The following is a 72,089-nucleotide window of genomic DNA, read 5'->3' on the forward strand; positions in this document are numbered from 1 at the left end:
CAGAACAACTAACTCTAGATAGCATTTTCTTTTTAGAACACTTGAATCTCCCCACACTTAGGTAGCTGTGGTGTCAAAATTGTGATTAACTTCATCGTCAATTTCTCTTGGTCCATAATCAACTTGCATATCCGTGACTTTTTCTTTAAGCCATTGGTCGGATTCCTGTGTAATATCCACAATTTCAACTAGTTTCTCCTTTTCTTTAGGTGATAGATTGGATACTAACCGGTTACATAACTTAAAGTTCCCCTTGGTTTTAGCATCGCGAATCCGTTTAATAAGTTTCTTCATTGAACTATTAATAACGGGATCATTTAATTTCATATCAACAACGGGGTTCTTTGTTATCATGTCATCATTAGGTGTTACTTCATTTTCCCCACACTTAGGCGTTTCATTATTGCTAAGTATTACCGTTGGAGTTGGTAAAACCACATGGTTCTTACCAATTGTTTTTACTGGTTCAACGGTTTTGGCTGGTGGAGATTTAGACTTTCGAATCATAAAGGTGATCGATTTGTCACCACTACTAAGTGTCATTCTTCCATTTCCTACATCAAATAACGCCCCGGTGGACGCTAAGAATGGTCGTCCTAAAATTAGAGGAATGTTTGAGTCCTCTTCTATGTCAATGACAATAAATTCGACTAGAAAGGTTAAATTGCCTACTTGAACGGGTAGGTTGTCAGCAATTCCAACTGGGTGCTTAATGGTTTGATCAAAGAGTCGAACACTCATATCCGTTGGACTTAACTCACCTACACCTAATCTCTTATATAAGGAAAGAGGCATAACACTCACACTCGCACCTAAATCTGCTAGTGCATCATACATGACACAATCACTAAGTAGACAAGGAACAATAAATTCACCCGGATCACCTACCCTAGGTGGAGGTTTTGGTGGAACTGTATTCACCGGGTTTACTTCTACGGCTTTTGTTTCTTGTACTTTCTTATTCTTTTTCTTCTTCTTCTTTCCAGAAGTATCACAATCTTTATTACCTATCACTTGCTCATACTCAACTCCTTTTCTTGGAAACGGGATGGGTGGTTTGTATGGTGCCACCACTGGCTTTACATACTCGGGTGGTGGTGGTGTAACTTCTTCATTGTTACTCTCATCTAAAACCTTCCCATCTTCTGATGCTGGTTTTTCAGAATTTGTTGACACCATATTAACATTCTCATTCCGAGGATTTACTTCAGTATTACTCGGTAGCTTTCCTTGTTCCCTCTCACTCATCATGCTAGCAAGAGTACCTACGTGTTTTTCTAGATTCAAAATGGAAGCTTGTTGAGTTCTTAATGACTGATCAAACCTCTCGTTCGTTTGGGTTTGAGTTTCAATAAATTGTGTTTGAGATTCAACTAGCTTGAATACCACGTCTTCCATATTTGACTTTTTCTCTTCAGTTTGTTGTTGTGGTTTATATAAGCCAGGTCTTTGTTGATTGAAAGTGTTGTTTTGAGTTGGTTGGTTATTCGGACCTTGTTGGTTATACAAGTTATTTTCGGGTCCTTTTGGATTGTAAAGAATGTATTGATTTCGATTGAAGTTCGGCCTTGGCGGTTGATAATTATTTTGATAATCATTTCCCGGCCTTTGGTTCATATAAGAAACATTCTCTCGTTGTTCCATCGTTGGTTCAACATTACAATCTTTCAATAAGTGTGGTCCACCGCATTGCTCACAACTGATTCGAATTGCGTGAATATCTTTATTCATCTTTTCCATTCTTCTTTCGAAAGCATCTATTTTTGCGGAAACGGAATCAAAGTCATGGCTAGAATCGGCTCTAGCCGCTTTAGATGATCGAAATATATCTTTTTCTTGGTGCCACTCATGTGAGTGGGAGGCTGTGCTATCAATGATCTTGTAAGCTTCAGTTGCGGTTTTCTTCATAATGGATCCACCAGCGGTTATGTCGATGTCTTTTCGTGTGGCGATGTCTACGCCTTTATAGAAGATTTGTACTATTTGAAAAGTATCTAATCCGTGTTGAGGACATCCTCTCAACATCCTTCCGAATCTTGTCCACGCCTCATATAATGTTTCATTTGGATTTTGCGCGAACGTAACAATTTCTCCTTGAAGTCTCACGGCTTTGGATGCCGGAAAGAATCGTTTAAGAAATTTTTCAACTAAAACATCCCATGTGTCAATCGCCCCTTCAGGTAACGATTCTAACCAATCTTTGGCTTCTCCCTTTAAAGTCCAGGGAAACAACATGAGATAGATCTGTTCATCCTCCACTTCTCGGATTTTGAATAGTGTACAAATTCTTTTAAACGTACGAAGGTGTTCGTTAGGATCTTCATTCGGTGCACCACTGAATTGGCATTGGTTAGTTACCATGTGTAGAATTTGTCCTTTGATTTCATAATCTGACGCATTAACTTCTGGCTTAATAATGGCGTGACCTTGGCCCGTGCGTGTGGCTCTCATTCGATCTTCCATACTTAGAGGTTCCGTTACTTCCATAATTGAATTTGTTGAATACGAATCACTAGAGGATTCTGATTTAACGGTTTGTGGTTCAGGAGGAATAATTAGTGGTTCAGGATCTTGGAATTGTCCTTGAATATGCTCCGGGTTCTTAATTGTGAAGTCGGGTTCAAAAGATGGATTATCGGAAATTTGAGTTGGAGTTCTTGTTCGACTAGATGACGATTCTAAAGAAAAATCAACGGCGACAATATTTGCTAGATGTCTTGATCGAGTTACAGGTGGTGAACGTATGACCGGCGGCGAACGTCTTGCTCTGTGCATTCACTGAATATCCTATTAGTTTTTAAAAAGGAAAGAAAAATTATAATAAGTTATCCAATTAATAGACTTTTCTGATTTTGCCCACGTTTCGAATAGCCAAAAGATGCAGCAGAGGGGCAGGATTCGTTTGGTCTCAATATAATTGAGGACTGTTTGGCTCCAATAACCCGGTCCACGTACAAATCCAACTATTACTACGAACCAGAAAATTTTGATGTCTATCAATTTAACAACTTAAAATAAATTTTCGTAATTTTAAGAAATTTAGAGAAGAAGTAGAAAAAATTCTAAGTCCTAAAACTAGAATGGCGAGAAATAAGAGAGAAATAGATTGCGCGCCGAAAAATGTCGAAAAATAAAAAATGGTTGAAAAATAAAAGGTGACGGAAAAATAAAAGAAACTTATCAAAACTTAAAAATACTTAACTAATTTAACCTTATTACTACAACTAACTTAAAATTATAATCGCAAATTGAAATTACTAATTGGAATGATAATTGATACATAGTAAAAGGTCTAAAAATATTAAAGCTTACAGGAAAAGACTAAATCCCAAATGGAAATAACTTAAAAAGAAACTAAAACTTAAAAAGGCGTCGCAAAATTCTAAAGCACCTAAATCTTAGTCTAAAGAAAAAAGCACTTAAGGAATTCTACGGCAAAGCCTAAAAATCTAGGAGTAAAAATAACTATAGCAAAAACTAAGTTTAAAATTAAATATGAGCTAAAAATACAAAAGTTACGCTACAACGATTAAAAAGGTACAAAATATAAAAATATACAAAAAGTTGTAAAAAGTACAATTTTTATAAAAATATTATTTTATATTATTTATTTAATAAAACTATTAATTTTACAATTTAATAAAAACTTATTTAAACTAAATACATAAATAAAAATAAAACTTAAAACTAATAATAATAATAATAATAATTAGGTTTTAATAATAATAATAATTAAAAATAACCCGTGATTAGGGTTTTTGTCCGTGTGTCAGAAGGCCTCCGCGAGTCGCGGCAAATAAAGAGGAAAACTCCGCGAGTCGCGGGGTTCAGGAATTCAGTTGACAGCTTTTGTTTTTACGCGTTTTTCTTTTTTTTTTTTTTTTTTTTTTTCTGTTTTTTAATTAAATAAAAGATATTAAAATTAAAACTTATATTTTTATAAACTAAAATAAAAATAAAGAAACTTTTAAAACTTAACTATTTAACAAAGTCTTAAAAATACATATATTTTTTTTTTTTTCTTTTTTATATTTTTTTTTTTTTTTCGTTTTTTTTTTTTTTTTTTTTTTTTTAAAAAAAAAACGATTTTTTTTTTTTTTTTTTTTACAAATTTTTTTTTTTTTTTTTTTTTTTTTTTTTTTTTTTAAAAAAAACGCTTTTTTTTTCTTTTAAAAAAAACGATTTTTTTTTTTTTTTTTTTTTTTTTTTTTTTTTTTTTTTTTTTTTTTTTTTTTAAAAACGATTTTTTTTACAAATTAATAATTTTTTTTTATAATTATAATTTTTTTTAAAACTTTTTTTTTTTTTTTTAATTCATTTACTATTCATGAATAGTAAATGAAAATTAATTAATTAATTTACTATTCACATGAAAGCGACATGATAGCAATTATTAATTATAAGTTACATAATATACCCCTGAAGTATTTAATAAATACGACTTTTTTTTTTTAAAATTTACGTAAAGATTCTTAAATATTATTATATTATTATATTCTATTTCAATATTATTATATTATTATATTTTATTTCAATATTATTATAATTAAAAATATAGCGTTTTAGCGCTCCCCGGCAGCGGCGCCAAAAACTTGATGTGGTAGCGGAGGGGTATAAAATACTACAAAATTTGACACAAGTTTTATTAATTTACGGATGGGATATACCTAAACCTTGCTACAACACTATAGGCAGTGTACCTAATCGTAGAGTAGTGTAGTTTTTAGTAAGTCCGGTTCGTTCCACAGGGAGCTGGTGAAGTTAACGCTATATTATTAAGTTTATTTGTAAAAATATATATATAAATAAGTAGTAGTATTATTATAAAATGGGGGTTTTACCGTTTAATGACCGGTTTGTCGATTTTAAGCGTAAAAATAAATTGCGATAAATAAAATGACAGAAAATAAAATTGCGAGTAATAAAATGACAGTAAATAAAGATACGATGAGAAATATAATAAAAGAATTATGCTTATTTAAACTTCCGTAATCATGATGTTTGACGTGTTGATTTTAATTTATTACCATGGGTTAATTGTCCTTTGTCCTGGTTTATTTGATACATCTATCTGGTTTTTGTCCATAATAGTTCATCGGTCATAAATATAAAGTGCGAGTATCCTCGTCAAATTACCCTTATACCCGAAGTCAAATATTCCAACTGATTAAGGATTTAAACTGTGACGCAGTTATCACTTCTGTCAACAATTACACCAGTTATCACTGTATGTAATCCACCCCTGTTTTAATTAGTTTATGAATATTAATTCATCCACTTGATCAGAATGAATAATCAATTACCCAACCCAATTGATTAATTAAATGATTATAACAGATTCCATATGAACGTCACTAAATAGGACAACCATAATCATTATTAATTATTAGGTTAATTAATTTGAAGATAGGTTCGACAGACTCCAATGAGTTGTCACTCAATTAGACAATACCCCCCATCTATTAATAGTCAATAATCCAATTTCCACAAGTGTCGGTCTTTTGCCCAAACCTTAATTATGGTCCAAAGCCCAATTACCCAATTTTAGTAATTAGCCCAACATCATGATTACTTCGTTTTAAATAAGCATAATAATAACTTAGCTACGAGACATTAATGTAAAAAGGTTGAACATAACTTACAATGATTAAAAATAGCGTAGCGTTACACGGACAGAATTTCGACTTACACACTCAAACGATCTCTATCATAAATCTTATTATTATCATAATTTAAAATTAAAATTAAGATTATTGTTATATCTGATTACATTAACATTATGATAGAGAATTATAAATATAGATATTGATATTTGATATAGAAAAATAAGAAAAAAAATAGAAAGAAAAAAAGATCGAAAATATATCCTCCTCCTCATCGTTACAATCGTTCCATTTATAGGCTAAATTGTAAATTGAATTTTCATTTACGACCCCTGAACTATGCTCAATTAACAACTTTTTATTATTTAATATTATTCTTATTATGATTTATTTAAATATTATATTTTATTCTTGTGCATAGTTGACTCGTAATTTTTACACCGTTGCGTCGAGCGCTGAAAGTTGGTTCATGCCTCGGTTCCGGATTTTCGAACGTCCTTTCGTACAATTTTATATCTTGTACTTTGCGTTTTGTAACTTGTACTCTTGTCATTTTTAGACGTTCTTCATCAATAAATTGAACCTTTTGAATTGTATCTTGTACATTTGAGCTTTTTGGACGTTTTGGTCTTTCAAATCTTCGTTTTTGTCTTTAAATCTTCATTTTCGAGCGATTTGCGTCTTTCGTCTTCGCACTTATTTATTTAACTATTACAACTAAAAATAAGGAAATTACATTTAAAAACTTTACATATTGGAACGATATTGCTACAAAATATATGTTCATTTGGAGCACTATCAGAAGTCCTTAGCGAATACCTTGCTCCTTACTCTAAACCCCTGTACACAATATTCTTCATCATCCTCCGATCTTAGATATTCTAAGATATCATCATATCTTTCATTATAAATATCCTCCATATTTCTGAAAATATTTTCATAACTATTCTTATCTGAAATCATTTATCTCCTCGCATTATCTGTATCACATCATAAAGGAAACTGTTTTAGTTTTTAAATTTTGAAACCTTCGAGTTTAAAATGTTTTTGAAGTAGTGTTGGGAACTGAAGCATGAGTTAATATAATATAATGAAACTTGATCAACGTGATTATATTACAGTGAGTCATGCTGAGTTTCTAATGGAACGTGATGATTCACAGACCAAAACGTCATCATGTGCCCTGTACACGACACTTACATTCTACTGAATTTCTAAACAAATCAAGAACATATTAGTTCTATTTTTCGTAACTTCTGGTAATTTAACTAATCAAGATCGTGCTATTTCAATTTCTTTCTTAGAACATTAACTATGTTCATTCCGAAATTCATATCTGCGAATTCTGGACCATTACAAGTGGTACTTAATCGCAAGAAGAGGAAACGAAAGAATGAAGCTTCGAAATAGAAAGGGGGTATAAATCGCAGCAAACAGAAAAGATCATTAACCGTTGATGTCAATAATTATGGAAAGACAAATGCAATGAAGGATTATGAAAACCACTACTCCAAGAGTGAAATAGAAGTAAACAGATTCCTCTGGTGGGAGTTGGAAAAGAAGGATGATTGTTGCGATAGTTAAGAAAATATCAAGGAACAGAACTGGATCATGCATATTGACGAATGCTTTAAAAGTATGAAGTGAGAGAGAAAGAATATAAGGTGTGAGTTGTAAGGAAACGAAGGGGGTGGATTTATAATAAAATATCCGACAAAGCAATCAAAATAGATTATCACATTTAATCAAAGCGGATCCTAATTTCCTTAATTGTGACGATCGCTCCAAATCCATATGGACGAACACGTCATTCATTGATTTCATTGCAAGGTATTTGACCTCTATGTGATACATTTTGTAACATTGTATTCGTTTGAAAAGGTATTTCATAAATGAATATATAAATTCCAGGTTTTTAACATCTGATTATTCCTACGTATAGACAATCACCATTTAAATGGTTTACAATAATACATCTGTTGACAATACAGTCAAAATAAGATACATGGTAATGGTTTGGTGAATGCAAGTTTCTTGTATATAGCATGTATGACTCCAAGCACATATCTTGTATCACGTATAAGCAAACAGCGGAAGACTTCTAGAATCCTGAGAATAAACATGCTTCAAGTGTCAACACAAAGGTTCGTGAGTTCATAGTTTTAATATTACACATAATCCATATATCAATGTGGATTACAAAAGTTCAGTTGTTTTATTCAAAACGTTTATCAATAGGTTTTACATAAAAGGTGGATCACAAGATTTCAGTTGTTTCATCCGAAACGTTTATCAATCGGTTCTACAAAATTGAGCACCCTGGTAACTAAACTTTAACGTTTATATAATTTGTACCCTTTGCATAATCATCTTAATAATACACGTAAACCAACGTGTACGCTTCTCAAATAGCATACGTCCGTTAAAAGGCTAGTGCTCTAGCTCGGACGGGGATGTCAAGCCCTATGGATCCATATACTACTACTCGCGCCCACCAGTTCTTATAACTGGCAGTTACTAGTTACCAAAGCTAAGGGATTTTTGGTTCAAACTCAGTGTAGAATTTAGTATGTACTTGTATCCATTGCGTTTAAAATAAAGTGCATGTATTCTCAGCCCAAAAATATATATTGCAAAAGCAATTAAAAAGGGAGCAATGAAACTCAGGCATATAAATATTGTATATCGGTTAATAAAGCATTTGCATGTATTCTCAGCCCAAAAATGTAGGGAGTAAAAGGGATCATATGAAACTCACGCATATAAATATTGTATATCGGTTAATAAAGCATTTGCATGTATTCTCAGCCCAAAAATGTAGGGAGTAAAAGGGATCATATGAAACTCACTGTTTAATATTGATATACAATATTGTAGGAAAGCACGTAGACGCATCGGAGATGATAAACACGAGGTTTGATTCACAAAAATACCCCCGAACATTACCCATAATTTTCTTGGCAATAACCCATAATTTTCTTAGCTCTAGCTCGCTTGGAAACCATTTTGAAAGTGACAAGCTCATAACCTCGTCGTAGTATTTTATGTATAATACTAATTAATAATAATAATAAGATTATTAATAATATTAATCTTAATAATAATAATAATAATAATAATAATAATAATAATAATAATAATAATAATAATAATAAAATAAATACGGAGTAATATGTATGTGTGTGTGTTAATGTGTCGAGCAAAATGCCATTTTATAGCATCAGGCCAGACTTTTGCCTCCATGCGATCGCATGGATTTATAGGCTTGTGGCCATGCGATCGCATGGCCTCAGATTCCAGCTCACAAATTTTTGTTTTCTTGTTTGTCGACATAATATTAAATTTGAAAACACTGTAGCAAATTAGTGTTTAACTTAGCAAATAGTGATTTTCGAAAACACTGTAGTATTTTGAGTAATGTGGCAATTTGAAAACACTGTAGCAAATTAGTGTTTAACTGGTTCATCTTAAATGCTTTAGTTAACTTATCTAAATATCAATTGAATCAATAAACGAATGTTACTATCGTTTATTATATATATATATGTATATATCTTTTTAATATACATAAATCAGTTTTTAAATACACATTGGAAGTTATTTATAAATAAATTTTAATAATAAATATTTCAACTTATCATATACATTCAAATAGATATTTAAACCAATAAGTTTAATGTACGGTATCAAACAATTAATACATTGTTACCTTTTCATGTTATAGTATATATGTATCTATTTACATATAATTGTTCACGAATCGTCGAAAACAACCGAAGAGTATTTAAATATATAAAAGTAATTCAAAAATTTTGAGATTCAGTTTTACAGATTTTGCTTATCGTGTCGGAAATGTTAATCATACAAAGATTAAGTTTAAATTTAGTCGAAATTTCTGGGTCATCACAGTACCTACCCGTTAAAGAAATTTCGTCCCGAAATTTGAGTGAGGTCGTCATGGCTAACAATAAAAATGTTTTCATGACGACTATGAGTTGATAAATAGAATTTTATTACCGTTGAGTAATATGGATAAAACAATCCAATTACTCGAAGCGTATAAGAGAAGTCATCGTAATAGAGTGAAATGGAGAATAGAGATGCGTCTTATCTCTTGACGTAGTAACGATTGATTTCCGGAATTTAAGGAATAGAAAATCTTCATTATCTAAATAAGATTTCATTCTTCGGGAATTAAGGAAATTATGATTTCCTTTGATTAAATGCGTAATCTACCTCGATTGCTATGTCTGATATTTTGCTATAAATTGACCTCTTTCGTTTCATTTATTTTCACCACTCCTACTTTCTTTCCCAATTAATACATTCAAAAGATTGTGAAAATACTTAATCCAGTTCTGGTTCTTGACCTAATATTGACGTTTGCCACACTCATCCTTCTTTTCCAGCTCCCACCAGAAGAATCTGTTTATTTCTATTATGATCTAGGGATAGTTGTATTTATCATTCTCCCGTGTCTTTATATTGCTATACGCATTGATATACACGGTTTGTAAATTTATGCGTTTTTATCTGGCTTTTATTTTCCATTATATTTCGGAGCTTCATGCTTTCATTTTCTCTTCCCGACCTTAAGTCAAGCGGATACTGGGCCAGAATTCGTAGCTATACATTTCAGAATGAACATAGTTAATGTTCTAAGAAGGTAATCGTAATGGCACGATCTTGATTTGTCAAATTACCAGAATATCCGGAAAAGACCGAATCATCAAGAAAATATTTTCTTGATATGTTTAGAGGTTAAATAGAATAAAAGAGTTACGTAACATGGTTCATTATGAGGGTGGGATCTGTGAACCTTTATCACGTTCCATTAGAAACTCAGCATGACTTACTGTAATATAATCACATTGATCAAGTGTCATTATATTATACTAATTCATGCTTCAGTTCCCAACACTACTTCAAAACATTCAAATCTTAAACTTGAAGGTTTCAGAATTTAGAAACTAAAATAGTTTCTTTTATGATGTAATACAGATAGCGCGAAGAGATGAATGATTTCAGATAAGAATGCTTATAAAAATATCTTCAGAAATATCGAGGATATTTATAATAAAAGATACGATGATATCTTAGAATTTCTAATATCGAAGAATGATGAAGAAGATTTGTTCGTAACGAATTTTGAGTTAGTAGCAAGGTATTCGTTAATGACTTCAGCAGATACTGAATCATTTGTATTCTTTGAAGGCAGGTTTAGTCTTTGTGATTTATCCACAGCCCTCCTTCATACTTTGCTCAATCCGTTTTCCAGTTTCAAACCTTCTCTTTTTCTCAGCTTTACCACCATACTATTCTTTATCATCAAACTTTTGACTGTTAAGGTCGTTTACAGTTTTTGCTGCTTCATCAGCATTGTTCCAATTTCAGAGAACTAGTTTCATAGTTTGGGGTGTTTTTCGGAAACTTCACATTCGAAGTATGTAATTCGAGGAGGTAGACGTTATATGTACACATATAACTGTTGGCGTAGACGTGCTGCAAGATTTCAAAATACTGATTGCAAATTCCCGATAGTTGGAACGGCAACTATTGTTACAAGATGTGGATGAGTACATGATAGGGTTTCAATGTATATATAGTGATTTCCGGAGAGATTCAAATAGCAGAGTGACGGAGTCGCTGGTACATTTACTGCTAATATGGTGGAACATAAAAGGTTCCCCAGTAACAAAAACGTATATGCCAAAGTTATAAGTCTGAAAGGTCGTCGTTGACTAGTTGAATGGGTGATAATACTGGATACTTTTAAAAAGGAATTGCAAGGTTATTTTCAGTAATAATAATGCCGAAGGATTTATCACAGATACGTGTTAAAGTTTTACTTAGGTTTCGAGAGTTTTCCAAATATATGATTATAAGTACAAATCTTTCTTCTCGTAGATATCGTGTAGTTGGTTTGTCTTCTCGTTTGTTCATTAGTTGAAGTGTTTCCAAGAATTTCGATGGGTTTGAACGCAAAATGTAATCATATGATGTTCTAGTACTGTTCTGAATTCAAAGCATGGTTTTCGAAGCATGGTTTTGAAAGATGTAGGAATCTAAGAGTGATGTTTTTCGTTTAATCTTGACTTGGATTCTGATCTATCGAAATCAGAATATGAAATTGAATGAAAATGGTTATTCTGCGATGAACAGATACGTATATCTATAGGTTTGAGCAGTATAGTTAATGATTGCTGAATCAGAATTGAAGAATGTATAGTGTAACATATTAATGTGGAATTTATATATTTCTAGGGTATTACCTACCCGTTAAAATATTTTCATCATTAACAGTTTGTACAAAAGGATTTTCGATTACAATCTTTATGAAAATATATGTATGTATATTTCCTTCAGATGTAATATAGATTTAATGAGTTATTAAACTCATTTGGTTTTCGGTTGGAACTAGAAACGAATAATCTCTTCTATATTAAAGATTACATAATCGTCGCAGGATATTTCTCCAATGAAGTTATGAATTAATACTTCATCGTTTATGGTTATTAGTATTCTTCGGTGCCTACAGTGCGTATGAGGTTGATACTCGTGGGACAGATTGTGAGGTTAAGGTTTACGGTGCGGATGTTGTTGTTGGTGGTACTGGTACTGTTGTTGGTTGTGCTGCTGGTTCTGGTGGTGCTACCGGTGCTGCCTGTGATGCCTGCAAATTGTGCATCATATTCTCCAAAGCCACAACTCGAGCGCGAAGCTCGTTAACTTCTTTTATTATTCCGGGATGATTGGCAGTTGGTACGAGAGGATGAATAAAGTTTAAAATTCTAGTTATCATATAATCGTTGCGAAATATCCTGGAAATGAGGGTAAAGATAGTGTTTCGAACGGGTTCGCCGGTAAGTGCCTCAGGTTCCTCACCAAGAGGTGAATTCGGTTGGTGGAAAGGATCGCCTTCCTCTTGTCTCCATTGATTAAGTTGATTACGAACCCATCCCCAATTCATCCAGAATTGGTGATGACTGATTGGTTGATTCATCCTGGTTACACTGCTTTCGGAACTCAGGTGGAAATTCATATCGGAATCCGAAGAACTCGAATTACTTGTAGAATTCATCTTACACGGTTAGATAAATAATTTTCGATGTGAAATGATTTTCGGATATCGGATGATATTCTAATTACATAGAATACCTTTATATAGTACAAAGGATCCGCAAATTACGGAGAAACTTTCAGAAACTGTCAAGTAAAGGTAACAGTAACAGATACGCTAAGATATTCATTTTGTCTATACACTAGTCATGCAATCCATGCAATAAGGTGTGTCTAGACTACAAATGATAAGCAGGTAATTTTCCACACAAGGAATGATAAGCAGGTAATTTCTAACAAAAAAATTATAAGCAACAACTTTTATCATACAGACATGGTCGAAGTCCAGACTCACTAATGTATCCTAACAATAACCGGTTAGACACACTAATGCAAATTCTGGTTCGCTAAGACCAACGCTCTGATACCAACTGTGACGATCGCTCCAAATCCATATGGACGAACACGTCATTCATTGATTTCATTGCGAGGTATTTGACCTCTATGTGATACATTTTGTAACATTGTATTCGTTTGAAAAGGTATTTCATAAATGAATATATAAATTCCAGGTTTTTAACATCTGATTATTCCTACGTATAGACAATCACCATTTAAATGGTTTACAATAATACATCTATTGACAATACAGTCAAAATAAGATACATGATAATGGTTTGGTGAATGCAAGTTTCTTGTATATAGCATGTATGACTCCAAGCACATATCTTGTATCACGTATAAGCAAACGGCGGAAGACTTCTAGAATCCTGAGAATAAACATGCTTCAAGTGTCAACACAAAGGTTGGTGAGTTCATAGTTTTAATATTACACATAATCCATATATCAATGTGGATTACAAAAGTTCAGTTGTTTTATTCAAAACGTTTATCAATAGGTTTTACATAAAAGGTGGATCACAAGATTTCAGTTGTTTCATCCGAAACGTTTATCAATCGGTTCTACAAAATTGAGCACCCTGGTAACTAAACTTTAACGTTTATATAATTTGTACCCTTTGCATAATCATCTTAATAATACACGCAAACCAACGTGTACGCTTCTCAAATAGCATACGTCCGTTAAAAGGCTAGTGCTCTAGCTCGGACGGGGATGTCAAGCCCTATGGATCCATATACTACTACTCGCGCCCACCAGTTCTTATAACTGGCAGTTACTAGTTACCAAAGCTAAGGGATTTTTGGTTCAAAATCAGTGTAGAATTTAGTATGTACTTGTATCCATTGCGTTTAAAATAAAGTGCATGTATTCTCAGCCCAAAAATATATATTGCAAAAGCAATTAAAAAGGGAGCAATGAAACTCACGCATATAAATATTGTATATCGGTTAATAAAGCATTTGCATGTATTCTCAGCCCAAAAATGTAGGGAGTAAAAGGGATCATATGAAACTCACGCATATAAATATTGTATATCGGTTAATAAAGCATTTGCATGTATTCTCAGCCCAAAAATGTAGGGAGTAAAAGGGATCATATGAAACTCACTGTTTAATATTGATATACAATATTGTAGGAAAGCACGTAGACGCATCGGAGATGATAAACATGAGGTTTGATTCACAAAAATACCCCCGAACATTACCCATAATTTTCTTGGCAATAGCTCGCTTGGAAACCATTTTGAAAGTGACAAGCTCATAACCTCGTCGTAGTATTTTATGTATAATACTAATTAATAATAATAAGATTATTAATAATATTAATCTTAATAATAATAATAATAATAATAATAATAATAATAATAATAATAATAATAATAATAATAATAATAATAATAATAAAATAAATACGGAGTAATATGTATGTGTGTGTGTTAATGTGTCGAGCAAAATGCCATTTTATAGCATCAGGCCAGACTTTTGCCTCCATGCGATCGCATGGATTTATAGGCTTGTGGCCATGCGATCGCATGGCCTCAGATTCCAGCTCACAAATTTTTGTTTTCTTGTTTGTCGACATAATATTAAATTTGAAAACAATGTAGCAAATTAGTGTTTAACTTAGCAAATAGTGATTTTCGAAAACACTGTAGCATTTTGAGTAATGTGGCAATTTGAAAACAATGTAGCAAATTAGTGTTTAACTGGTTCATCTTAAACGCTTTAGTTAACTTATCTAAATATCAATTGAATCAATAAACGAATGTTACTATCGTTTATTATATATATATGTATATATCTTTTTAATATACATAAATCAGTTTTTAAATACACATTGGAAGTTATTTATAAATAAATTTTAATAATAAATATTTCAACTTATCATATACATTCAAATAGATATTTAAACCAATAAGTTTAATGTACGGTATCAAACAATTAATACATTGTTACCTTTTCATGTTATAGTATATATGTATCTATTTACATATAATTGTTCACGAATCGTCGAAAACAACCGAAGAGTATTTAAATATATAAAAGTAATTCAAAAATTTTGAGATTCAGTTTTACAGATTTTGCTTATCGTGTCGGAAATGTTAATCATACAAAGATTAAGTTTAAATTTAGTCGAAATTTCTGGGTCATCACATTAATTACCGAAGAACCAAATCTTATTACGAAGATTTTCTCTAAATTCCTTGAATTCCGGAAATCAACCGTGACTACGTCACCAGTTAAAACTGGCCTACATTTACTCATTTCACTCTTTTGTGATAACTTCACTCGTACTCTTCACAAAATCAAATTGTATTGTCTATATTAATCGATGATGATAAAACTCTAATTTTCAGCTCGTATTCGTCATGAAAACATACTTATTGTCAGCCATGACCATTCCAATCAAATTTCGGGATGAAATTTCTTTAACGGGTAGGTAATGTGACAACCCAAAAATTTCTGATCAAATTTAAACTTAATCTTCAAATGATTTAATGTTTCCGACACGATAAGCAAAGACTGTAATGTTGAAATCTCAAAAACTTTGAACTGTGTTTCATATATTCATTTGACCTTTGACTATTACCGACGATTCACGAACCACTATATGTAAATAAATACATATATATTTAAATATAAATATATAAATATAAAAGAGAAACTTATGTGATTCAATTCATTTGTGTAAATAAAAATAATATATAATATTACTATAAATCTATATATATATATATATATATATATATATATATATATATATATATATATATATGAAAAGTATATTGAATATATATATATGATTTAGAATTTATTTAATAAACCCTCGTAGCACTCGTTTGTCATCTTGATAGTTATTAATCAAGTTAAAAACGAACTTATGTAATTTTAAAATAAACAGTGATCCGAAAATGAGTTCTATAAATTTTAGGCTTACTAAAAATGTATTTAGGATTTAGTTATTAAATTTTAACACTTTTTATATTTTATCCATAATTGAGAGGGACAGTTGATGTAATTTTTATTTAATAAATTAATGATCGAATTTTATACCATAATGACCAAAATAAATAAATATAGTTAATTTAAAAATATGGAATTTTTCTGAACACTTTTATTCGCCACTAATTAACAACGGGGTACAAAATACTATTCCTAATAAAACTGTCGGTAGGATACTCCAAATTCAAGGCTGCTAAACTGTTGGGTACTGTTGGAGATTTATTCGTTCCTTTCTTTCCACCCACATAATTATATATATAATATAATATAATATTTATAAATATATATATATATGTGAAGTTTAATTGTTTTACTGTTTTTGTTTTTATTGTGCCCACTATCTATATTATATATGTTCTTATACATACATGAATTAAGAGATAGAGGAACAAATTCATTTCCTTCTTTTATCCACCTCAATCCCATCACCTGATCGATCAATCCAATCCGTCACCACCCATGAACACGCCATCACCACTGCCGTTATGGTTTTTCTTCTTTTTCTTTTCTGCTTCTTAATCAAACACCCTTAAATGAGTACAAGACTCCACCATTTTTATGTTTATGTTTCCATCGTGAAAACCCATATCATCACCACCTTGAAATCCATCACAAACATCCACCACCTCACCGGTCACCATTCACCAACGACTTAAAACTATAACCACCACCAACTAAAACTATCACTAACACCACCAACAAATCATGTAACTGCAGCTGCTATACTTGTTGTTCCTACTACTGCTGCTACAGCAACTATATATCTGTGTTTCTGTTTAATAATCGAACCCAACCCCATCGAATAAATTCTGCAAATTCGCTGTAGCTGCTACTTGTTAATTTCTGTTTCCATTTAAATCACAAATAGAAGTGGTTTGTTTGGCAAACTATTTCCACTTCTACTTCAATACCTGTACGAGAGTGATAATGGGAAAGATGGAGATAAACGAGATGAAGAAGATAATGAATAGTAACCTGTAAGATGATGTCGATGATGATGTATTAAGGATAACGATGATGATGTATTAAGGATAATGATGATGATGATACATACACGATGAAGCGATGAAGGTTATGAAGTAAGAATGATAATAATTCAAGATGAAGATGAGTTATACATAAAAATCACGATTACTCCATTTTATTTTCTCTTATGTTTCTTCTTTTCCTATTCGAACTAGGTGGAAACTGAAATGTCCCGTTCATATTGATTATAAACGTTCCATATTAATTGATTTCGTCGAGAGGTTTTGATCTCTGTATGAGACGTTTTTCAAAGACTGCATTCATTTTTAAAACAACCATAACCTTTATTTTATCGATAAAGGTTTAAAAGCATTACGTAGATTATCAAATAATGATAATCTAAAATATACCATTTACACACGACCATTACATAATGGTTTACAATAAGAATATATTACATCAAAAATAAGTTTCTTGAATGCAGTTTTTACATAATATCATACAAGCATGGACTCCAAATCTTGTCTTTATTTTAGTATGCAACATCGGAAGCTCTTAATAATCACCTGAGAATAAACATGCTTAAAACGTCAACAAAAATGTTGGTGATTTATAGGTTTAACCTATATATTATCAAATCATAATAATAGACCACAAGATTTCATATTTCAATATACATCCTATACATAGAGATAAAAATCATTCATATGGTGAACACCTGGTAACCGACATTAACAAGATGCATATATAAGAATATCCCCATCATTCCTGGACACCCTTCGGATATGATATAAATTTTGAAGTACTAAAGCATCCAGTACTTTGGATGGGGTTTGTTAGGCCCAATAGATCTATCTTTAGGATTCACGTCAATTAGGGTGTCTGTTCCCTAATTCTTAGATTACCAGACTTAATAAAAAGGGGCATATTCGATTTCGATAATTCAACCATAGAATGTAGTTTCACGTACTTGTGTCTATTTTATAAATCATTTATAAAACTTGCATGTATTCTCATCCCAAAAATATTAGATTTTAAAAGTGGGACTATAACTCACTTTCACAGATTTTTACTTCGTCGGGAAGTAAGACTTGGCTACTGGTCAATTCACGAACCTATAACAAATATGTACATATATATCAAAGTATGTTCAAAATATATTTACAACATTTTTAATACGTTTTACTGTTTTAAGTTTAATAAGTCAGCTGTCCTTGTTAGTAACCTACAACTAGTTGTCCATAATTAGATGTACAGAAATAAATCGATATATATTATCTTGAATCAATCCACGACCCAGTGTATACACGTCTCAGGCTAGATCACAACTCAAACTATATATATTTTTGGAATCAACATCAACCCTGTATAGCTAACTCCAACATTACTGAATATAGAGTGTCTATGGTTGTTCCAAATAATATATATAGATGGGTCGATATGATATGTCAAAATATTTGCATACGTGTCTATGGTATCCCAAGATTACATAATATATTAGAATACATGTATAATACAATATAAGTTAGCTAGGATATGATTAATATAGATTTGTTACCAATTTTCACGTAGCTACAACAAGCAAAAATAACCAATCTTGTTTTACCCATAACTTCTTCATTTTAAATCCGTTTTGAGTGAATCAAATTGCTATGGTTTCATATTGAACTTAATTTTATGAATCTATACAGAAAAAGTATAAGTTTATAGTCAGAATTACAGGTTACAAGTCGTTTTTGTAAAGGTAGTCCTTTCAGTCGAAAGAACAACGTCTAGATGACCATTTTGGAAAACATACTTCCACTTTGAGTTTAACCATGATTTTTGGATATAGTTTCATGTTCATAAGAAAAATCATTTTCCCAGAAGAACAAATTTTAATTCAAATTTATCATAGTTTTTAATTATCCAAACCAAAACAGCCCCCGGTTTCACTACGACGGCGTATATCCGATTTTATGATGTTCATCGTGTTTCCAGGTTTTAAATCATTAAGTTAGCATATCATATAGATATAGAACATGTGTTTAGTTGATTTTAAAAGTCAAGTTAGAAGGATTAACTTTTGTTTGCGAACAAGTTTAGAATTAACTAAACTATGTTCTAGTGATTACAAGTTTAAACCTTCGAATAAGATAGCTTTATATGTATGAATCGAATGATGTTATGAACATCATTACTACCTAAAGTTTTCTGGATAAAACCACTGGAAATGAGAAAAATGGATCTAGCTTCAAAGAATCCTTGGATGGCTTGAAAGTTCTTGAAACAGAATCATGACACGAAAACAGTTCAAGTAAGATTTTCAATCGAAATAAGATTGTTATAGTTGTAGAAATTGAATCAAAGTTTGAATATGAATATTACCTTGAATTAGAAAGATAACCTACTGTAAATAACAAAGGTTCATTGATCTTAGATGATTACTAGGAATGGATTAGAAAGCTTGGAAGTAGACTTGCAAACTTGGAAGTATTCTTGATTTTTATGAAACTATACTTATGGAATTTATGAAGAACACTTAGAACTTGAAGATAGAACTTGAGAGAGATCACTTAGATGAAGAAAATTGAAGAATGAAAGTGTTTGTAGGTGTTTTTGGTCATTGGTATATGGATTAGATATAAAGGATGTGTAATTTTGTTTTCATGTAAATAAGTCATGAATGATTACTCATATTTTTGTAATTTTATGAGATATTTCATGCTAGTTGCCAAATGAAGGTTCCCACATATTTTAGGTGACTCACATGGGCTGCTAAGAGCTGATCATTGGAGTGTATATACCAATAGTACATACATCTAAAAGCTGTGTAATGTACGAGTACGAATACGGGTGCATACGAGTAGAATTGTTGATGAAACTGAACGAGGATGTAATTGTAAGCATTTTTATTAAGTAGAAGTATTTTGATATGTGTCTTGAAGTCTTTCAAAAGTGTAAGAATACATATCAAAACACAACATGTATATACATTCTAATGGAGTCGTTAAGTCTTCGTTAGTCGTTACATGTAAGTGTTGTTTTGAAACCTTTAAGTTAACGATCTCAATTAATGTTGTTAACCCAATGTTTATTATATCAAATGAGATGTTAAATTATTATATTATCATGATATTATGATGTATGAATATCTCTTAATATGATATATACATTAAAATATCGTTACAACGATAATCGTTACATATAAGTCTCGTTTCGTAATTCTTGGGTTAGTAGTCTTGTTTTTACATATGTAGTTCATTGTTAACACACTTAATGATATATTTAAATATCATTTTATCATGTTAAATATAGTGTATCAATATCTTAATATGATACATATGTATTTAGTAGACGTTATCATAACGATAATCGTTATATATATCATTTCGAGTTTCTTAACTTAGTAATCTCATTTCTTATGTATATCACACATTGTTAATATACTTAGTGCGATACTTACTCATCATAATCTTATGTCAACCATATATATATGTCTATATATATATATACCACAACATGTAGTTTTTACAATTTTGTAACGTTCGTGAATCGCCGGTCAACATGGGTGATCAATTGTCTATATGAAACTTATTTCATTTAATCAAGTCTTAACAAGTTTGATTTCTTAACACGTTGGAAATATTTAGTCATGTAAATATAAATCTCAATTAATATATATAAACATGGAAAAGTTCAGGTCACTACAGTACCTACCCGTTAAATAAATTTCGTCCCAAAATTTTAAGCTGTTGAAGGTGTTGACGAATCTTCTGGAAATAGATGCAGGTATTTCTTCTTCATCTGATCTTCACGCTCTCAGGTGAACTCGGGTTCTCTACGAGCATTCCATCGAATCTTAACAATCGGTATCTTGTTTTGCTTAAGTCTCTTAACCTCACGATCCATTATTTCGACGGGTTCTTCAATGAATTGAAGTTTTTCATTGATTTGGATTTCGTCCAATGGAATAGTGAGATCTTCTTTAGCAAAACATTTCTTCAAATTCGAGATGTGTAAAGTGTTATGTACAGCCGCGAGTTGTTGAGGTAGCTCTAGTTGGTAAGCTACTGGTCCAACACGATCTATAATCTTGAATGGTCCAATGTACCTTGGATTTAGTTTCCCCCGTTTACCAAATCGAACAACGCCTTTCCAAGGTGAAACCTTAAGCATGACCATTTCTCCAATTTCAAACTCTATATCTTTTCTTTTACTGTCCACGTAGCTCTTTTGTCGACTCTGGGCGGTTTTCAATCGTTGTTGAATTTGGATGATTTTCTCGGTAGTTTCTTGTATTATCTCCGGACCCGTAATCTATCTATCCCCCACTTCATTCCAAAAAATCGGAGACCTGCACTTTCTACCATAAAGTGACTCAAATGGCGCCATCTTAATACTAGAATGATAACAGTTGTTGTAGGAAAATTCTGCTAATGGTAGGTGTCGATCTCAACTGTTTCCGAAATCAATAACACATGCTCGTAGCATGTCTTCAAGCGTTTGTATCGTCCTTTCGCTCTACCCATCAGTTTGTGGATGATAGGCAGTACTCATGTCTAGACGAGTTCCTAATGCTTGCTGTAATGTCTGCCAGAATCTTGAAATAAATCTGCCATCCCTATCAGAGATAATAGAGATTGGTATTCCATGTCTGGAGACGACTTCCTTCAAATACAGTCGTGCTAACTTCTCCATCTTGTCATCTTCTCTTATTGGTAGGAAGTGTGCTGATTTGGTGAGACGATCAACTATTACCCAAATAGTATCAAAACCACTTGCAGTCCTTGGCAATTTAGTGATGAAATCCATGGTAATGTTTTCCCATTTCCATTCTGGGATTTCGGGTTGTTGAAGTAGACCTGATGGTTTCTAATGCTCTGCTTTGACCTTAGAACACGTCAAACATTCTCCTACGTATTTAGCAACATCGGATTTCATACCTGGCCACCAAAAATGTTTCTTGAGATCCTTGTACATCTTCCCCGTTCCAGGATGTATTGAGTATCTGGTTTTATGAGCTTCTCTAAGTACCATTTCTCTCATATCTCCAAATTTTGGTACCCAAATTCTTTCAGTCCTATACCGGATTCCATCTTCCCGAATATTAAGATGCTTCTCCGATCCTTTGGGTATTTCATCATTTAAATTTCCCTCTTTTAAAACTCCTTGTTGCGCCTCCTTTATTTGAGTAGTAAGGTTAGTATGAATCATTATATTCATAGCTTTTACTCGAATGGGTTCTCTGTCCTTTCTGCTCAAGGCGTCGGCTACCACATTTGCCTTCCCCGGGTGGTAACGAATCTCAAAGTCATAATCATTCAACAATTCAATCCACCTACGCTGCCTCATATTCAGTTGTTTCTGATTAAATATGTGTTGAAGACTTTTGTGGTCGGTATATATAATACTTTTGACCCCATATAAGTAGTACCTCCAAGTCTTTAATGCAAAAACAACTGCGCCTAATTCCAAATCATGCGTCGTATAATTCCGTTCGTGAATCTTCAATTGTCTAGACGCATAAGCAATTACTTTCGTTCGTTGCATTAATACACAACCGAGACCTTGCTTTGAGGCGTCACAATATATCACAAAATCATCATTCCCTTCAGGTAATGACAATATAGGTGCCGTAGTTAACTTTTTCTTTAACAATTGAAACGCTTTCTCTTGCTCATCTTTCCATTCAAATTTCTTCCCTTTATGCGTTACTGCAGTTAAGGGTTTTGCTATTCTGGAAAAGTCTTGGATGAACCTTCTGTAGTAACCAGCTAGTCCTAAAAACTGGCGTATGTGTTTTGGAATTTTCGGGGTTTTTCACTTTTCAACAGTTTCGATCTTTGTCGGGTCCACCTGGATACATTCTTTATTCACTATGTAACCGAGAAATTGAACTTCTTCCAACCAAAATGCACACTTTGAAAACTTAGCATACAGTTTTTCTTTCCTCAATACTTCTAGCACTTTTCTCAAATGTTCTTCGTGCTATTAATCATTCTTTGAGTAAATAAGTATGTCATCGATGAAAACAATGACAAACTTGTCAAGATATGGCCCACACACTCGGTTCATAAGGTTCATGAACACAGCTGGTGCGTTAGTCAATCCAAATGGCATAACCATAATCTCGTAATGACCATAACGCGTCCTAAAAGTAGTTTTTGGAATATCATCCTCCTTTACTCGCATTTGATGATATCCAGAACATAAATCGATCTTCGAATAAACAGACGAGCCTTGTAGTTGATCAAATAAGTCATCGATTCTCGATAGTGGGTAACGGTTCTTGATGGTAAGTTTGCTCAACTCTCGGTAGTCGATACACAATCTGAATGTACCATCTTTCTTCTTCACAAACAGAACAGGAGCTCCCCATGGTGATGTACTTGGTCGAATGAAATCACGCTCTAAAAGTTCCTGTAACTGACTTTGTAATTCTTTCATTTTTCTGGGTGTGAGTCTGTATGGAGCACGAGCTATTGGTGCAGCTCCTGGTACAAGGTCTATTTGAAATTCAACGGATCGATGTGGGGGTAATCTCGGTAATTCTTTCAGAAATACATCGGGAAATTCTTTTGCAACGGGAACATCACTGATGCTCTTTTCTTCAGTTTGTACTTTCTCGACGTGTGCTAGAACAGCATAGCAACCTTTTCTTATTAGTTTTTATGCCTTCAAATTACTAATAAGATGTAGCTTCATGTTGCCCTTTTCTCCGTACATCATTAAGGGTTCTCCTTCTTCTCGTACAATGTGAATTGCATTTTTGTAACATACGATCTCTGCTTTCATCTCCTTCAGCCAGTCCATGCCAACTATTACATCAAAACTCCCTAACTCTACTGGTATCAAATCAATCTTAAATATTTCGCTACCCAGTTTAATTTCTCGATTCCGGCATATATAATCTGCTGAAATTAATTTACCGTTTGCTAATTCGAGTAAAAATTTACTATCCAACGTCAATGGACAACTTAATTTAGCACAAAAATCTCTACTCATATAGCTTCTATCCGCACCCGAATCAAATAAAACGTAAGCAGATTTATTGTCAATAAGAAACGTACCCGTAACGAGCTCCAGGTCTTCCTGTGCCTCTGCCGCATTAATATTGAAAACTCTTCCGCGGCCTTGTCCATTCGTGTTCTCCTGGTTCGGGCAATTTCTAATAATGTGGCCCGGTTTTCCACATTTATAACAAATTACATTGGCATAACTTGCTCCGACACTACTTGCTCCGCCATTACTCGTTCCGACACCATTTGTTCCTGTCGTTCTGTTAACCCCTGGTCCGTAGACCTCACACTTCGCCGCGCTATGACCATTTCTTTTACACTTGTTGCAAAATTTGGTGCAAAACCCCGAGTGATACTTTTCACACCTTTGGCATAGCTGCTTCTGATTGTTGTTGTTGTTGAAGTTGTTATTGTTGTTGGGATGATTGTTGTAGTAGTAGTAGTAGTTGTTGTTGTTGTTGTTGTTGTTGTTGTGCCGTTTGTTGTAGTTGCGATTGATGTTGCGGTTGTTGGGATAGTTGTTGTTGTTTTGGTGACTCTTATCACCGTTTTCCTCCCACTTTCTTTTGACTAACTTCACGTTGGCCTCTTCGACCGCCTGTTCTTTAATTCTTCCCTCAATCTGGTTCACTAGTTTGTGAGCCATTCTACATGCCTTTTGTATGGATGCAGGCTCGTGTGAACTTATATCTTCTTGGATTCTCTCCGGTAACCCTTTCACAAATGGCAACAAGGTCTATTTGAAATTCAACGGATCGATGTGGGGGTAATCCCGGTAATTCTTTCGGAAATACATCGGGAAATTCTTTTGCGACGGGAACATCACTGATGCTCTTTTCTTCAGTTTGTACTTTCTCGACGTGTGCTAGAACAGCATAACAACCTTTTCTTATTAGTTTTTGTGCCTTCAAATTACTAATAAGATGTAGCTTCGTGTTGCCCTTTTCTACGTACACCATTAAGGGTTCTCCTTCTTCTCGTACAATGCGAATTGCATTTTTGTAACATACGATCTCTGCTTTCATCTCCTTCAGCCAGTCCATGTCAACTATTACATCAAAACTCCCTAACTCTACTGGTATCAAATCAATCTTAAATATTTTGCTACCCAGTTTAATTTCTCGATTCCGGCATATATAATCTGCTGAAATTAATTTACCATTTGCTAATTCGAGTAAAAATTTACTATCCAACGGCGTCAATGGACAACTTAATTTAGCACAAAAATCTCTACTCATATAGCTTCTATCCGCACCCGAATCAAATAAAACGTAAGTAGATTTATTGTCAATAAGAAACGTACCCGTAACAAGCTCTGGTCTTCCTGTGCCTCTGCCGCATTAATATTGAAAACTCTTCCGCGGCCTTGTCCATTCGTGTTCTCCTGGTTCGGGCAATTTCTAATAATGTGGCCCGGTTTTCCACATTTATAACAAATTACATTGGCATAACTTGCTCCGACACTACTTGCTCTGCCATTACTCGTTCTGACACCATTTGTTCCTGTCGTTCTGTTAACCCCTGGTCCGTAGACCTCACACTTCGCCGCGCTATGACCATTTCTTTTACACTTGTTGCAAAATTTGGTGCAAAATCCTGAGTGATACTTTTCACACCTTTGGCATAGTTGCTTCTGATTGTTGTTGTTGTTGCGGTTGTTATTGTTGTTGGGATGATTGTTGTAGTAGTAGTAGTTGATGTTGTTGTTGTTGTTGTGCCGTTTGTTGTAGTTGCGATTGATGTTGCGATTGTTGGGATAGTTGTTGTTGTTTTGGTGACTCTTATCACTGTTTTCCTCCCACTTTCTTTTGACTAACTTCACGTTGGCCTCTTCGGCTTCCTGTTCTTTAATTCTTCCCTCAATCTGGTTCACTAGTTTGTGAGCCATTCTACATGCCTTTTGTATGGAGGCAGGCTCGTGTGAACTCATCTTCGAACGCTCTCGAACACAATAGGAACAATTCTGTGAATCGTCTTTCGTACGAAGTAATATAGAATCCCTGTGTTCGTAACCCTCTAAATTCTGACTTGAGCTTATTGACCTCGGTTATGGGACGGTACTTCTCGTTCATCAAGTGCTTGAATACTGACCACGGTAGCGCGTAAGCAGCATCTTGTCCCACTTGCTCTAGATAGGTTTTCCACCATGTTAACGCAATACCTGTGAAGGTATGCGTAGCGTACTTCACTGTCTCCTTCAGTACACTTATTTATGGCAAACACCGATTCGAATTTCTCGGTCCACCGTTTCAATCCAATTGGTCCTTCGGTTCCATCAAATTCCAAAGGTTTGCAGGCAGTGAATTCTTTGTAGGAGTATCCTACACGATTTCTTGCGCCGTTAGCTGCATTGCTAGATTCAGAGTTATTGTTGGTATGTAGCGCGGACTGTACTGCGTCTATGTTTGAAGCAAGAAAGGCACGGAATTCCTCTTCGCTCATATTCAAGGTGTGTCGAGTAGTCGGTGCCATTTCCTTCAAAATAGTCAAATGAAACAATTTAATCATACAGAATATTAAGAGTAGTCAATAGTATCTCGTAGCATAATATGAACTCATTTATAAAAGCTTTTTCTTCATATTAGCGTTTTATAATTTTAAATTCGGGTACTACCTACCCGTTAAGTTCATACTTAGTAGCTAATATACAATTCAACTACTACAATTCCATATGAAAAACTGATTATAATAATATATCACATACAAATATTCTTCAAACTTACAACTTCGCTATATTACATATAACATGAAATATAGTACACTTTGATACAGGACAGTTTTGAAGATAAATCTAGTTAATACGTAAGTTGTTCAGCAAAGGAAATAAAGACACGTAATTCATAAGTCCAGAAACAAGTCATGCATTCTGGTTTTACTAAGACGACTTCCCCTCCTTGGTCTTGTGGAAAATAACCGTTATGACCATTAGCTAGGCAGCATGTTGTAATGTTGTCAAAAGGACGAGGGTTTCGTAATGTTCAACAGCCCCGTAATAATCTAAAAACCTTGTTTCTCACCCCAACTACTGAATCCGTCACTTGTGGGAAGGTTTTATTTAAAAGTTGCAATCCGATGTTCTTTTTCTCACTTTGGTAAGAAGCGCACATCACTAACCCGTAAGCATAACATGCTTCTTTATGTTGCATGTTAGAAGCTCTTTCTAATTCACGAAATCCTATGTTGGGATATGTTGAGTCAAAATAGGTTCTTAACCCGTAGCGTAAAATTGCATTTGGGTTCTCCGCATTTAACGCTTTAAAGAAAACACAGCGTAACTTACGGTCTCCCCAATGTGATATACCCCATCTATCAAAGGAAAGCCTTTTATAAACTAAGGCATTTCTGGAAAGTCTTTCAAATGTTTGACAAGTTAATTTCACCAAAACTAAATGTGCTGATGAATTCTGACCGACTCTAGACAAGATTTCCTCAATCATATCCTCTGGTAGGTCTTCTAAAATATTCAATTGTCTACCCTTAACGTCCATTTTGTTTTTATACTGTAAAATAGACAAGGATTAGATTTGTAAAAGATAATTAACAAACAATACAAGCAATTTTTACATAGAACATAAAAGTACAAGTACACTACAATACATATAATACACAACATGATTACAACCTTCTAATCTGAATCACTGGTTTCTTCTTCTTCGGACTTGGTTCGTTTTCCTAATTTTCTAGGAATATATGGTGTTCCTCTAATACGAGCCGTCGTTTTCCATAATGGTTTAGAAAAATCTGGTGGTTTAGAGGTTCCCGGGTCATTGTTACATTTTAGGAAATACGGATGTTGTCGATACATATAAAGTTAATCGGGGTTGGAATCGGGTTTCTCTATTTTTATACCTTTTCCCTTATTATTTTCTTTCGCTTTATTAAATTGGGTCGAGGTAATTTCTATAACATCATCGGAATCCTCATCGGGATCCGATTCATCGAAAAATTGGTAATCTTCCTAATATTTTGCTTCCTCGGCGAAAACACCATTGACCATTATTAACTTTGGTCCATTGGTTGAGGATTTTCTTTTATTTAATCGATTTACTATAGGTATCAATATTTCTTCCTCCGGAACCTCTTCTTCTTCTGGTTCCTCCTCTTCCGATTCATCCTCTTCTGGTTCCTCTTCTTCCGGTTCCTCCTCTTTCGGTTCCTCCTCTTCCGGTTCCTCTTCGGGAATTTGTGAATCTTCCCAAAATATATTCGACTCTTCATTATTATTAGGTGAATCAGTGGGATTTGTACTAGAGGTAGACATCTATCACACACTATCAAACACGTTAAGAGATTAATATATCACATAATATTTACATGTTAATAATATATAGTTTCCAACAAAAAAAATGTTAAGCAATCGTTTTTGAAGAAAAATACGGTCGAAGTCCAGACTCACTAATGCATCCTAACAAACTCGGTAAGACACACTAATACAATTTTCTGGTTCTCTAAGACCAACGCTCGGATACCAACTGAAATGTCCCGTTCATATTGATTATAAACGTTCCATATTAATTGATTTAGTCGCGAGGTTTTGACCTCTATATGAGACGTTTTTCAAAGACTGCATTCATTTTTAAAACAACCATAACCTTTATTTTATTGATAAAGGTTTAAAAGCATTACGTAGATTATCAAATAATGATAATCTAAAATATAGCGGTTACACACGACCATTACATAATGGTTTACAATAAGAATATATTACATCAAAAATAAGTTTTTTGAATGCAGTTTTTACATAATATCATACAAGCATGGACTCCAAATCTTGTCCTTATTTTAGTATGCAACAGCGGAAGCTCTTAATAATCACCTGAGAATAAACATGCTTAAAACGTCAACAAAAATGTTGGTGAGTTATAGGTTTAACCTATATATTATTAAATCATAATAATAGACCACAAGATTTCATATTTCAATATACATCCCATACATAGAGATAAAAATCATTCATATGGTGAACACCTGGTAATCGACATTAACAAGATGCATATATAAGAATATCCCCATCATTCCGGGACACCCTTCGGATATGATATAAATTTCGAAGTACTAAATCATCTGGTACTTTGGATGGGGTTTGTTAGGCCCAATAGATCTATCTTTAGGATTCGCGTCAATTAGGGTGTCTGTTCTCTAATTCTTAGATTACCAGACTTAATAAAAAGGGGCATATTCGATTTCGATAATTCAACCATAGAATGTAGTTTCACGTACTTGTGTCTATTTTGTAAATCATTTATAAAACCTGCATGTATTCTCATCCTAAAAATATTAGATTTTAAAAGTGGGACTATAACTCACTTTCACAGATTTTTACTTCGTCGGAAAGTAAGACTTGGCCACTGGTCGATTCACAAACCTATAACAAATATGTACATATATATCAAAGTATGTTCAAAATATATTTACAATATTTTTAATACGTTTTACTGTTTTAAGTTTAATAAGTCAGCTGTCCTTGTTAGTAACCTACAACTAGTTGTCCATAATTAGATGTACAGAAATAAATCGATATATATATTATCTTGAATCAATCCACGACCCAGTGTATACACGTCTCAGGCTAGATCACAACTCAAACTATATATATTTTTGGAATCAACCTCAACCCTGTATAGCTAACTCCAACATTACTGCATATAGAGTGTCTATGGTTGTTCCAAATAATATATATAGATGGGTCGATATGATATGTCAAAACATTTGCATACGTGTCTATGGTATCCCAAGATTACATAATATATTAGAATACATGTATAATACAATATAAGTTAGCTAGGATATGATTAATATAGATTTGTTACCAATTTTCACGTAGCTACAACAAGCAAAAATAACCAATCTTGTTTTACCCATAACTTCTTCATTTTAAATCCGTTTTGAGTGAATCAAATTGCTATGGTTTCATATTGAACTTAACTTTATGAATCTATACAGAAAAAGTATAAGTTTTTAGTCAGAATTACAGGTTACAAGTCATTTTTTTAAAGGTAGTCATTTCAGTCGAAAGAACGACGTCTAGATGACCATTTTGGAAAACATACTTCCACTTTGAGTTTAACCATGATTTTTGGATATAGTTTCATGTTCATAAGAAAAATCATTTTTACATAAGAATAACTTTTAATTCAAAGTTTATCATAGTTTTTAATTATCCAAACCAAAACAGCCCCCGGTTTCACTACGACGGCGTATATCCGATTTTATGGTGTTCATCGTGTTTCCAGGTTTTAAATCATTAAGTTAGCATATCATATAGATATAGAACATGTGTTTAGTTGATTTTAAAAGTCAAGTTAGAAGGATTAACTTTTGTTTGCGAACAAGTTTAGAATTAACTAAACTATGTTCTAGTGATTACAAGTTTAAACCTTCGAATAAGATAGCTTTATATGTATGAATTGAATGATGTTATGAACATCATTACTACCTCAAGTTTTCTGGATAAAACCACTGGAAATAAGAAAAATGGATCTAGCTTCAAAGGATCCTTGGATGGCTTGAAAGTTCTTGAAACAGAATCATGACACGAAAACAGTTCAAGTAAGATTTTCACTCGAAATAAGATTGTTATAGTTGTAGAAATTGAATCAAAGTTTGAATATGAATATTACCTTGAATTAGAATAATAACCTACTGTAAATAATAAAGGTTCCTTGATCTTAGATGATTACTTGGAATGGATTAGAAAGCTTGGAAGTAGACTTGCAAACTTGGAAGTATTCTTGGTTTTTATGAAACTATACTTATGGAATTTATGAAGAACATGATAGTGTTCCAAATGAACATATATTTAGTAGCAATATCGTTCCAATATGTAAAGTTTTTAAATGTAATTTCCTTATTTTTAGTTGTAATAGTTAAATAAATAAGTGCGAAGACGAAAGACGCAAATCGCTCAAAAATGAAGATTTAAAGACAAAAACGAAGATTTGAAAGACCAAAACGTCCAAAAAGCTCAAATGTACAAGATACAATTCAAAAGGTTCAATTTATTGATGAAGAACGTCTAAAAATGACAAGAGTACAAGTTACAAAACGCAAAGTACACGATATAAAATTGTACGAAAGGGCGTTCGAAAATCCGGAACCGAGGCATGAACCAACTTTCAGCGCTCGACGCAACGGTGTAAAAATTACGAGTCAACTATGCACAAGAATAAAATATAATATTTAAATAATTCATAATAAGAATAATATTAAATAATAAAAAGTTGTTAATTGAGCATAGTTCAGGGGTCGTAAATGAAAATTCAATTTCTAATTTTGCCTATAAAAGGCTATGTAACGATCTATGTAACGAGGAATTGAGGAGAACTTTTTCGATCCTTTTTTTTTTATCTATATATCGATCAAATATCTATATCAATTATCAATATCTATATTCTATATCTCTATCATAATGTTAACTTAATAAGATATAACAATAATCTTAATTTTAATTTTAAATTATGATAATAATAAGATTTATGATAGAGATCGTTTGAGTGTGTAAGTCGAAATTCTGTCCGTGTAACGCTACGCTATTTTTAATCATTGTAAGTTATGTTCAACCTTTTTACATTAATGTCTCGTAGCTAAGTTATTATTATGCTTATTTGAGCCGAAGTAATCGTGATGTTGGGCTAAAATATTAAGACGGGGTTATTGAACTTTGTACCATAATTAAGGTTTGGGCAAAAGACCGACACTTGTGGAAATTGGACTATTGACTATTAATAGATGGGGGGTATTGTCTAATTGAGTGACAACTCATTGGAGTCTGTCGAACCTATCTTCAAATTAATTAACCTAATAATTAATAATGATTATGGTTGTCCTATTTAGTGACGTTCATATGGAATCTGTTATAATCATTTAATTAATCAATTGGGTTGGGTAATTGATTATTCAAACTGATCAAGTAGGTAAATTAATATTCATATCTAATCAAAACAGGGGTAGATTACATACAGTGATAACTGGTGTAATTGTTGACAGAAGTGATAACTGCGTCACAGTTTAAATCCTTAATTAGCTGGAATATTTGACTTCGGGTATAAGGGTAATTTGACGAGGACACTCGCACTTTATATTTATGACCGATGGACTATTATGGATAAAAACCAGATAGGTATCAAATAAACCAGGACAAAGGACAATTAACCCATGGTAATAAATTAAAATCAACACGTCAAACATCATGATTACGGAAGTTTAAATAAGCATAATTCTTTTATTGTATTTCTCATCGTATCTTTATTTACTGTCATTTTATTACTCGCAATTTTATTTACTGTCATTTTATTTATTGTCATTATTTTACGCACTTTAATTATCGTCATTTATCTTTGCGCTTAAAATATAGAATCGACAAACCGGTCACTAAACGGTAAAAACCCCCCTTTTATAATAATATTACTACTTAGATATATATATTTATATAAATATAGTTATAGTTAAAAATATAGTACGTAATCACTAGCTCCCTGTGGAACGAACCGGACTTACTAAAAACTACACTACTCTACGATTAGGTACACTGCCTATAGTGTTGTAGCAAGGTTTAGGTATATCCCATCCGTAAATTAATAAAACTTGTGTCATATTTTGTAGTATTTCCTAGTAAAAATAATACTATTTTATACCCCTCCGCTACCACATCAAGTTTTTGGCGCCGCTGCCGGGGACTCGGCGAAACACTATATTTTTAATTTATATTTGAAAAAAAAAAAAAAATTCTGTAAAAAAAAAAAAAAAAACGTAAAAAAAAAAAAAAAAATTTAAAAAATTATATATTTTTAAGATTTTGTCTATAAAAAAATTATTTTTTAGTTTAATTACCTTTAGATTTTTAGACTATAGTCGCAACTTTTAGTATTAAGTTTAGTTTTGCCATAGTTATTTTCTTATTTTTATTTTTCGACGCCTTTTACCTATGTATCAATTACAATTCCAATTAGTAATCTCTATTTGTAGTTTTAATTTTAAGATAGTGATAGTTATAAGGTTGGATTAATCGCGTGTTTTTAAAGTCTTATAAGCCACTCTTCGCCTTTTTCGTTTTTCGACACTTTTCGACGCGCACTCTTTTTCTCTCTTATTTCTCGCCATTCTAGTTTTTAGGACTTAGAATTTTTTCTACTTCTTCTCTAAATTTCTTAAAATTACGAAAATTTATTTTAAGTGGTTAAATTGATAGACATCAAAATTTTCTGGTTCGTAGTAATAGTTGGATTTGTACGTGGACCGGGTTATTGGAGCCAAACAGTCCTCAATTATATTGAGACCAAACGAATCCTGCCCCTCTGCTGCATCTTTTGGCTATTCGAAACGTGGGCAAAATCAGAAAAGTCTATTGGTTGGATAACTTATTATAATTTTTCTTTCCTTTTTAAAACTAATAGGATATTCAGTGAATGCACCGAGCAAGACGTTCACCACCTTTTGTACGTTCACCACCTGTAACTCGATCAAGACATCGTTTAACAAATATAGCTGCCGTTGATTTTTCTTTAGACTCGTCATCAAGTCGACCGAGTACTTCAACTCAAATTTCCGATAATCCAGTTTTTGAAACCAATATCACAATTGAGAATCCGGAGAATACTCAGGGACAATTCCGAGACCCTGATCCATTAATTATTCCTCCGGAACCACCAATCATTCAAACAGAGATTGTTGAGGAAGAAACCATTAAATCAGAAACCTCTAGTGATTCAGATACAACACTTCCAATCATGGAAAATCTAGAACCTCTAAGTATGGAAGACCGAATGAGAGCTACAGCACGGGCCAAGGTCATGCCATTATTAAACCAGAAGTTAATGCTCCAGATTATGAAATCAAAGGACAAATTCTACACATGGTGACTAATCAATGCCAATTCAGTGGTGCGCCGAATGAAGACCCAAACGAACATCTTCGTACGTTTAATAGAATTTGTACACTATTCAAAATCCGAGAAGTGGAAGACGAACAAATCTATCTCATGTTATTTCCCTGGACTTTAAAGGGAGAAGCCAAAGATTGGTTAGAATCTTTACCTGAAGGGGCGATTGACACATGGGATGTTTTAGTTGAAAAATTTCTTAAACGATTCTTTCCGGCATCCAAAGCCGTGAGACTTCAAGGAGAAATTGTTACGTTCGCGCAAAATCCAAATGAAACATTATATGAGGCGTGGACAAGATTCGGAAGGATGTTGAGAGGATGTCCTCAACACGGATTAGATACTTTTCAAATAGTACAAATCTTCTATAAAGGCGTAGACATCGCCACACGAAAAGACATCGACATAACCGCTGGTGGATCCATTATGAAGAAAACCGCAACTGAAGCTTACAAAATTATTGATAACACAGCCTCCCACTCGCATGAGTGGCACCAAGAAAAAGATATCTTTCGATCATCTAAAGCGGCTAGAGCCGATTCTAGCCATGACTTTGATTCCGTTTCCGCAAAAATAGATGCTTTCGAAAGACGAATGGAAAAGATGAATAAAGATATTCACGCAATACGAATCAGTTTTGAGCAATGCGGTGGACCACACTTAATGAAAGACTGTCACATTGAACAAACGATGGAACAACGTGAGAATGTTGTCTACATGAACCAAAGGCTGGAAAATAGTTATCAGAATAATTATCAACAGCCAAGGCCAAACTTCAATCGAAATCAAAACATTCTTTACAATCCAAAAGGACCGGACAATAACTCGTATAACCAACAAGGTCCGAATAACCAACCAACTCAAAACAACACTTTCAATCAACAAAGACCTGGCTTGTATAAACCACCACAACAAACCGAAGAGAAAAAGTCAAATATGGAAGAAGTGGTATTTAAGCTAGTTGAATCTCAAACACAATTTATTGAAACTCAAACCCAAACGAACGAGAGATTTGATCAGTCATTAAGAACTCAACAAGCTTCCATTTTGAATCTAGAAAAACACATAGGTACTCTTGCTAGCATGATGAGTGAGAGGGAACAAGGAAAGCTACCGAGTAATACTAAAGTAAATCCTCGGAATGAGAATGTTAATATGGTTTCAACGAATTCTGAAAAACCAGCACCAGAAGATGGGAAGGTTTTAGATGAGAGTAACAATGAAGAAGTTACACCACCACCACCCGAGTATGTAAAGCCAGTGGTGGCACCATATAAACCACCCATCCCGTTTCCAAGAAAAGGAGTTGAGTATGAGCAAGTAATAAGTAATAAAGATTGTGATACTTCTGGAAAGAAGAAGAAGAAAAAAAATAAGAAAGTACAAGAAACAAAAGCCGTAGAAGTAAACCCGGTGAATACAGTTCCACCAAAACCTCCACCTAGGGTAGGTGATCCGGGTGAATTTATTGTTCCTTGTCTACTTAGTGATTGTGTCATGTATGATGCACTAGCAGATTTAGGTGCAAGTGTGAGTGTTATGCCTCTTTCCTTATATAAGAGATTAGGTGTAGGTGAGTTAACTCCAACGGATATGAGTGTTCGATTCTTTGATCAAACCATTAAGCACCCAGTTGGAATTGCTGACAACCTACCCATTCAAGTAGGTAATTTAACCTTTCTAGTCGAATTCATTGTCATTGACATAGAAGAGGACCCAAACATTCCTCTAATTTTAGGTCGACCATTCTTAGCGTCCACCGGGGCGTTATTTGATGTAAGAAATGGTAGAATGACACTTAGTAATGATGAAAAATCGATCACCTTTATGATTCGAAAGTCTAAATCTCCACCAACCAAAACCGTTGAACCAGCAAAAACGATTGGTAAGAACCATGTTGTTTTACCAACTCCAACGGTAGTGCTTAGCAATAATAAAACGCCTAAGTGTGGGGAAAATGAAGTAACACCTAATGATGACCTGATAACAAAGAACCCCGTTGTTGATACGAAATTAAATGACCCCGTTATTAATAGTTCAATGAAGAAACTTATTAAACGGATTCGCGATGCTAGAACCAAGGGGAACTTTAAGTTATGTAACCGGTTAGTATCCAATCTATCACCTAAAGAAAAGGAGAAACTAGTTGAAATTGTGGATATTACACAGGAATCCGACCAATGGCTTAAAGAAAAAGTCACGGATATGCAAGTTGATTATGGACCAAGAGAAATTGACGATGAAGTTAATCACAATTTTGACACCACAGCTACCTAAGTGTGGGGAGATTTAAATGTTCTAAAAAGAAAATGCTGTCTAGAGTTAATTGTTCTGTTCTCGTGTAGTTCCGAGAATGGAATCCGATTGGTCTTTTCCGCTAGCAGACACTAAAGAACTAGTTTTCTCCCACCATTCTGAATTTTTATTTTTTAGGTTTTAATTAATATGCCTTTTAAATTTAAGTTTTGTGTGATTTTAAAAACAAAATTTACTTTAATTCATTAAGTTTAAAAAATGATTTCTAAAATTCGTCGTGAGTTAAAGACTAGGTCGTTGAGCCGAAATTGCTTTACCCGAGGGCGGGGCGACAAATTTTGTTATCATTTAATTTTATTGATCTAAAGTATGCAAAAAAAAAAAAAAAATATATTATATTAATTTTTGAACGTAGGGGTTATATACCAAACTTCAAAAATATGTATATATGTTTGTATTTTATGTTATGTACACAACAGGGTAAAACAGCGCACTTTCAAAGACTGTCATTAAGTTCAACAAAAAGCTACTAATTTTGATGACAAGGCGCAAAATATCAAAGGTGATGTAAAATAATATGCTTACAAACTGGGTATTTTTAATCACTTTTCTACACTAATCACCCTCATGAATTTATAATTATAGTCTGATTTCATGCAAATGAGGGCATTGCATGATCTCAAGTGTGGGGAAGGGTTATAAATTCTCTCGGGTTTACACTTAGTTTATTTGCCAAATTTTGTGAAAATTTGAAAAATTTTCAATTAAATGAACTCAAAATCATGTTTATACATATTTATGAACGATGAAAACTAGGTGATAATACCGAAATTATCGTTACCTCGAAAAGGACATAAATTGAGAAACACCCTAAAACGCTTGAATTCATTTAAAATGAAATAGAAGAAAATAAAAAGGCAAAGAAAGAAACTAAGTGTGGGAAGAATGTACCAAGTTATTCAATTTAAAACATATATCACATATTTTTGTACAAGATTATTGCAGGAACTTTTGCTTTGGACGATACTAATCAGTTTTACCCGGTTTACTGTAATACATTTGAAAGAAAGATGGATCTACACGATGAATCAATTCCATCATTAAAAGGAAGTAAAGTCTTCCGAAAAAGACACGCGCTTCTTGATTTAGGTCATGAAGTTGTCGTCCAGACCAGCTGTAGGTTGACGAAAAATCTAGAAAAGTCATCTCTAAAATCAGCAGGAAATCCACGGACCTCAGCATCAAACAGGGTCGCCAAGTGGTCAGATTTATCCTAACCATGAGAAGGATTTATCTCGTACAATGGGGAGGCGCCGTGCAAATTAGCTTGATAAGACTAATGAATCAGATCCCCAGAAAAGGATAATCTCCTTAAAGATTAAAAATCAGCTTTTAAGACTGATAATACTCAATCCTAGAGATTGACCTTAAAGATTGAGAATTCAAACTCATGGAATTCGATGATATCTAAACTCGAGCATGAACGAGAAAATATTTTGATCAAAAATACAAACCGATTTGTTTTCTGAAAAACCATTTTCAATGCGCTCATTACCATTGAACGTAAAATCCTAAGAAATTCACCTAGAATTCATTAGGTCACCAGAACAAAATCGGGTGTCAACCGTAAGAACGGTGGTTGCATAGCATGGTCGGAGACAGGACCTTGTGCCAGACCGAAAAATCATAGGATGATCTTTACTATTGCTCCTACCAAGGATAGTTCTAGCATCCGACACGTTAATAAGAACATAATCATCTGCATGTCACGGGACATTGCCTTAACAGTTTCTTGTTCATCGCTTTCCTTTACAACCGGACGGTAGTTTACCGAAAGGTAATATACGGAACAAGTAAACTGGATGTGTGCTATTCGATACCGGGATAGCAGTGGATTACATGAACCTAAAAGTTTTTAGCCAAAATATTGATCCACAAACATATTTTGCAACACCAATGGTGGATCAAATCAGAAAACTTATCTAGGGTAAAAGCTAGATTGAATTTTCAAAAGATCAAATGTTTTCATAAAGATCCTATTTCCTAAAGGATCTAAATTTTTATAGTCATGTGGGACTGTAAACCGCCTTTCAAATGTGCACTTTGCTTTGGAAACCGAAAGTAAATCAGCTATTTGATTGCAAGTGTCGTTGACCTAAACCCAAGGCAACTGTGGATGACACACCCACCTTTAACCATCATTACTGTCATTGTTTATACCGCTATATCAAAATCACTGATGTACAAAATGTGATGAATAAAAAAGTGATTCATGTATGTTTTTATTTCAAGTTCTGTATTGCTTGAGGACAAGCAACGCTCAAGTGTGGGGATATTTGATAGTGTTCCAAATGAACATATATTTAGTAGCAATATCGTTCCAATATGTAAAGTTTTTAAATGTAATTTCCTTATTTTTAGTTGTAATAGTTAAATAAATAAGTGCGAAGACGAAAGACGCAAATCGCTCGAAAATGAAGATTTAAAGACAAAAACGAAGATTTGAAAGACCAAAACGTCCAAAAAGCTCAAATGTACAAGATACAATTCAAAAGGTTCAATTTATTGATGAAGAACGTCTAAAAATGACAAGAGTACAAGTTACAAAACGCAAAGTACACGATATAAAATTGTACGAAAGGGCGTTCGAAAATCCGGAACCGAGGCATGAACCAACTTTCAGCGCTCGACGCAACGGTGTAAAAATTACGAGTCAACTATGCACAAGAATAAAATATAATATTTAAATAATTCATAATAAGAATAATATTAAATAATAAAAAGTTGTTAATTGAGCATAGTTCAGGGGTCGTAAATGAAAATTCAATTTCTAATTTCGCCTATAAAAGGCTATGTAACGATCTATGTAACGAGGAATTGAGGAGAACTTTTTCGATCCTTTTTTTTTTATCTATATATCGATCAAATATCTATATCAATTATCAATATCTATATTCTATATCTCTATCATAATGTTAACTTAATAAGATATAACAATAATCTTAATTTTAATTTTAAATTATGATAATAATAAGATTTATGATAGAGATCGTTTGAGTGTGTAAGTCGAAATTCTGTCCGTGTAACGCTACGCTATTTTTAATCATTGTAAGTTATGTTCAACCTTTTTACATTAATGTCTCGTAGCTAAGTTATTATTATGCTTATTTGAGCCGAAGTAATCGTGATGTTGGGCTAAAATATTAAGACGGAGTTATTGAACTTTGTACCATAATTAAGGTTTGGGCAAAAGACCGACACTTGTGGAAATTGGACTATTGACTATTAATAGATGGGGGGTATTGTCTAATTGAGTGACAACTCATTGGAGTCTGTCGAACCTATCTTCAAATTAATTAACCTAATAATTAATAATGATTATGGTTGTCCTATTTAGTGACGTTCATATGGAATCTGTTATAATCATTTAATTAATCAATTGGGTTGGGTAATTGATTATTCAAACTGATCAAGTGGGTAAATTAATATTCATATCTAATCAAAACAGGGGTAGATTACATACAGTGATAACTGGTGTAATTGTTGACAGAAGTGATAACTGCGTCACAGTTTAAATCCTTAATTAGCTGGAATATTTGACTTCGGGTATAAGGGTAATTTGACGAGGACACTCGCACTTTATATTTATGACCGATGGACTATTATGGATAAAAACCAGATAGGTATCAAATAAACCAGGACAAAGGACAATTAACCCATGGTAATAAATTAAAATCAACACGTCAAACATCATGATTACGGAAGTTTAAATAAGCATAATTCTTTTATTGTATTTCTCATCGTATCTTTATTTACTGTCATTTTATTACTCGCAATTTTATTTACTGTCATTTTATTTATTGTCATTATTTTACGCACTTTAATTATCGTCATTTATCTTTGCGCTTAAAATATAGAATCGACAAACCGGTCACTAAACGGTAAAAACCCCCCTTTTATAATAATATTACTACTTAGATATATATATTTATATAAATATAGTTATAGTTAAAAATATAGTACGTAATCACTAGCTCCCTGTGGAACGAACCGGACTTACTAAAAACTACACTACTCTACGATTAGGTACACTGCCTATAGTGTTGTAGCAAGGTTTAGGTATATCCCATCCGTAAATTAATAAAACTTGTGTCATATTTTGTAGTATTTCCTAGTAAAAATAATACTATTTTATACCCCTCCGCTACCACATCAGAACACTTAGAACTTGAAGATAGAACTTGAGAGAGATCACTTAGATGAAGAAAATTGAAGAATGAAAGTGTTTGTAGGTGTTTTTGGTCGTTGGTATATGGATTAGATATAAAGGATGTGTAATTTTGTTTTCATGTAAATAAGTCATGAATGATTACTCATATTTTTGTAATTTTATGAGATATTTCATGCTAGTTGCCAAATGATGGTTCCCACATGTGTTAGGTGACTCACATGGGCTGCTAAGAGCTGATCATTGGAGTGTATATACCAATAGTACATACATCTAAAAGCTGTGTATTGTACGAGTACGAATACGGGTGCATACGAGTAGAATTGTTGATGAAACTGAACGAGGATGTAATTGTAAGCATTTTTGTTAAGTAGAAGTATTTTGATATGTGTCTTGAAGTCTTTCAAAAGTGTAAGAATACATATCAAAACACAACATGTATATACATTCTAATGGAGTCGTTAAGTCTTCGTTAGTCGTTACATGTAAGTGTTGTTTTAAAACCTTTAAGTTAACGATCTCAATTAATGTTGTTAACCCAATGTTTATTATATCAAATGAGATGTTAAATTATTATATTATCATGATATTATGATGTATGAATATCTCTTAATATGATATATACATTAAAATATCGTTACAACGATAATCGTTACATATAAGTCTCGTTTCGTAATTCTTGGGTTAGTAGTCTTGTTTTTACATATGTAGTTCATTGTTAACACACTTAATGATATATTTAAATATCATTTTATCATGTTAAATATAGTGTATCAATATCTTAATATGATACATATGTATTTAGTAGACGTTATCATAACGATAATCGTTATATATATCATTTCGAGTTTCTTAACTTAGTAATCTCATTTCTTATGTATATCACACATTGTTAATATACTTAGTGCGATACTTACTCATCATAATCTTATGTCAACCATATATATATGTCTATATATATACCACAACATGTAGTTTTTACAATTTTGTAACGTTCGTGAATCGCCGGTCAACATGGGTGATCAATTGTCTATATGAAACTTATTTCATTTAATCAAGTCTTAACAAGTTTGATTGCTTAACACGTTAGAAACATTTAGTCATGTAAATATCAATCTCAATTAATATATATAAACATGGAAAAGTTCGGGTCACTACAGAAACCCCCACCATCTAACATTATCTAATAGATAATATTGGGTTCCAGTTAATTTAATCACTTATGATTATTGAGGGCTGCTTTATTATTGACCCTGTACAGAACCCCACCATTTTCTTTTCTTGTCGACTGAATCAATGGACTTGCCCTTTAGACTTGGGCCGAATCCTAGTTTTCCTTGTTGGGCTTCCACATTCTGTTTTTTTTCCATTAGGGCTGTACATCTCTTGGTATTGTTGGGCCGTGACCCAAGACAGGTTTTATGATGGATTTGTAGTTAATACTTTAATGATGGTGGCGTTGAGAAAGAATGGCGAGGCACGTGATAATATAATGGATATGGTTACATGATGAACGAGGTGATGAAGATGAATATTATGGGTGTAATGATAATGAAATACGTATAGATCACGATGATGATCGATGTTGATGATGGAGAATCGTTATGATAATGATGCGTATGATCTTGATTAGGATTTTGGTTATGATCAGGATGATTAAGATGATGATAGTAAATTGAAGATGATATGAAGAAGGAGAAGAAACTGTTAATAACGGGATTAAATAAAAATTAGTTTTCGCATATTATCAGAAAAACATGATTGGATCGATGGTTAAGGGTATTAGCGAGTTAGCGGGACGTCGCGGGTTCAAACCCGGACTTGGGCATTTTTTTAGGGATACTCATTTGAGGTAGTTATTACTAATACTCTTATTATTATTATTATTATTATTATTATTATTTTATTATTATTGTTATTATTATTGTTGTTATTATTATTATTATTATTATTATTATTATTATTATTATTATTATTATTATTATTATTATTATTATTATTATTATTTATTATTGAATGTTATTAAGTAAGTATTATTATTACCAATATTAGAAATAAGATTATTAGTATAATTAATATTATTATCATTATTATTATTACTATAATATATTATTATTATTAATATGAGTATTAGTATTATGATTATCATAAGTATTATTATGGTGACCACTATTACTAAAAGTATCATTATTATTAATAATAGTATTAGAATTATCATTTAACATTAATATTGGTATTATTATTAAAATTTCTATTAAAATCATCATTTTTATTAAAAGTACCATTATTATTTAAAATATTATTTCTATGAAAATTAACATTTTTATCTTATCATTATTATTATTTTTATTAAAATTATTATTATTACTAACATTACTTTTATTATTAGTATTATTATCAAAACTATTAATATCAATATCATTACTAAATCTAAATAATTTTAGTATTATTATTATTAGCATAAAAAGAAACAAATTTTTATTTATTATTATTGATATTATTTTACCAAATAAATAGCCATATAAAAATATATTTAAAACATATCACATAACAACATTAATATTTTCATAATAAATACTAATTATTTATCTAAAGTATATAAAATAAGTATAGTTAATTTAGTTATTAATGAAATATATAAGTTACTAAAATAACAATTAATAATAAAACATAAACTTGTTCGATTACGATTATATGTTTTAATATATATAATTGATATAGGTTCGTGAATCCGAGGCCAAGCCTGCATTGTTCAGTGTCGTCGTATGAATATTTTTACTACAAAATATTGTATTGTGAGTTCATTTGATTCCCTTTTGCTCTTTACATTTTTGGGACTGAGAATACATGCGCTGTTTTTATAACTGTTTTATTAAATGTTTTTGAGATATATTTTTTTGAACTGAGAATACATGAAATGCTTTTATAAATGTTTGATGAAATAGACACAAGTATTCAAAACTACATTCTATGATAGAATTATTTGGATTCAGAGGTTCGATTTCTATAAAGATTGTATTATCGACCATCGGTGAGATGATTTTGCATTGCACGACGCATTAGCTACCGAAATGGTTCGATTTAGTAGTTAGTAACGGTGAGATGATTTTGCATTGCACGACGCATTAGCTACCGTTTTAGCTACCCTCGGTGAGAAATTTTTGCATTGCACGATGCATTAGCTACCGTTGTAAGATTTTTTATCGGTGAGATGATTTTGCATTGCACGATGCATTAGTTACCGAAATGGTTCGATTTAGTAGTTAGTAACGGTGAGATGATTTTGCATTGCACGACGCATTAGCTACCGTTTTAGCTACCCTCGGTGAGATGATTTTGCATTGCACGACGCATTAGCTACCGTTGTAAAATTATTTACGGTGAGAAATTTTTGCATTGCACGATGCATTAGCTACCGTTATTGAAATTATATTGTATTAACTACCACGGTGAGATGATTTTGCATTGCACGACGCATTAGCTACCGTTTGTGAGTTGTTTTGAAAGGTTCCAGTGTTCTTCATATGAATGATTTTATAGCAGGAGTAGATCTGCACAGATTGTTTTCTAAATATGAGTATCTTGTGGTCTATTATATGGTTGGAAATGATTGATTATAATAAACTAATGAACTCACCAACCTTTTGGTTGACACTTTAAAGCATGTTTATTCTCAGGTATGAAAGAAATCTTCCGCTGTGCATTTGCTCATTTTAAAGATATTACTTGGAGTCATTCATGGCATATTTCAAAAGACGTTGCATTCGAGTCGTTGAATTCATCAAGATTATTATTAAGTCAATTAGAGTTGGATGTATTATAAAATGGTATGCATGCCGTCAACTTTCGATGTAAAGAAAGTTTGTCTTTTAAAAACGAATGCAATGTTTGTAAAATGTATCATATAGAGGTCAAATACCTCGCAATGTAATCATATGTTATTGTATTCGTCCTTATGGATTAAGACGGGTCGTCTCAAGTGATGCAGTTTTTACATAGATATTTGCAACGTTAATCACTTGTAAAAGTCATTAAATTAGATAAAGCACAACTCTAACTTTAACCATAACAATCAGAACACATAAAGGTATAAACACATTACTTACTTTTTTGGTTGATAAAATCACGGTTTCAATTTGCAAAACTTTGGAATCATCTTCGGCCTGAAAAAAATGAATGAGATGTACACAAACATCAGATTAAATTCGAAACTCAATCTATTGAATCCATTGTAAGAGCAAGAACCAATTATAAAATTATAACACGATTATCTAGGGTTTTATACGGTACGATAAGCAACAAAATCAATGTTTACTGAAACACGAGATACACAGTTAGTATAAGCATATAGCATCGTTAACACTATACATGCCATCGAAATCGTCGAAGAAGGGGAGTATCGCCCATCGAAAAAGGAAAATCGATGATATTGAAACACCAAATACCGATTTAGTATAAACATATATCATCATTAACAACAGACATCGTAATCATCGCAGAAGGAGTGCAACTAACCTTTGTTTTTCAAATAAACGATTATGCTAGAACAACGATTGATCAACGAAATCGACCCGCAAACATTATTAGCCCTAATGTTTGTTAGAAGTTAGAACTGAGGATCCGAATAGGTTAAGAGGTCCGCGTCTTTTTTTTTTTTTTTTTTAGAGGTATTAAGGGTATAAAATTAATTAAGAAATACTTATTGAGTTATAATTAGATCCAATGGTTTAGAGATAGGGGTAGTGGTTTAATCTAATGGTGTAGATTAAGAGTTGTTGTTAATAATAATATCTCAATTAGGACTTTATTATAATGTACAGAGGAGATTTATCAAAATAGATAAATATATGATTATTTATTTACTGATTAATTGATTCATATAGTTATCTTAAAAAATTATACCATTCGTTATCCGTAATTGATGAAATAACATACCCCTCAACTCAAAGTAAAGACACTTCTTTCTAATTCAACCATTATTAGCGTCACCTCTAAATATGTGAACTTTGGATGGGTAAAACCGAGTAAACAAAAAGTTAACAAAACAGGAAAGAGATCGAATATACTATGGTAAAAAAATATAAAAATGTGTGATGTGCAAGAAACATACATGTGTTTGATAGACGACTTTTTATAGGTAACTTACAATATATGAAACACACATAATTTTCCACTCTCTAATCGCTACGCAAACGATTCTTAGCTGGAATTAAGGTTTCATGAACATGCTTTCATCTTTGCTTGCCACATATAGCAACCTCTTCGCACATTTCTGTTGCTTAATTACATCTTTTTCCAACTTAATTACATGTTTTCTCTAATAAGTAATTTCTTCGATATTATAGATGCCTTAATGGGTTTAATTCATATATAAAAGTTAGCTCAATTACATACCTTCAACTAAACCCTTTAATTAGGCTAATGAGATATCAAATAAAGTCATAATGCAATTTAATTAGTCGACATTATTCGTTTGTTTATTGAAACCATTCTGGCGATATTAAGCATCTCGATATACAATTCGTAACACTTGTAGTGACCATAAAACTAAATAATGCAATAATGATTCAAAACTGAGTATTTGATTACATACAGGAAACAAGTCAAACAACACAAATTAACATTATAAATAATTAGTATACAACATTTTGGGGTGACCATGCAGAACATGAACAGGGTCATTATTGATAGCATAATTTAGTTGCCTATGAACAATTAATTAATGTAAAGTATAAAGTATAAAGATGATGATATATATGATTCATCAAGTATCAATAAACCTCTCAACTTAACACACATACGTACGAATCAGGATGGAATAATTAGGCGTAATTGCAAAGACCGTAAATGCAATAACCTCCGGGCATACATTTATTCCCACACGACCCGCAATGCCTCTTGTCATAAGCCAAATTCACACACTCCCCTCTGCAACACGAGCTCGTAAATTTGCACTTATTCTTGCACGCTCCACAGTTATGTTTATCCTCGCTTAAATCCATACATTTGTTGTTACAACATGTCGAGTTTTTACCTTCTAAGATGTAACAAATCTCGTCGTCTTTCTTGCAATGGTCCGCAGCTCTAGGGTTACTGTTTTCGGCTAGAAACCTACTCACCCTTTTCGGAAATGTGGGCCCTGCTAATGTCCGTGGACCAGTTATCGTCGTTTCTTGATTGTGAACCGTGGTGTAAGAGATGGTAAGGGTCATTGCTATGGCTATCGCCATAGTGGTGGCGATCATGAAGATTATTTTCATGATCGTCATCATTATAATATTGTGATATTGTGATTGAGAAGAATTAGTTACACAATGAACTTTAAAAAATCTATCAATGTGAAGTATTTGAAGTCTTCTTTTTTTCTTTCTTTTTTGAAGAGAGGTGAGGTGGGATTATAGTTAGGGTTTGGAAGTTTATATAGGGTGACCGGAAATGGTGGGGGTTGACCGACTAGGATCGAGGAGGAAGGCTTGTGGGTGCGGTTAAACATTTGAGTTGAATGAGAAACAGGGTGAACATTTATTTACTCCGTAATATTTAGAATAAATTGTGTCAAACCTACGTAGATTATATTTTAGTTAAGTTAACGAATTATATATACATGGAAACTGCAAGTATAAGTTGATTGTTGTTTAAGAAGGTAACACTCGCTGGAATTAATTTTATATGTTCTAGAATATAATATAATGTAAAATATATAAAACTATATATATATATATATATATATATATATATATATATATATATATATATATATATATATATATAGGATAGGATGTCAAACTGGCAAAGTCAAAGGTTATTTAAAGAAGCTTGCGAGTATAAGTTATTTATACTTCAAGAGGAGCCGTCTAATAATAATAGATGAATTTGATTATAAAATTAACTTGAACCATTTTAACGAGGATGGACGCTATGTGCTTTAACTCGGTAAATGAATTGACCTTGAAGAAACGCGCAGTCAAAAAACATATATTCACTGCATTTAATCATAAATCATGGATAAATCATGGATTTTATACTTATTGCATAAATAATAGTAGCAGTGACCAGTTTTATTCATTTATTCATGACATACTTCTTAAAATTAGTGTTGTGCCACATCACGTTAACTCATCATTTTTTTATCATCAACTCATCAAATTTTACTAATATCCATGACATATCATTCTCACCAAACATGAACTAACTAAATTAAATAATTATATACCTATATCTAAAAGTTATAGGCAAAATGAATAGTACTATTTCTTTTTTCTACTTTTCGCAAACTTAACCACCTAACTTAAATTGAACTCCCACTTTATACGTATATTTTTTTTTCAACTTTCACAAACTTAGCCCCCTAATTTTTATTAAAATACAAATGGAACACCCACTTTACTAACTTTTTTTTTTTACTAATATTCAATTTTCAAAACTTAACCCCCTAACTTTTATTAAAATACAAATCGAACTCCCACTTTATACTTAAATTTTTTTCAAATTTCACAAACTTAACCCCCTAACTTTTATTAAAATACAAATCGAACCCCCACTTTACTAACTTTTTTTTTAAAAATAAAACCCGAACGCTAAAAGAAGCAACTTTCACAAAAGGAACAACCCTTCAATGTTAGATGTCGAAAAAAATTCTTTTTTACAAAATAGATCAAGACTTTTTTTTAACTCGCATTCAAAACGGAGCCCCCGGCGCGAAGCGAGGGCTCCACAACTAGTTAAATCTATTTACAAATAATATTGCATGATGTATAAATTTGAGCCCAAGTACATTCTTATGTAATCCTAATTCATAATTATTACTTGTAATAATTTATTTATATTTGAACTATCCTTAATACACCGTTCACGATTTAAACCGTTATCGCGTACCGTAAAATTTTTGAGACTTGCAGTTTTGCGTGTAGCCTTTTAGTGGCCAAAATAGAAGAAATAAAACTTCCAGAAACCCCCTTTTTAGCCCTCCAAGTCGTGGCCCTATTGGAGGGGGGTGTTTGTGCATTATTTTGAAACTTGTTAAGTATTTAAAGGCAACTAAACTCTAAATCTAATTAAAAACACTGCCTCTTTTCTTTCCCTGACATACTAGTCGACACCCACCACCATGGCTACGAAATTTTCATCACCATCTTCATCCAATCTTCATCAATTAATTCTTTGATCATTAAATTACTTGCATAATCGCGTTCTACTCGATCTCCTCTATCTAATACCACTTGCAATTGATCGATTTGGGTTAAAATTCTATGAACCCTAGTTTTTATAAATATGATTTTGATGTGATTTCATAGTGTTTGATGTCAATTGCTCAAGTCTATACGCATATATTTAAGTTGCATGTGTTAAACTGTTCGTTTGATGTGATTGGTTAAACCCGAATTTGATTTGCATGATTACAGAAACTTGACTTTTATGAATGTTAAATATTATAATATATTCAGAATCCTCTCGAAAACCTAATAATTTTAGGCTTTGGATTTGCGTATTTTCGTTACCGTATGTGTAAGTTATGATTAAACAAAGTTTTGTTGATGAATCTGTGAATTATTCGAATTCTGGAAAAATAGGCATGAAATTGAGTTATATACTGATCATAATTGTGTAGAGAATTCAAAAACATTCAATTTAGACTAGGATATCATGTTATTTGAAGTTGTAATGCTCACGTTATGCTTGATCGAACGTTCATGACAAAACTGATTTGCTCGGTAACTTCAACTAAATTCTATATTGAATCAAGTCTTTGCATATCTGGAAAATTCATATGGTGTAGATAACTTTTCAGCTAGGCCTTGTGTTGTATGGATTGGTATAGCTTGTGTAATGTGCGTGCAAAAACGATAACATGTATTCTGTCCAAATCTGCTACGTATGCACCTTTAGCTCTATAAGTTGACTTGTGCATAACTTGATCTTCTGGATATTTAATCTTTGTATGATATGTGACCAAAGTCTAGTTTATAGTAACCCTTGAAACCTGATACATTATGCACAATAAGGCCAAAGATTTGATAACTACAGAATTGAGCTGAAACAGAACGTCTAACTTTACGGAATAAACTGTACCAATTGGATAAATCAATTCCTCTCATCTTTTGATATGTGTTAGTTTAGCTTTTCCTTGAACCATGGCCACTGACCTTGCTTGATTTGCATGCTCCTAGCTCCGGTTATGACCATTTTGAGATTGATGCGCATATTGAAACTGATTTCATGCAACGTGTTTTGTGAATACGATTATGTGTTTCGTGCTAAGGATATAATTTTGAACTCGTGAATGGTTATAGGTTGACTATTGAAAATTTACATGTCTTAAGTGGAACTTGTTGGTCATATGTTCATATGTGACTTAGTTGCACACTACTTAACGTGCTGTATGACAACAAAATCGGTAATCGACGAAACTATAAACCGAAACTGAAAATGCATGATATGAACCAAGTTTGATTATTTGACCAACATTTGACATGAACCTACTGATGTGTTGACTTTAGTTGACCACTTTGACCAAGTTTAACTTTTGTTTGACCTTGGTTGACTTTTGTTAACTTGCATGAACTAGTTGACTTTTACTTTGAAACGCGTCGGTCTGAGCAATAGGACAACTTACTCTATGAAACCACTATTGTATAAGATACAAATATTGACCAACCTTAATACGTATACCTAGGTTGCATTACTCGAAAGTAAACCGTACAAGCTATTTCACTTACTTTTCATTCCGAGCTTTTCAAAGGTGAGTCTACAGTCCCACTTTTTACATATTTTCTGGGATGAGAATACACGCTGTTTATAAATGCTTTTACTTTTGACACGAGTACTATTATACATATTGAGTTATTGTTCACAAAGCCCCTAGTTTGAATACTTTTATTACCTTTGGGTAAGCACAATTTAGATGGATGGATCCGTTAGGTTAGACAAACCTCCCCCTACTATAAATGTGGTGCATTTACTTTGAACTGTTTGTACACTCGAACAAGTGTATACATTTTTATGGGATAAAGGATAAGTGTAATGTATATTATATGCAGGTCTTTATGCTAGTATTCAAGTACTCATGGATGTATGTACATTTTGCAACGTTTGGGTTGTGCTTATTGAAATCTCGTGGTCAAATGCAAATGAACTATTTTTCTGAATGATGTTTTTCAGATACTATTTTACGTTACTTAAAACTGTGGTTTACAAACAATAGAAATAAAACTTGACATGGTGTTGTCTATGAACATTTGAAACTTGACATGATATTGTCTACAAACATTTGAAACAAGACATAGTGATGTCTACAAACTTTAAATATGAAACCTTTGTGGCCTCATACGTTGCAATTGGTTACTTAAACTTGTGTTTTACAAGCAGGAGAAACAAAACATTTTTTTTATGTCATACACAGCTGAAACTTGACATTGATGTTAACAAACAGACTTAAACTTGACAAAGGTTGTCTGTAAACTTTTAATGTTAAACCTTGGTGGTCTTTCGCTAATAAACATTTTCTAAAAATTGTTTCCTAAACATACTGTATTGTTTACTTAAACATGTAGATTCACTCAACATTATTGTTGACTCGTTTTGTGTGTTTATTCTCAAGTATTTATTGTTTCCGCTGTAGAACTTTGTTGTTACATAGAATTCAAGCCAAGCACTGGGACCAGAGTTAACATAGCCGTTAATGGACTTTGACGGGATGTTAAAATAACCCTTTTACTTCATTCACTAAGAATGTAATTCTTCCAAATAAAATAGCTATTACGTATAGTATTGTCTATAATATATGGGTGATGATAATCTACTTACTTATTTATAAATTCACTTAGAATATGTATTAATGACTTTTACTCTTCACAATCAAAAAGTTAAGTGGATTTGTCATCACCCTACATACAATAAAAAACGATGCCAGTAAGTGTCAGGGTCACGACCCATTTTACTTTGACCCGACCCATGATCCATTTAATATTGACCCGATTCTTGACCCATGTATCCGACTCGTTATTCGTTGCACTTATCTCAGCTACACTGGGAAATCTAAAAACTCAACTAAACTTTTTTCAGTTACGAATTTAATTTGAACGAGCGGAGAATGTCTAAGCATTGCTGCGGAAAATATCATTCCATATCTTTTTTGTTATTTTTATTTTTTTGAAAAGCAGTTTGAGATCATCTAGGGGGACTAAACCACCCACACAATCATCTCCTGCAGTTACATAACCCGCTCCCAACTGAAGCTCTGAAAGATGTTAGCAGACTTTTGGATTGTTCTCATTAATTAGTGGTCACTTGGCATGTCCATTTTTTTTGAACGGCATATAACAACCCTCATTTTTCCCTTCTGAATTTACCAAGTTGTTCTTAGGGTTTCAATGTCATACTCTGTGTATTAGCATTAGGGTTGTTATCCGGATATAATAAATAAAGTAATTAATACTAAAACTCTAATATTATTTAAAACCCTAAACCTAACCCATACATTAAATATTAAACCCTAATACCATTTAATATTTAATATTAAACCCTAATACTAAAATAATAATATAAACTTTATGTAATAATCTTAAATGGTGACAATTATAAAATTAAAAACTAATTAGAACTAAATTAAGAATTTATAAAAGTTAGGGACTAATAATTAAATAAAATGTATTTAAATAAATGTAACCTTAATAATAATAATAATAAATTTAATAAAAAAATATATAAAGTATATAAATAAATATATAAGTGCCGGAAAAAATAATAATAAAATAAATACATACTAATTAATATAAATCGGCTAATGAAAAAAAAATAACTTAATCACTAAGTTAACCACTAGTCATAATCTAATCCTAATTCCTAACCCTTTTATCTCAAGAAAACCTTGATCTTCAAGTAATTCTAGTGGGATTAGGACTTCCAAAATTCATCTATAAAAAGCCTCATGATTCTCCATAATGTACACCACAAAAATAATCACAAAAATATCCCTTTTGTTGCTGCATTAGTCGACAGCCATTCCAGCCTTTTTCTTGTTTTCTGTCAATTTCCAGCCACAAAAACTGAAGCCTTTCCATTGTTGCTGCTGTCCTTTTTCTTACTGCTGCTGTTCGGTTTATTCAACACCACAAACACACTCCTTTTCTTAAATCTTTACTCCTAAGGTACTAGCTATAGCTCTAGTTTAATTATGTACTTTACATATACTATACCTACAATTATTATTATTAACAAGTATTGATAGTGAACATGGATTAAAAGTAATGAATAATTGTATGTTGCATATGAACTTAATTTATTATGGTGGTATTATGAATATTATTATGATGATTATGATAGTAAAATAAAAGATTATGTCTTTGATATGAATTTATGAACATGAATTTAAATAAACTTATAAAGATAATGATGAACAAGTTAGATGATTAATGAAAAAGTTGAAAGTATGATTAGTTATTATGTTGAAAAGGTTATGAATGAGGTTAAGAGTTATTAGGATATAATTTAGTTATATTGTTTATGTAAATTAATATGAACTTGTAGATATAAAACTTAAATGGATAGTAATTGTGGTTAGTAAAGATTAGTGATAATATATGAAAAGGATTACGTATGAGATTTAAAGAGTGATAAAAGAGTAATGGTAACCTAGTTAGTAAGTTAATAGGTCATGGTTATGGTTAATGGGTTTAGTTGTAAAATATGAAAGTGTATTAGTAAATAATAATGATTATGATATAGATTATGAAAAGGAATTGTTTATGTAATAAAGATTAGGGTTATAAGTTTAGATAATACATATGGATAGATAAAGATTATGAATTGATTATGGCTAAAAAAGACTACTAGTTATTATGTTAAAAAAAAAAAAACTTATGATTTTATGATAAAACTATTACTTTAAGATAATGATAATTAGGTTTATGATTTTATGTACGAGAGAAGATTGGTAAATAATAATGATAATGGTACACATGCATGCATGCATGCATACGTACGTATGTGCATGTATACACTGTATGTATATGTGTGTGTGTATATGTAAATATTTACATACGTGTATATGTATGTGTATATATGTATGTATATGCACGTGTGTATGTATGTATGAATGTGAATTATGTAGTATATATGGTTAGTAAAAATAATAAGAAAAGTAATAAGTATATATATATATATATATATATATATATATATATATATATATATATATATATATATATATATATATATATATATATATATATATATATATATCATCTTACACTATTATATATGTAACACATACACCTACTATATATATATATATATATATATATATATATATATATATATATATATATATATATATATATATATATATATATATATATATATATATATATATATCATATAGTTATAAATACATATATGAATAATAATAATAAAGAATACATATGTAGGTATCACGTAGATATAATTATATACGTAACATATAATGATAGATATACATAGTGATTAATTAAAGTAAATAATAATACTATTATTAAGTATAACTTATACACTTAATTACATAGTAACACTTAATAACACTAAGTATATTAATACTTATATAAATATAACTTTTCTCGAGAACGGTCACTGTTAATATAGTTTACTATATTAATAAACAAACTTTATGTCTATTAGACATTAACTAATTAAACATTATATCTCTAGGTTGAGATCTCCGTGTTCAACACTCCGATCATATAACTTGCGTGGAAAATCTATCTGCTATTGAGGTGAACTTCATAGCCCCTCTTTTTACTATTTCTTAACAGTTTTATAACTTTGGGGTGAGACACATGCTTTTAAACTGTTTTACGCTTAGACACAAGTACTCAAACTTTATTTTGATCAGTTCAAACTGTTTGCTAACATGCTTTGATTCATGCTTAATCCCTACCATGATATCGTTAATTACTGGATTTTGGTAAGCTTAGTTATTGTGATAGCGCTATTGAGGGTGACGTCTCTATCCGGATGACCGCTGGTCAATGGATACATAATAACGATGAACGACACGAACGTGATGTGTTTAGGGTAACTAATGGTTAGTATCGATATCATATACACCAGCACTACTACCGAACTGATTAAACCGCTTATTTAAATCTTGTAGTCTAAAACTTGTTATAATTATTAAACCTATGTTGTTCACTCAACCATTTTGGTTGACACTTTAAGCATGTTTTGTCTCAGGTGAAAATTGTTAAAGACTATTTGCTATTTGGGCTTTGCTGCTTTTGGAGTCCGCATATATACATTCATATTATTGCATTAGAACATTAAAGTATACAATTGTAATGACTTAGTGCTTTCCGCTGTTTTGATACATTGGTTTATATTAAAAACATCTCATATAGAGTCGTTCTCGTTTATACATACTTGTGTTGTGATATTGTGAAGTCATATTACCCCGGCCCTATTTGGGGGGTATGACACGGCAAGCTTGCATCAGGGTATCATTTATTTCAACAACACTCATCATTTGCACACACACACACGTTTGGGAGGAAACCCGAGTAACATTACAGGAACCCGATCCTTTAACCATCCCGAGGGGCAGGCGGACCGGGTTTTAATCCTGAATAAATCCGGGAGAAAACTCCCCTAGGGTCAATTTGGATATCTATATTTCAGGCAGATTAATTAATAGGATGGGCAGAGCGAGGCTCGAACCCATGACCTAACCCCCAGTCCCAACACTCAAGGTGAAGGGGATGCCGTTGAAGCAATGCTTCGTTGGTCTTGGCATGTCCATTTTGCAAGATATATATCTATGAAAGTCAATGCTTATTCACATGATCCTCGAGAGGCCCATTTTGCATCTCTCAAATGGATTCTCCGCTGCACTCGAGGGACTCTTGGTTGTGGCCTACAATTGTTTGCTTCCTCAACTGCTTCTCTTGTGGCTTATTCGGATGCTGATTGGACAAGATGCCCCTCCACACGCAGATCTACATCCGATTATTGTGTTTTTTCTTGGAAATAACTTGCTATATTGGTCATATAAGAAACAACACATACGTTTTAGATCTAGTGCGGAGGCATCGGGGTGTCTCGAATGCAGTTGCTGAAACTTGCTGGCTACGCACTCTTTCTTCACGAGCTTCATTGCCTCCTGTTCTCGGCTACTATGGTATACTGTTGATAATGTGAGTGTTGTTTACCTCTCATCGAACCCCGTCCAACATCAACGAACAAAACACATTGAGATTGATATTCACTTTGTCCGTGGTCTGGCTGATACGGAACATGTCCGAGTTCTTGATGTCCCATCTATGTATCAATATGCGGACAAAGGGTTTACCATCATGCCTTTTTGGGGAGTTTCGTTCCAGCTTGAACGTCCGTTCCACTCCCGCTCCAACTGCGGAGGGCTGTTAGTAGACTTTTGTATTGCCGTCATTAATTAGTGGTCCATTGGCATGTCCATTTTGCAAGTATATATATCTACGGTTCTAATGTTATTAATCAAGCAAAATACATTAACATTCAGAGGAAACCCAGACCAATCCGAAGGCATGGATGATAAACCCCCTGCCCCCTTGCCCCCTTGCCCCCACAATTGAATGTGTGAAAGTCGAACTTGGGTGGATTTCAAGGTAGGTTAGTGGATAACTTTGTGTGCAATGTTGTAGTCATCAGGAGTTGAACTTCTGACCTCTAATAAAAGTGCTAAGCCACTACCACTTGGGCTACAACACAAGGTTACGCTCCATATCATAACAATAGTTTATATTTACAATACGTTCGTCGGCGATTTTAGGCAAGAGATAGTCAAGTCAACCTCCGACTGAACAAAATTAAGGTTGTCGTACTCGTATCTAGGAAACGAACAATCGAAATCTATTTTAAAGGAGTTGTATTAAACACGAGCTTCAATCTATACGAATTACATTCTGCTTAATTAGTCTATTACTTCTACTATTTACCTTGAATCTGTTAACCACTTAACATTACAAATGATACATACGTTCTATTCAATGAGCATACTATCTTTTAAATTACATGCACGAGTTATTTATCTATACAACAATACCATATAATACAAAAAAATTGATATGATTACAGTCGACCAATCACTATAGATTTATTTGGAATTTTAGTATATTTTTTTTGTCGAACAATTTAACCATTCATTCATATAATTTTGCTTGAAAGTCAATTAGGGAACTTAAATTGAAAATTAAAGTGAAACACGAGTTCGATTCAATTTGACTGATGGTATATGTCTGTCTAGGTATGTAGGAGAAGATGTCGTGACCGTTATCCGGACAATATTACTCCACTTATACTTTTTTCTTAAAAACATACGGTGTATCATTTTTGAACAAAATTAGAAATGATAATCGTTTTAAGGCAATTGAAAAAATTATACTGTATTACTTTTTATTGAAATTTAATTAAGTAATTATTTTGCGATGATGTTGCTTCATATTTACATAAATATATAAATTAAGTAAATATTTTTGGGCTATTTGCCCATATATAACGGACTTGTACCACATCTTAAGCAAAGATGGAAAAAGGTGGTGGTGTAAACGCAAAACCAACAAACGCATTTGTTGTGTATTCTGTTTTTGTTCTTGTTTTTGGGTTTAGCGTATTTTTTTTATTTATTTCATATAGACATGATAACAAGATAGCTCATTTCTGGCAAATGCATATGAACTTGAGATAAAATAAATAGTCAATTTTGATTACTTGATGTAAAAGAGACGAGTATGAACAAATATAATATAATTGATTTAAACATGATTCCTTTAGTTTGATGCTCCAAATATTAAAGCATTTTAATCAAAATTAATGTATATACTATACATATACATATAGTATACGTGTATGTATGAATTGTTAGTAGCCAAGAATTAGTCTCATACTTCATCAGTGAGGAGAAAATTGTCGTATCAATCAAAATGAAATAGCTCAAGCATAATTGCAAAGACCGTAGATGCAATAACCACCGGGCATACACTTGTTACCACACGACCCACAATTTCTCTTGTCGTAAGCCAAATTCACACACTCCCCTCTGCAACACGAGCTCGTAAACTTGCACTTATTCTTACATGCTCCACAATTATGCTTATCTTCAGTCAAATCCATGCATTTGTTGTTGCAACATGTCGAGTTTTTACCTTCTAAGATGTAACAAATTTCATCGTCTTTCTTGCAATGGTCTGCGACTCTTGGGTTGTTGTTTTCGGCTAGAAAACGACTCACCCTTTTTGGAAAGGGTTTCACGAGTGGTGAATTGGTGAGCGACGTCTTCTCTTGATTGTCATCAATCGAGGAGATTGAAATCAGGGTGATGGTTAATGCTATTGTAACAACTGCCATGAAGACTACTTTGATAATATTTGACATTTTTGTGATAATTTGAAATATAGGAGATATTTGAGCTAGTTACTGTTTTCTTGTTAAAAGTATGGAGGATTGAGGATTTGATTTATGATATAAGAGTTTTGGAACTTATATATATACAGTGCATGTCATAAGAGGGTGATGGGTTGACCCGGGGAACTAGGTTAAATTTAAGTGTGGTGCTAGTCTTGATTACTATGCACTCTTTCAAAAAGATGGCTCAAGTGTGGTGCATGTGTGAGATTAGGATACACTCTAATATATTTGAAGTCAATTAACCTACGCGGTTGTAAAAATGTAAAGTACATTATCAAAGTAAACGGTTGACTTAAAAAGTCAACTTAATAATTTATGGATTTACAGAAAGCAAACAAATTTACCATTAAGGTTAACGTCATAAATTAAAAATTATTATCATTGTGAGTCTATCATATGTATACATGAGGAAGATCGTTTTAGAACCATAATCCAAAACTAATCGAGGACGATAATGACATAAAACTCAAGTCGATTCAATGGGGGAAATTCGAGGAGAACCTAAACGACGTGATCTTAAAAACATTATAAAGAGGTTCCATAGATTCATTAGACACTTGCGTTCAGGGGAGGTCGGAGGGAGCAACCCGATTGATTGCTCGGGGCATAGAGTTTTTAGGGGGCTAATAGTTTTTATATATTCAGACACAATGGAAGATTTGAGAAAGGGGAACAAGGGAAACACAACTGAAACAGCGAAGACGAAACACAATCGACCCAAAAACAACAATCATAGGCCTCAGATTATACGAAATCAAAGTTCACTAGCATTCTAGCAAGGCCCAAAGGGCATTTTTCTAAATAGCTTATATTATTCGTTGGGGGCATAATGGTCTTTTTTATATCTTTTATTATTCGTTAGGGGGCCTTTATTTTCAGCTCGTTTTAGGTACTTAAATTCTCGGGATCGGCCCCGCTTGCGTTATAAAGATTGTGATACGTTGTGTTTGAAATAGGCACGTGCCACTCACATGCCTGAGTTAATTGGGGAAAGCATGCTACTCACGTGGCATCAATTAGGTCATCTTCTTCGTTCATTTTGGCGTAACAGAATAAACGGTTGAATCGATAATTCGGTTATGGTCCGTAGTTGTTAGATACTGTTAGCTAGTAGTTAAATAGATTGTTGTTGTAACAGATTGATTCATTCTCTCAATTGTAATAAATTACTCTTCTCTGTAAATTCTATCAATCTCAATATACATCGATTGTACTCCATTGCTTTTTCTTCCATTAAAGCTTTTAGGTCTTTCGATAGTTAACTCCGGCCAATTAAGGTCCAGGTTAACGTATCAATTGGTATCAGAGCTTCGATCTTGAAGCTATTCGATTCAATTCAATCATGGTAAACACTCGTCAAGCTGCAAATTATGACGTCATACCGGATGCAGTTCAAGCTGCAATCACTCATTTTACTCGCACTATTCAAGATATGACTGCACAATTCAACACTCGGATTGATGCAGTTTCTGGTTCAATCAAGCACAAGGTGGACGATTGTCACACCCCCTAAATGGGATCGGGGTATTTGTGACTAATTATATCAAATCACAGTTGTACAAACGAGAACAACTATAAATGGGACGTTTTATTTATTAAATAAACAGCAGAAGCATTATTCAATGTTTTACATCATAAGAGTACAGTAAATGAGAATTGTCTAAACAAAATGATAAATATGAATGATGGATTCCATGCAAGCAGCAAAGCATACATCAATCATCTAGTAGCAAGTAGCAGCTAGCTCAATCATCACCTGAGACAAAACATGCTTAAAGTGTCAACCAAAAAGGTTGAGTGAAATTCATAGGTTTATAAATAATATCCAAAGTTTTAGACCACAAGATTTAGTTTAAAGTTGATCAATATAGATATATCAATCTAAAAGTGTTGCTGCAGTTTGTAATATCGCTACTAAACAATTTACCCTATGACACCTTGTACTGTCAGTGTCGTGGAATCATTATTATGTAACCAAATACCAACGGTCAAATGGTTAGAGACGTTACTCTCAATAGGCCTACTCACAATAATTAAGTTTGCATTTAAACATAGCAATTAATGATATTACGGTAGGGATTTAGCATGAATCAAAGCATGACAGCATAGTTAACAATTTAGTACTTGTGTCTAAGCGTAAAACAGTTATAAAGCAAGCATGTGTCTCACCCCAAAAGTTGTAAAACAGTTATGAAACAGTAAAAAGTGGGGCTATGAAGTTCACCTTAGTAGCACAAAAGAGTATTCCACGAAAGAATTGAACGGAAGGACGTGACCGAGATCTCAACCTAGAGATAGAACGTATGATCAGACATTGCCTAACAGACAATAGTATATAGTACTATATTGATAGTAATGGTTCACTAAAGAATTTCCATTTTCGGAAGGTTACTATTTATGGAAAGTTTCCACTTATAGTAATTTTTCAATTTTAGAAAGTTCGGGTTAATCTTTAGCAAGACGTTGTACAACTTTACTCAAACTTTGTTGCTATCAAATAAGTCAGGAATGACCAGATGTAACCGGGGGCCCAGGATTCTTGACCAGAATCTAAGTCATGGCATTCGAGATCCACAATCTTACCCATAAATGGCAACCTAGACATCATTCACTTACGACCGTGAGTAGCGATGAAGTTCACATGAATTGTACATTATCTTTGATTAACCTTCACTTTAGGTGTATACACACAACAAATTATTAATGTACTTAATAATTACATATGTGATAATATAATATAAGTATTACTTAATATTTAGTTATTATACCTTAGTATGTCTTATATATATTAAATATAATTACCTTTAAATAAATACCTAAATTACTTCAAAAATAATAGTGTTTTATTAATCGAACATTATCCAAAAATGTCTAAATAATTAATAAAAACTATAAAAATTATATACATAATTTTTATAGTCTTATTTAATCATATAGATTAGTAGAAAAATTTAAGAAAACGTTTTTATTATATTTTTATATTTATTTTTGTTTTTACCCTTAATTTATTCACAAAATAAGTTTAATTCTACATAATTACTAAATAAACCCAAACAATTATTTTTATAATTTTTATAAGTTTATATCAGTTTATTAACCTGTAGAAAAAATATTTAAAAAATATTTTTTATTATTTTATATTTATTCTTAATTTACCTTCGAATTACATAATAATAGAGTTTAATTATATAATAATTACCAATTCGACCCAAGTAATTATTTTTATAATTTTTTCAGATCTATATAAGTTTTATAAACTTAGAAAAAAATTATATATATTTTATTTTTGGTTAAAAGTATTTATTATGAATTTTACATTGTTTTTACGTTTAAACACTACATAATTCATATTTAATTATAAATAATATTTCATAAATTATCAAAATTATTTTTATACATCATAATACTTATAATACTAATTATAACATATAAACATAATTAATTTCAAATTTTACAAAGAATATACAATAAATATAAATATAATCAACAATATTAAAAAAAAAATAAAAATAGAAAGTACCTCAAATTTTCTTCAATGTTTTGAGAGAACAACTTAAGTTTTTGTTTTTGGCAAGAAAATATGAATGAGGAGCCATGTATTTATAGGTAAAAATGGTTGGTGAAAAGAAAAAAAATAATAAAATAAAGGTGCCAATTTTGACAAAATAATAAAAACATGTTAAAAATGTTTTTAATAAGATTTTGTTTTTGAAAATATTTAGTCAAAATTCATGGGCTCATTATTTAATTTATAAAAAAAATCTTATTTCTTTTTTTTTATAAGCTAAAAATATAAATATTGATTAAAATAACTTATCATTTAATTAATAATTATGTTACATATAGTTTATATATAATACACATTAATATTAATATTAACTAAAGTTATTTTATATAATTAGTATAAACTTTAGTTAACAAAATGTGTCGGCAAAAAAATAAATAAATATTTAATCAACGTCGAATTTAATCATATATTAAGTATGAATAACAACCCTAGGGGCAAATTAGTCAATTCAAGTATGGAAATATGAGGGTTGTTATAGTACCTACCCGTTAAAGAAATTTCATCCCGAAATTTGATAGAGATCGTCATGGTTGACAATAAGTATGTTTTCATGACGGATATGAGTTGGAAAATAGAGTTTTATCACTATAGAGTAATAAAACAATTCGATTACGTGAAGAGTATGAGTGAAGCCATCGTAAAAAGTGAAATGAGGAAAATAAATGTTCGTCTTAACTTTTGACATAATTAAAGTTGATTTCCGGAATTCAAGGGATTTAAAGAAAATCTTTATAATCTGTATAAGATTTGATTCTCCGGTAATTAAGGAAATTAAAATTGCCTTGATTGCTGTGTCTGGAATTTTGCTATAAATTAGCTTCTTCTGTCTCATTATCTTCACCACTTCTATACTTTCTTTCTCGATTCATACTTCCAAAGATTGTGAAAATGCTCCATCCAGTTTTTATCCTGGATATTTTTCTGACTATCGTTTCTGTCATTCTTCTTTTTCATTTACCCCTAGAGGAATCTATTTACTTCTACAATTACCTTGGGGTTATAGTGTTTTTAATTCTCCCGTGTCTTTATGTTGCTATACGCATTGATATACACGGTTTGTAATTTCCGTGTTGTTATCGGGCTTTATATTTTCCCTTATATGTCGGAGCTCTATGCTCTTGTTTTTCCTTCCCGACTTCAAGTCATGCGAATAATGGTCCAGAATTCGTAGGTATGGAGTTTCGAATGATCATAATATACAAAGCAGAAGGAAAGGTAATAGCATGATTTGATTTGTCAAATTACCAGAATTACTAAGAATAGAACTATCAAGAATATACATTCTTGATATGTTCAGAGGTTAAGTAGAATGTAAAAGTCGTGTAACATGGCAAATGATGATTATAAAGTCTATGAAGCATCATCTTCCATTAAAAATTTAGCATGACTTACTGTAATATAATCACGTTGGTCTGACGTCATTATATTATACTAACTCATGCTTCAATTCCCAACACTACTTCAAATCATTCAAAATTTAAACTTGTATGTTACAGAAATATAGAAACTAAAACAGTTTCCTTTATTATGTAACACAAATAGTGCGAAGTGATAAATAATTTCGGACAAGAATAGTTATGAAGGTATCTTTAGAAATATGAAGGATATTTATAACGAAAGATACGATGATATGTTAGAATTTTCTAAGATCAAATGATAACGAGGAAAATTCTTCTGTAAGGATTTAGAATGCGTAAGGAGATCTTTTGTGGTTTTCATCAGAAATCGAAATATCTAGATTCTTTAATTACAGGTTCAGTCCTTGTGATTTGTTCACGGTCTCCTTCATGGTTTGCTCAATCCATTTTTCAGCACCAAATTTTCTATCGAGCGTTCCCAATACCCCATTCTCTATCATCAAACTCCTGGACATTTAGGCCATCTACAATTTTGTTATTTCCTCTGCATTTAATGCAGCCATATTTGAATCGTCGGTTATAAATCCGAGATGGTTTCAAGAAATTTCATTTTTAGATGATTGAACGCTGATTGTGATCGTCAAGATTCAAAGGATGTTTTCAAAAATTTTGAATTTGAAGTGTTTAAGCGTAAGATGCATCCATTAATGGATCTAACGGTTGACGAAGAAATGTTGTGATTTTCAAAAGTAAGGAATGGTTAGTTCGTGATAATTCATCATAGAATACGAATGAATATAATTCATGAATGTAGTGATCTTTAAGAAGATAACACTTGCTAAAGCTTTACTTAAATTCCGATATGTCAAAATCAGAATATGTAATTGAATTTGTATGAAAATGGTTGTTCTTTAGTGAACGGATATATATGTGGATGTAAGTAGTATAGTTAATGACTGTTGAATCAGAATTAAAGAATGTACGGTGTAACATATTAATGTGAGATATAAATATTTCTCGGGTATTACCTACCCGTTAAAATATTTTCACCGTCAACAGTTTCTACAACAAAATATTTAATTACAATCTTTATGAAAATATACGTACATATATATTTTCTTTCAGATGTAATCATGGATTTAATGAGTTAATATAATATTAAACTCATTTGATTTACGGTTGAAATGAGAATTAATAATCTCCAAAACCTTAGAGATTTCATAATTGTCGCGAAATATTTCGCTAATGAAGTTATGAATCAATACTTCATCGTTCATTGTTATTGATATATCTCGCTATATGATGTTGGTGCTCGTGGATTTCTTGTGAAATTCACAAGGCACGAATAATGTTTTCTCGAAAGTTTTGAGTACATCGAAAATGGAAGTGTAAAATCAAACATGTATTTGAATAATACACTTGATTTATTATGAAAATGGAGTTTATTGTGCTGAAGCAGTGATTAACGATTGTTAAGTCATTAACGAAGGATGTACATCATAGCATATTAGTGATATGAATTAACCGAGTAGTATTTACTAGTTAAGATTCACACGTAATAGCTTAGTACGAAAAGATTTATTATTGTTTCAAACCATATATATATAAAGTATACATATATAATTCTTTAGGAAGAATGAGTCAATACATCTTAACTCATTATTACTAATATTCCTTGGTATCTATGGGGCGTATGATGTTAATGTTTGAGGTACTGAGTGTGATGTTGAGGCGTGGAATGCAGATGTTGTTGTTGGTGAAGCTGATGTTATTGGTGGTGATGCTGATGGTACTGGTGGTGCTGGTTATGCTGCTGGTGCTGCTGCTGGTGCTCGTAGGTTTTGCACCATATTTTTCAAAGCCACTACTCGAGCGCGAAGCTCGTTGACTTCTTCTATTATTCCGGGATGATTGGCGGTTCGGACAAGGGGATGAATAAGATATGAAATTCTAGATATTATATATTCGTGACGGGATATCCTGGAAATGAGGGTGAAAATAGTGTTCCAAACGGGTTCGCCGGTAAGTGCTTCAGGTTCTTCGCCAATAGGGCAATGTGGTGGGTGAAAAGGATCACCTTCTTCAATTCTCCATTAATTAAGTAGACTACGAACCCAACCCCAATTCATCCAGAAAAGGTGATGACTAATTGGTTGGTTCATTCCGGTTATGCTGCCATTAGAGATTGAGGAGTTCGAGGAATCAAGTGAGAAATCCATATTATCTGATCGGAATAAGGGTTTTTGTTATAAGATGAGTGTTGAATATTGAATGATATATTTGTCTTCTTGATATACGTATATATAGCAAAAAGATTTCCATAATTTACGGAGAAAATTTAGGAAAAGTGTTAGACAGTCTATTAAGATAGATATGATAAGATATAATAAGATATGATGTGTCTATACTCCAATAATAGCAGTATGACGTGTCGAGATCATAAAATGATAAGTATGTAATCTGATAATCTTTCGATTAAAGACTTTCAATTCGTAATGGCCTATTCAGGTCTAGGGACTTGAGCTATAGGATCCTTTAAATCGGTAATCCAAACCCTTCCATTCTAGAGTTTTGTAGACGCCGTCCGTCAAGAAAATTCAATGATAAAAAATAACGAGAAATCAAAGATTTAAAAGTAATGAATATGAGTAGTGATGACATTATAATGTCTTTGAGATTCTCGATAACTCAATGACATTTTTCGGTTCGCAAACCGATGCATAAAGGCATAAAGCATATAGGTACGTGATATCACAAGGAGGTTATATACGTTTGAGTATGAATAGTAACACATATAGGAGTTTCAAAAATCATGGATAACATTTCATGTAATACATATGTAATACACAAAACTATGATAGATGACATAGGAATGTCGAGAACGGTGTCGCATTTAAATGTGGTGGCGGAATTGAATAGTACTTAGAAAAGTGAGCAGAGTTCTTAGGTTGGCTCGAAATTCTAAGATAAGTAAAGTTTCTAAAGTATAGTGTAGCATTTAACAGTTAAAGGCAACAATTAAAGGTACTATAGTCAAGGAAAGTTGTAGTCCTACATTACTAAGGTACCTAATTGTATAAGGCACACATAAAATGCAATCCTGGTTCTCTACAACAATTCTGCTCTGATACCAATCTGTCACACCCCCTAAATGAGAGCGGGGTATTTGTGACTAATTATATCAAATCACAGTTGTACAAACGAGAACGACTCTAAATGAGACGTTTTATTTATTAAATAAACAGTGAAAGCATTATTCAATGTTTTACATCATAAGAGTACAGTAAATGAGAATTGTCTAAACAAAATGATAAATATGAATGATGGATTCCATGCAAGCAGCAAAGCATACATCAATCATCTAGTAGTAAGTAGCAGCTAGCTCAATCATCACCTGAGACAAAACATGCTTAAAGTGTCAACCAAAAAGGTTGAGTGAAATTCATAGGTTTATAAATAATATCCAAAGTTTTAGACCACAAGATTTAGTTTAAAGTTGATCAATATAGATATATCAATCTAAAAGTGTTGATGCAGTTTGTAATATCGCTACTAAACAATTTACCCTATGACACCTTGTACTGTCAGTGTCGTGGAATCATTATTATGTAACCAAAGACCAACGGTCGAATGGTTAGGGACTTTACTCTCAATAGGCCTACTCACAATAATTAAGTTTGCATTTAAACATAGCAATTAACGATATTACGGTAGGGATTTAGCATGAATCAAAGCATGACAGCATAGTTAACAATTTAGTACTTGTGTCTAAGCGTAAAACAATTATAAAGCAAGCATGTGTCTCACCCCAAAAGTTGTAAAACAGTTATGAAATAGTAAAAAGTGGGGCTATGAAGTTCACCTTAGTAGCACAAAAGAGTATTCCACGAAAGAATTGAATGGAAGGACGTGACCGAGATCTCAAGCTAGAGATAGAACGTATGATCAGACATTGCCTAATAGACAATAGTATATAGTACTATATTGATAGTAATGGTTTACTAAAGAATTTCCATTTTCGAAAGATTACTATTTATGGAAAGTTTCCACTTATAGTAATTTTCCAATTTTAGAAAGTTCGGGTTAATCTTTAGCAAGACGTTGTACAACTTTACTCAAATTTTGTTGCTATCAAATAAGTCAGAAATGACCAGATGTAACCGGGGGCCCAGGATTCTTGACCAGAATCTAAGTCATGGCATTCGAGATCCACAAGCTTACCCATAAATGGCAACCTAGACATCATTCACTTACAACCGTGAGTAGCGATGAAGTTCACATGAATTGTACATTATCTTTGATTAACCTTCACTTTAGGTGTATACACACAACGAATTATTAATGTACTTAATAATTACATATGTGATAATATAATCTAAGTATTATTTAATATTTAGTTATTATACCTTAGTATGTCTTATATATATTAAATATAATTACCTTTAAATAAATACCTAAATTACTTCAAAAATAATAGTGTTTTATTAATTGAACATTATCCAAAAATGTCTAAATAATTAATAAAAACTATAAAAATTATATACATAATTTTTATAGTCTTAGTTAATCATATAGATTAGTAGAAAAATTTAAGAAAACGTTTTTAATATATTTTTGTATTTATTTTTGTTTTTACCCTTAATTTATTCACAAAACAAGTTTAATTCTACATAATTACTAAATAAACCCAAAAAATTATTTTTATAATTTTTATAAGTTAATATCAGTCTATTAACCTGTAGAAAAAATATTTAAAAAATATTTTTTATTATTTTATATTTATTCTTAATTTACTTTCGAATTACATAATAATAGAGTTTAATTATATAATAATTACCAATTTGACCCAAGTAATTATTTTTATAATTTTTTCCGATCTATATAAGTTTTATAAACTCATAAAAAAATTATATATATTTTATTTTTGGTTAAAAGTATTTATTATGAATTTTACATTGTTTTTACGTTTAAACACTACATAATTCGTATTTAATTATAAATAATATTTCATAAATTATCAAAATTATTTTTATACATCATAATACTTATAATACTAATTATAACATATAAATATAATTAATTTCAAATTTTACAAAGAATATACAATAAATATAAATATGATCAATAATATTAAAAAAAAATAGAAAGTACCTCAAATTTTCTTCAATGTTTTGAGAGAACAACTTAAGTTTTTGTTTTTGGCAAGAAAATATGAATGCGGAGCCATGTATTTATAGGTAAAAATGGTTGGTGAAAAGAAAAATAAAATAAAATAAAGGTGCCAATTTTGACAAAATAATAAAAACATGTTTAAAAATATTTTTAATAAGATTTTGTTTTTGAAAATATTTAGTCAAAATTCATGGGCTCATTATTTAATTTATAAAAAAAAATCTTATTTCTTTTTTTATAAGCTAAAAATATAAATATTGATTAAAATAACTTATCATTTAATTAATAATTATGTTACATATAGTTTATATATAATACACATTAATATTAATATTAACTAAAGTTATTTTATATAATTAGTATAAACTTTAGTTAACAAAATGTGTCGGCAAAAAAATAAATAAATATTTAATCAACGTCGAATTTAATCATATATTAAGTATGAATAACAACCCTAGGGGCAAATTAGTTAATTCAAGTATGGAAATATGAGGGTTGTTATAATGATCTTATTCTTCAACAACAATATTTGACAACTGAAGTCAATAAGATCAAAATTGGTGAAGGAATACATAATAGAGGCCCAATGCAACAGTTAACCTGGTTAACCAAACTTGAATTTCCCAAGTTTGAGGGTGAAGATGTTAAAGATTGGTTGTACAAATGCAGTCTATATTTTTCAGTTGATCAAGTGGATGATGAAGACAAGATTAAGATAGCTTTTATACATTTGAGCAAAAAGGCACTCGTATGGCATCAACAATACATCAAGAAGCATGGTCCAGACATATCATAGAATGAATATGAGGAAGCAGTTTTAAAAATATTAAGTACTAGTCTTGAAGATCCACTGGCTGAAATTAAGGATAAGAGACTAACAGATCTACTTCAAACTTACAATGATGAGTTTGAGGTGTTGTTGAACAAGTTGGATATCAATGAGAAACAATCCATCAGTTGGTATTTGGCAGGCTTACAAAAGGAATTAGAGATGCGAGTGAGAATGTTTAAGCCAAAAACACTAGAAGATGCCATGAGTCTTGCAAGAATGCAAAATGAAGCAATCAATGTCACCAAAAGAAGAAACACTGCAATTCTACCCAATTCAAGAAACCATACTACTGGGTTCAATTCAAGAACTCCTTTTACCACCAACAATTACTCAAGAAATGTTACTTCACAAACCAATACACCTCTAACCATCACTAACACTCCATACAACAATCCAAGAAATCATAGTCAAACACAGGGCAGAAGACAATTGACACAAAAGGAGATGGAAGAAAAAAGGGCCAAGAATCAATGCTTTTACTGTGATCAAAGATATGTGCCTGGTCATAAGTGTAATGGGCAATTGTTTGCCTTGGAAGTGTTGGCTGATGAAGGGAACCGTGATCATGTAGTTGAAGTGGTTGAGCAGTCTGTTCAAGATGACACTTTGGAAGAAGAAATACTGGAAGCAAATGAAAATGCACCTCACATATCACTGAATGCACTTACAGGCACAAGTGATTACCAAACCATGAGGGTTACTAGTCAAGTCAATAAGAAAACAATCCAGATTTTGATAGACTCTGGCAGCACCCACAATTTTTTGGACATCAATGTGGCAAAAAAGTTAGGGTGTACTATTAAGAAAGCAGATCCAATTCCAGTCATGGTGCCTGGTGGGGATAGTATGTTGAGTGCGAAAGTTTGTGAGGCACTCAATTAGCAAATCAGTGGTGAAAATTTTGTAAGTTACATGTTACTCTTACCTATTGGTGGTTGTGATATGGTGCTTGGAATTCAATGGTTGAAGCTATTAGGAGATATAGTGTGGAATTTTGACTATCTCAAAATGACCTTCAACTACAAAGGTCATAGAGTGGAATTAAGGGGGAATAAATCAAATGATAAGTGGATTAATGGTAAGAAAGTAAGTAAAATAGAAGAAAAAGCAATGGAGTATAATCGATGTATATTGAGATTGATAGAATTTACAGAGAAGAGTAATTTGTTACAATTGAGAGAATGAATCAAATTGTTACAACAACAATCTATTTAACTACTAGCTAACAGTATTTAACAACTACGAACCATAACCAAATTGTCGATTCAACCGTTTATTCTGTTACTCCAAAATGAACGAAGAAGATGACCTAATTGATGTCACATGAGTAGCACGCTCTCTAGAGTTTGATGAATGATGTATTCAGGTCATTACCAAGAAAATTTACTCTAGTTTTCTTTGATGATATTTTGGTTTATAGTGCTACCATGGAAGAACACATTATACATTTGAGGCTGGTATTGGAGGTTATGAGATCACAATCATTATTTGCTAAGCAATCTAAATGTGTCTTTGCTACTTCAAGGGTAGAATATTTGGGTCATGTAATATCAGCAAAAGGTGTTTCTACAGACCCATCAAAGGTAACAGCTATGGTAGAGTGGCCTATGCCAAAGAACCTCAAACAATTAAGAGGATTCTTGGGCTTGACTGGATATTATAGACGTTTCTTACAGGATTATGCATTGATAAGCAGCCCACTGACACAATTGTTAAAATGAAGTTGCTACTCAAGCTTTTCAACAACTCAAACAAAAGATGCAGGAAGCACCTGTATTGGCATTACCAAATTTCAACAAGACTTTTGTGATTGAAACAGATGCCTCAGGTGGGGGTATTGGAGCTGTACTCCAACAGGAGGGACATCCAATAGCTTTTATGAGCAAAGCTTTATCTCCTAGGCATCAAGCTCTTTCTACATATGACATGGATTTTTTGGCTATTGTTAAAGCATTAAAAAAGTGGCATGGGTATCTGCTGGATCAACATTTCATCATTAAGACTGATCATATTAGTCTTAGACACCTTTTAGATCAAAAACAAGTCAACCAAACACCCACAATGTAATAAACTAAAATAGAATGCAAAGTTTTAATGTTTAATAAAAATCTGCCAAAATGCATGCAGACTCTCTACCACAACGGAAGCCAATTAATCAAGTACCTGTAAAAACATGCGAGTAAACTGTCAACAAAAATATTGAGTGAATTATAGGTTTTTAAAATAACGAATAAACTTTAGACCACAAGATTTCAAATGTTAGAAAACATAAAATATTATTCCATTTGTCCATGAGTCACTTGGTAACCACTTAACCATTTTCATACCCTTACCAAACACAATATACACTGAACATGTGTATCTTCAAATAATAACGAAGTATTAATACATTCCGATTATAAATTGCTAGCGTGACTAGCTCAAAATGGGGCTGTCAAGCCCGATAGATCTATCCATAGGATTTGCGTTCACCAGTAGTGTATTGACCCGAACTTTTCCATGATTATTCCATGATTATATATTAATGAAATTGATATTTACATGATTAAATGTTTCCAACATGTTAAGCAATCAAACTTGTTAAGACTTGATTATTTGAAATGAGCTTTATATAGACAATTGACCACCCAAGTTGACCGGCGATTCACGAACGTTAAAACTTGTAAAAACTATATATATATATATATATATATATATATATATATATATATATATATATATATATATATATATATATATATATATATATGGATATGTATATAGCTAACATGATATTATGAAAAGTAAGTATCTCACTAGGTATATTAACAATGAGTTATATACATAAAATGAGGCTATTGAATTATGAAACTCGAAACGATATATATAACGAATATCATTATAGCAACGCCTTACTAAATACATATGTATCATATTAAGATATATTCATTATTGGTGATTTGTGTCACCAATATGATTTAAATGTAATGGGATTAATTTGTTAACCAAAATAACCTTGATAAATATCGAACAAGTTTGGGAAAGTGTGGAGTGCACACTTGTTTGAACTTATCGTAATTATGACGGGGGTTCGGGGGCAGCGCCCCCGATAGCGGGGTCGGAGGGGTGGCAACCCCTGGCGGGGTCCAAGGGGCAGAGCCCCTGGCTGGGTTAATATCGCTTTATTAAAAATGTGTTAAAATTTGAATTAAAGCTTTCAACAACATTAAATGAGATCGTTAACTTAAAGCTTTCAAAAACAACACTTACATGTAACGACTAACGATGACTTACCGACTCAGTTAAAATGAATATACATGTAATGTATTAAGATGTATTAGTACACTTTTGAAAGACTTCAAGACACATATCAAAG

At 32.2% G+C, this 72,089-nt stretch overlaps 2 protein-coding genes across 2 annotated transcripts; both read right to left on the reverse strand.

Annotated features, from left to right (window-relative positions):
- Window positions 1–46,217: 46,217 nt before the first annotated feature.
- Window positions 46,218–46,667, reverse strand: LOC139885846 (stigma-specific STIG1-like protein 1). The gene has a single exon (XM_071869601.1). The coding sequence runs from the start codon at window positions 46,665–46,667 to the stop codon at window positions 46,218–46,220; it is 450 nt and encodes a 149-aa protein (XP_071725702.1).
- Window positions 46,668–57,330: 10,663 nt separating this feature from the next.
- Window positions 57,331–57,771, reverse strand: LOC139850222 (stigma-specific STIG1-like protein 1). The gene has a single exon (XM_071839809.1). The coding sequence runs from the start codon at window positions 57,769–57,771 to the stop codon at window positions 57,331–57,333; it is 441 nt and encodes a 146-aa protein (XP_071695910.1).
- Window positions 57,772–72,089: the final 14,318 nt, after the last annotated feature.

This window comes from Rutidosis leptorrhynchoides, chromosome 1 (assembly GCF_046630445.1).
Source record: "Rutidosis leptorrhynchoides isolate AG116_Rl617_1_P2 chromosome 1, CSIRO_AGI_Rlap_v1, whole genome shotgun sequence".
Taxonomy (NCBI): Eukaryota; Viridiplantae; Streptophyta; class Magnoliopsida; order Asterales; family Asteraceae; genus Rutidosis; species Rutidosis leptorrhynchoides.

Coding starts and splice junctions, on each gene's coding strand:
- LOC139885846 (XM_071869601.1), bottom strand. CDS start 46,667: ATGATGACGATCATGAAAATAATCTTCATGATCGCCACCACTATGGCG.
- LOC139850222 (XM_071839809.1), bottom strand. CDS start 57,771: ATGTCAAATATTATCAAAGTAGTCTTCATGGCAGTTGTTACAATAGCA.